The sequence below is a fragment of the Beta vulgaris genome, chromosome 2 (assembly GCF_026745355.1).
Source record: "Beta vulgaris subsp. vulgaris cultivar EL10 chromosome 2, EL10.2, whole genome shotgun sequence".
NCBI lineage: Eukaryota > Viridiplantae > Streptophyta > Magnoliopsida > Caryophyllales > Amaranthaceae > Beta > Beta vulgaris.
In genome coordinates, this window is record NC_079203.1 from 30,336,944 (window position 1) to 30,409,032 (window position 72,089).

The following is a 72,089-nucleotide window of genomic DNA, read 5'->3' on the forward strand; positions in this document are numbered from 1 at the left end:
CAAGAAAGAACACGTAAACTAGCCTCGGGGTTGATCCGAGGAACGCCCCTCCGATGCCTAAGTCAGTTTTTGGTAAAGCCGGTAGCTCTCAAGTAGAATGTGTCGGGATTCGTGAACGTACCTTATGACTCAGATCAACGGGATTATTTATAGGGACCCGAGTAAGCCCATATCTAGGTTGGGCCCGATATTTGCGGGAGATATCCCTAAGAATATTCTCTTAAGATATATTCTTATCTTATATCAAAAGTATATCTTTTAGGCCCATAGGCGCTAGTGAGCAGGATTGGATCACATCCAAGCTCGTAGCCATAGGCCCGTAGAATGTCAACCGTGATTGGACCGGCATGACTGTGTCATTGGTTCCGTATAAAGTGCATAGACCACACAGGTCTAATTAAACCGGTATGGAACTTAGTCAGCCCCCATACAACTAACCCCCAAGTCGGTATGTCCATTATGGACGTATCCTGCTTAGTAGGTTTCAAACCGACATGGGTGATGCTGACCTGATTTTGGTGAGGGAATGTGAAACGTTGGCCAGAGAATTTCAACCGTTGCCTCGGTCTGCGCACTTGTCCTCATAGCTCATTATGAGTGATTGCTTCACAGCTGGGTGCTACTTAACAACACGTGGCATGATGGGGACAGGAAGATGAAGAGTCGCTTAATCTCGACTGTGATTTCCTCTATAAATACTCTTTGTGCGCCCTTCGCTCCTCATTTCCCACATTCTCTCACTTGTGATTATATTCATAATAGTCTTTCTCTCTCTACACTGCCCTTCTGTGCTCTTGACGGTTTTGCTCGATTTCTTCTTCCGGCCTCACGCTAATCATTGATTCCGGTGCATTTACTCCTTGCATCCATATTGCCAGGTATTTCATCGAAACTTTTCCCATCTTTCATACCGTCTTATTTATAATGTCTTCCAATTCCGAAAATTCCGATTTGCAAAATATCTCTAGGACTCCTTCCGTCATGACGGAAAGTGATGTAAATTCCAATAGTACCTCCATCAGGTCTATAGAGGTTAATGACTCACCAATAATTAACCCTGTCTTGGAACTTAGGGCCAATAGCCAAGATGACTGTAGTACTTCCGGTAGGCAAGACAATGAACCGTCAATTCGTGCTTCACCCTTAGGGATGGTATTAGGGCAAGCTGAGGCTCTAGGACAGTATGGGACTATGAGAGGTTTAGCTGAACATTCCCCTGAACTGTTTTCTTCCGAAAAGCCCCCTCTTAATAGATCAACTTTCGAGGTTGGAGAGACCTCTAGTAGGCCGGGACCTAAGCAGGTGCTGGTCTCCCCTGTGCGTTCAGAACATATAGACAGTGTGGTTCGCTCCATGGACGAGTCTGATGAGGAGTCGACCACGCTTGAGGCTAGGGAGGATTCTGACCGGGAGGATCCTGAGGAAATTATTCCCAAGGAATCTGATGAAGAGGGCCTAGCTGACTTATACATGCCACCTAGTGATGCCGGCAGTGCCGCTAGCGTTCAGTTAAATAGTGGTTGGGCCAACACCTGCCGGAAGAGTAAATTTCTGATAAAAGGGCCAAAATACTTTGCCTTTCCCGAGGGGTATCGGCTAGTACTCCCGACCGAAGGGAGCCGCGTGACTGACTGCCCTGCCGGTCACGTAGCCATTTACGCCCATATGCTTGATTTCGGGATGCGATTCCCCTTGGGCCCTTTTCCCATTAAGATTTTGAAAGCCTGGAACATATGTCAGGCCTAACTGACCCCCCTTGGATGGCGAAACTTGATGGCCTATGCCTGGGTGGTCCGCTATAAAGGCTTTCCGGAAACATTAAACCTCTTCCGCAAATTACACTGGATTAAAGAAGATGGTTCTGCAAAGGGAAAAGGAGCCGTGAAAAAGAAAAGATCCCGGGATGATGAACTTGAAGGCCGCGGTGGCTGGATGTCTTTGTATACAAAGGCTGGCAAGTTGACAGTATACCCCAAGCCGAGTTCTCTCAAGCTTTGGAGAGGCCAATTTTTCTGGGTGCACGTACCCGACGACTTTCCACTGAGGCGCCAATGGACTAAGCCCAGCTCCCGGATGGAACATATTCGGGACAGGGGTTTGACTCACCGGGAAAGAGAGGCGTATAATTACTTTGCTTCTGACTCTATTTTGGCCTTACGAGGCGCGAAAAGGATAGCGGTTCCCAAGTATTGGCTTCCTCACGCCAATTACATTTTCACCAACCCAGCCTTGTCGGCCTTAGGCTTTTGCCAGTCTAACGCCTATGGTGTGTATATGCGCCTGCTCTGATTGCTTTTATTATTTTCTTGGAACCGTACTAACTGTGATATGCTTCTTTGTTTTTCCTTTCTTCAGGCCGAGATTTTCTAATCCGCGAAGCTCTTCACGTCGATCGCAAATACCGGCCACTAAGCAATATGCCTCCCAAGCCTGCTCGTCGAATCATTCCCATCCATGTACCAGCTGGTGGACGAGGAGGTCGTGGAGGCCGAGGAGGTCGTGAAGCTGGCCAGAATTCTAGTCCTGAAGAGGACGCCAGGGACTCGATTCCCCTGGTGCAGCGTCAGGTTGGGATTTCCTCTCAGAAGAGGAAATCTGAGCCGACAAAGGAACAGCCACCGGCGAAGAAGGCGGCTCCTAAGGCTGCCACCAACATCGTGGCCTCTGCTTCGGCCAACTTAATTACCGGCCGAGTTGCCGAGGTTGGTAGCTCCTCGTTGCGGCCGAAGATTTACAAGCAACTGACCCTACCGAAAATGGTGCCAGGCTTTGAGTATTTTCCCAAGCCTAGGAAGGTGGGCATTCTGGAGCGAAACCGGATTGAGATGCCGGACATTTTGAAGAAACGCTGGTCTCGCTCTCCGGTAAAGGACGGTGAGAAGTTCGATCCGAAGCTCAATGTTTTGGACGACGAATCGCTGGTCCTGGACCGTCCATTGGAGGGCGGGATTCTGGGATATCGTATTTTAAAAGCTATGCAGCTTAAATACGTTATACCGGTGGACGAGGTTTATACGCTTGCCGCGACGCACGCGCATAACTTGGCCTTGGTAAGCTTTTAGCTTTTGCCTTTCTTCTTTCTCTTAAGTACACTACCTGTCTTTTTCTTGTATTGACCTCTCTGTTATTTTGTCTCCAGCAGTCTGCCCAGCCCGGTACTTTCAGACTTCGTACTTCAATGAAGTGAAGGACCATAAGGAGCTGAAGGGCCGGATGGTCGTTAAAGAGAAAGAACTTCTTGCGGCCAGGACCGAGATGAATGATGCCCTTGCAGCTAAGAGCAAGGCTGACGCCACCCTTACCATGGTGGTGGAGGGTCATTCCTTAGTCTTGTTCAACAAGGATGAGGAGATCCGGCTACTCCGACAGCAGATCGCGGAAGCGAAGGAACTGGAACGCGAGGTCGTTAAGGAATACCAAAAAGGTATGGACTTTGTGACACGCTTGCTCAACCGGTACAATGGCGATTGGTCTGCGGCTATAAGGTGTGTCAGGCGCACCTTCCCAGACTTTGATGGTCCAAAATTGAAGACGCCCATGTTCAGCGTGTCCATGAGCTACCGGTTGAGGGCGAAGTCTTGGACCATGGTGTTTCCGAGGCCGACATCGCCAACGCTGATCCCAGGGCCGAGTTCGAAGAGGAACAGGAGACCGTTAATGCTGCTGCCGACGTTGCCAACCCGGCTATCGGTAACAACAAATTGGAAGAGCAAGTGGTAGTCGTTGACGGTTCTGAGGAAGAAGAGCATGCCAAATAGACTTTTAGCTTCCTTCCTTAGCCTTCTTGTACTGGGCCACTTTGTGGGTGGTGTGCTTTTTGCGATCATAACGTCTTTTCCTTAGGGTAGCCAAATCATCTTTACCGTCCTATTAGTCTGGTCGTCTGTGACCGATATATTTTTTTGGCGGTTGGCCTTATGTGGCCAGCTGCTTTAGAGGTTTAATGTTTTCTTTGATTAATGAAGTATCTTTTTCCAACTATGACCGTCGCGGGTCAGTGACCGTTATCTCCTTAGTTATAACAAGATAATTTAATATTGTGTAATTAACTCTATCCGACAAATACACGAAGGTCATTGACCGGTTTCGCACTTTAATCTGCCCATTGACTGAATGATAATGCTTTGTAATTTTAACCGGCAGATGCACGAAGGTCATTGACCGGTTTGGCATTCCGACTAATTCAGCAGATCCACTAAGGTCATTGACTGATTAATCATGAACAATAATTCATTTTAACCGGGAGATCCACGAAGGTCATTGACCGGTTTGGCATTCTGACTAATTCACCGAATCCACTAAGGTCATTGACTAATTAATCATGAAGGATAAATTATTTTAACCGGCACATTCACAAAGGTCATTGACCGGTTTCGCACTTTAATCTATTCAGCAGATCCACGTAGGTCATTGACTGAATGATTAGTAATGCTTATCAGCTTTTAGCCGGCAGATCCATGGAGGTGATTGACTGGCAAGGTTAGATAGTTAAAGAGTTGCATGCAGAAGATGCTCATTTTATTAAAATAAAACGGCTCTTCCCGGCTGTGCCGGATTTATGGCCTACGATGATAAAAACAAGAATGCTAGGAAAAATTAAATCCTACTGGCAACAATGCCCATTTTATTGACTATGCGTAGTATCTTTTGAGGACACTAGCATTCCAGCTATTTTTCAGCAGCTTGCCCGACATGTCTTCCAACCGATAAGATCCGGGCACGATCTCTTCCTTGACCAAGTATGGTCCTTCCCAATTGGCGGTAATTTTACCGTCCACATGTGCGTTACCGGTTGCCGTTGTACGTCTAAGCACGAAGTACCCCTTAGAAATAGGCCGACTTCGTACTCGCTTATTGTAGGCCTTGCTTATCCGGTCCTTGTATGCGGCCGATTTGAGTTCGGCTGCCAGCCTAACCTCCAGTAGTAGGTCCAATGTCTCCTTATGCAATCGCTCGTTTAACTCCGGATCATAGTTCAGGATTCACCAATTCGATAGGCCTACCTCCACCGGTAAGACTGCTTCTGCCCCGAAGGCTAGCCTGAATGGTGTTTCTCCGGTAGCTTCCTTCTCAGTTGTTCTGTTAGACCATAATACAGCCGGTACCATGTCTGCCCATTCCCCTTTCAAGTCATCTAACCTCTTTTTGAGGGCGTTGAGTATCTGTTTGTTAGCGGCTTCCGCCTGTCCATTACTTTGAAGGTGACAGACTGATGAGTAGGCAAACTTTATGCTATAAGGTCGCATAAAGTCTCGGATGGGGCCGCAATCGAACGGGACACCGTGATCCATGACAATTTCCATTGGAATCCCAAACCGGGTGATAACGTTCTGCCATATGAACTTCTTTACCTGATTTGCCGTTATCTTGGCGGTTGGCTCAACTTCAATCCATTTCGTGAAGTAATCAATACCCACAATCAGGAACTTCCTTCCCCCAGATGTCGGTGTGAAGGGTCCTATAATATCTATCCCCCACTGTGCGAAAGAGATTGGGTTCAGGATTGGCTGCAGGTCATTAGCCGGTTAATTAATCACCGGTGCGAACCTTTGACACTTGTCGCACTTTTTCACGTAGGCCTGGGCATCTGTCAGCATAGTAGGCCAGTAAAAACCCACTCTTAGTGCTTTGAGTGCTAACACCTTTCTACCGATATGGTTCCCACATATCCCTTCATGGATTTCTTCGATCACCTTAGTGGCCTCATAGGCCGTGACGCACCTTAGTAGGGGTAGTGAGAATCCCTTCTTGTATAACTGGCTTTGGAAGATGCGGTACCATGCCGAGTCTATTTCAACTTCTAGGCCACTATCTTTTCTTCCGGGAGCTCGCCCGTTCGCTTATATGCCCTTATACTATCATACCATTCCGGTCCTGAGGCTATAGTATTGACGGTTGCTGTGGTGGTGTCCACACTTCACTCCTTCAATGTTTCCACCATGACGCTCCTCTTTTGGTCGCTGATACTGGAGCTTGCCAGTTTTGATAAGGCGTCTGCCGCCATGTTCTCTGCCCTTGGAACCAGCTTGACCTCGAAGCTCTGTAGTTCCACCGCCATGTTTTTGACCCGGTTGAGATATTTTTGCGTTACTGGCTCTCTGTCCTCGTACGTTCCTTCTATCTGGCTTCAAATAAGTTGCGAGTCCATGATCATTAGAACTTTTTTTGGCGCCAGCCGCAATGCTCATACTTAGTCCGGCCACGGCTGCTTCGTATTCAGCTTCGTTATTAGAGGCCTTGAAACCAAAACGGATGGCATGTTCAAAAATTTCCCCTTCTGGGGATGTTATGACTACTCCGGCTCCTGCGCCACTTTGGGCCGCCGAACCGTCTACTTCTATCTTCCATGTGCCGGCAGATTCTGCTGTCTCTGCGTAGGTTGTCTCGACAATGGAGTCGGCCCGTGCTTGGGCCTTGATAGTTGTACGAGGCCGGTATTCTATGTCAAATTCCGAGAGCTCTATTGCCCACTTCAAGAGCCTGTCGGTTGTGTCTAGCTTGTGGAGAGCTTTTTCCAGAGGTTAGTTGGTGAGCATTTAAATGGTATGAGAGTCGAAATACGGTCTCAGCTTTCTTGCCTCGATGAGGACGGCATACGCCATTTTTTCCAGTAGCTCGTACCTTTTCTCTGCGCCTGCCAATACATGGCTTATGAAGTAAATTGGACTCTGCTGCCCCTGCCTGTTTACCAATAGTACGGCTGCTACCGTTTTTTTGGATACAAAGATATAGAGCTGCAGCTTCTCCCCTATCTCTGGTCGGGTTATGGTCGGCAGCTTCATGAAATGCTTTTTTATCCCTTCGAAGGCTTGTCTCTGCTCTTCCCCCCACTCAAACTTCTTATTTCCCCTGAGGACTTTGAAGAACGGCAAGGCCTTATCGGCTGATTTGGAGACGAACCTAGTGAGAGCTGCCATTCTTCCTGTTAGCTTCTGGATATCACGGATGCTCTTTGGCTCCGGGAGGTCACTGATGGCCTTGATCTTGTCCGGATTAGCATCTATTCCCCTTTCACTCACCATGAAGCCTAGGAACTTGCTGTACCTTACTCCGAATACACACTTCTTTAGATTTAGCTTCATCTGGTGTCGTCGGAGTGTTGCAAAGGTTTCCTCAAGGTCTATCACATGCTTTTCTTCAGTTACACTTTTGACGATGCTATCGTCCACGTATACCTCCACATTTCGGCTTTTCTGATGCTCGAATATTTTGTCCACCAACTTCTGGTAAGTGGCACCAGCGTTCTTGATCCCGAAAGGCATGGCTTTGTAGGCATAGACCCCTGCATCCGTGATGAAAGCTGCCTTGTTTCTGTCGGACTTTAGCAGGCTCATTTGGTGGTAGCCGGAGAAGGCATCCATGAAGCTTAGCAAGGCATGGCCGCTAGTAGAATCTACCAGCTGATCAATTCTGGGTAAAGGATAACAGTCCTTTGGGCAGGCTTTGTTGAGGTCGGTAAAATCCACACACATCCGCCATGACCCATTGGCTTTTTTTACCATGACCACATTTGCCAACCACTCAGGGTAGTCACATGGCTCTATAAAGTCTGTTACCAGCAGCTTGTCCACTTCCTCTTTTATGGCCGCGTTTTTCTCGGCGCTAAAGTTTCTCTTCTTTTGCTTAACTGGCCTGACATCTTCATTAACATTGAGCCGGTGCACCATGAAGTTCGGGTCAATGCCCGGCATCTCGTTTGCTGAGAACGCGAAGATGTCCGCATGCCCTCTTAGCAGCGTTATCAAGTTGATTTTGACTTCCTCAGCCAAATCTGCCCCAATCTTGACCGTTCTTTCTGACCTGTCCATCTCTAAACTGACTTCTTCTGTTTCTCCTTCCGGGCTAGGTCTCGGCTGATCTGCCGGCCTTCCCTCGAAGTTTTCCATGGATAGATCCTTCTTGGCTTTATTCTCCAGCCTTCTTCTTTTTCTCTCTAATGGCGGTGTTTCTGCGGGTCGTTTGTGATCGGAGTGTTTGAGTGCAGTTAGATAACAAGCCCTCGCTGATTCCTGATTTCCCCGGAGCTTCTCGGGGTTATCGTCATTGGAGGTGTAAACCATGGTAAGGTGGTAGGTGGAAACCACAGCTTGAGCGTCATGGATCAGCGGTCTGCCGATAATGGCGTTGTACGCCGCCGGGACGTCAACGACGAGAAATTCCACTATGAGGTCCCTCGAATGAGACCCCTCTCCCAACTTTACGGCCAACTTTATGGTTCCTTCTAGGACGACAGATGCCCCCGTGAAATCGATAACCGGGTACGATACCGATTTCAGGCATGCCTTATCGAAGCCCATTTTCTCGAATGTCTCTTTGTAGAGGATGTTAGTAGAGCTTCCCCAATCTACTAGCACACGATGAACCATTGCAGTTGATATCTGCAGAGATATTACCAAAGGATCGTCATGGGGATATACGATCCCTTTGGCGTCTTCTGAGCTAAAAGCCACGGACGGCATCGGTGGAGGTGTCGGCCATGTTCTGGTATTGTTATAGTTCACCTGGTATCGAACCTCCTTCAGACTAGCTTTAGCTCCGTGGATGCTACCACCCCTTGTTGGTCCTCCACTTATGACATGGATCTCAGTGATCCTGTCCTTTACCGGCCTCCTGCTGCTATTCTCATCTTCCCTAGGGGGAGATTTGCGATCGACCTTTGCTTGGTACTAGGTAAAGTAACCTTTCCTGATGAAGTCTTCGATCCCGTCCTTAAGGTCTTTGCAGTCGTCCGTTTTGTGGCCGTAATCGTTGTGGAATTCACACCACTTAGACTTATATCTGCCCTTGTAATACATCTTCATGGGCCTTTGCCACTTATCGTCTTTGATGTGCAACTCGAATATCCGAGCCCGGGATATCGTTAGTGGTGTATAGTTATGATATTTGTCCGGTCGGCCCTCAAATCCTTTTTTCACGGAGTTGTTTTCCTCCCTCCTGCCAGAGGTGTCGGACTTTCTATCCTTCCGGTACTTATCGTTCCGGCGCTCCTTTTCTTTATCCTTTTCCTTATCCTTCTCTACTGCTGCCAGCCTTTTAGCATTAGCCGCTTTGTCGAATTCTTCTCCTCTAATGAAGTCATTCGCCTTTCCTAAGACCTCAGTTAGGCACGTCATTTTCTTTCGGCCCAGGTAACTTCGAAAGGGGGTCCCTTCCCTCAACCCCGTCATGAGGGCTAGGACCGCTACCTCTTGCTGCAGAGTAGGGATGGTGACGGCTTCCGCGTTGAAACACCCTACGTAATCCCTCAAACTTTATGTCTCACCTTGCTTGATGGACATCAGCTTGACGGTTGTCTTCTCGCGGTGTTTATTACTTACGAAGTGCGTTACAAACATGGATGTGAGTTGGCGCAAGTCGAAGACGGTTGCCGGTGGTATACTCTTGAACCATGTTTGTCCCAGTCCAATCAGAGTAGAGGGGAAGACCTTACACCGTACTGAATCGGTATCGGTGTACAGCAGCATATGTCCTTCATAGGCCGATATGTGATCCTCCGGATCAGCGTTGCCGTCATACTTACATGTCGACATTTTTATCTTCTCCATGGGCTCTTGCAGAATAGCGGTGGAAAATGGCGAATTCAGCAAAGATACGGTGCTCTGCGCCAATATTCACTCCCCTTCCTTGGTTAGGAGGATTGCTGCTGGACCTCTGTATCCTGCGCTTCCTCTTCCTCTTCTTCCTCATTCCCCATATGCTCTGTGAGGGTATTGGAGTTGGCCACCTGATCCTGATCATGCCGGTCTCGCTCTCCCTGGCGGCCCGTCCACAGTGAGCGGAGCTTTCTCACTGGGCTGTGCGCTCTGCTCAGAGGTCGCTTAGCCGGGGGACCGGTCGGTGGGGTGCCGCTAGCCATTGCTTGGAATACCTCAGCAGCACTCTTGAGCTGTTCTGGGGTGAACGTGTTCGATCTGCAGAGTATGAAAGATGTCCTCTTGGGGAGTCTCTGGGCTTTTTCTGCCTTTGTCAGTGGGTGGCCGGCTTTGCCTTACAACCGGCAGAGGAGTTGAGAATCCTGGGGGAGTTTTCTCAATGGGGACATTGTTTTCATCGGTTTCCGGCATCCCAAGTTGCTGATTAGGATCCATAAGGGTTTTGTTTGAAATAAATGGCTTAGACTACAAGGTATTGTTTGCCCCTCCTTCTAGCGCCAATTGTTCCGGTATGGGACAAGTTTTTAGGAACTCGAACCGGCTTAACTGGCTACGAGGCATACCGGTTCATATCCTAAAAACTTGTCCCATACCGCAACACCTAGTTCCATTAATTTAGGCCATATTCTGACTTACGAGTAAAGGACTGTTGCGATCCTATCATGCATGGCTCCATTAATACCGATAAGAAGTATACTGTACATCGTTGATCGTACTATAAAAAAATCAATTATTTGTGTATTCAATGATGATTGTTGATTATGAATGGGATAAGACAACTCTCAATAAGATTGGCAGATATAGCCTCGTTCTATGGTTGTTGCATTTTAAAAATATGCGTAGGAGTTTTTTTTTTTTTTTTTTTTGTTTAAGGATAAAACACGAGGGTTTACTTAAATGGAGATGGTATCATGCGATCGAGCGTGGTATCATACGAAAATTTAGAGGAAAAAAGAAAGAAATTCGCGAAAAATTAGAAAAATAAAAGTTGTATAAATTTCCCGCACCACCTTATCAGCAGTTTTAAAAGTTTGGCTCAATTGTTTGTTAGATTGCAAATATCTAGCTTCTAGACGACGCGGGTTCGATTCTCTGGGTGGACTTTTTGCTTACTTGTTGCCTTCTTTTTGTTTCCACTTAACCGCTGGTTTTTTTCATTTTTTATTTTCGTTTTACTTTTAGATCCTTGTGTTCAACTTATTTTAACTTTTTTAAGATTTTATAAGATAGGTTTTGTTTACTTGTTCCCTTCTTTATGTTTCCACTTCACTGATGGATTACTTTTTTTTATTTTCTTTTTCATTTCAGGTCATGTTGTGTTCAACTTATTTTAACTTGATCAGATAAGATAAGTTCAGATAAGATAAACCATAATAAGTTGAATTAAACAAACCTTTAATATATAACTTTACCTTTTTTTTTTGTTCAAATAGACTACTTTCTAATTTTGTTTGCTTTCTTTCAGTTTAAGTTTTATGGAGCATTTGTTCATTTTTTTTTTGGGAAAATTTCTCAAATGACCCCAATTTTTACCGATGTTATAATAATCTTTACTTTAGTTTTTTTAAAAGCACCCAAGCTTAAGTGTTACCTTCTCGAAATTATGAGCTCTTAAATTTCCTATATACAATATACCCAAGATAAATTAATTAGTGCAAGAAGATAAGAGTTTGAATTAATATGAGAACCATCCCAAAATGTGAAAATATATTTGGGTAAGTCATATTAACTTTTACCCATTCTTAATTGTTTTTAGAATCAAAACTAATGTTTGATTGTGACTCTATATATTATTTTTGAACTTTTGCCTTCCAATTTTCAGTTTATAAATAGTTAATATGTAGCTACTTGGATTTGTATTTATTCCGAAAAAGTTGAGGATATAATTGTCTTTTTGTAAATCTATATTTTTGGATGCTCAAATATGTGTTGCGGCTGCATAATTGGTAACGCATAAATAACTTTAATTAAATTTGTGGTAAAAAAGTTAGGTGTTTCTCACTCTAGAATTCTCTCTGCAATGACGAGAAATTCAAAAGTGAAGAAGACGGTGAGTTCTAGCAATCCAAAACAAACTGGTCCTTGCTCTGATTCGAAGGCTAAGAAAACAAGAACCATGGATGAAATTCTAGGAGTGACGGCTATGGAGTTTCATTCTGAGCAGCAATCTGAAGAAGATGATGTGCGAGATATTCAGAATAGCATGAATACTCATCGATCTTCTCGGAATGGTTGACATCGATTCATTCTTTAGCTGAGAAGATGAAAAATGGAAAACAGAGTAGGAATGAAGTTGCACGCCAAATTGACCCGATTCCGATTCTTCAGATGATGTCGGATAATGAGGTATTATCTAATTCAAGATCACATTGTCAATTCCAGTAATGTGGATTCTAAAGTCAAAATTGAGATGGAGGATGTTCAATCAGAGGTTGATTTCTGGTCATCCTCTGTTCTCTGTTATGTGTTAGGAGCGAATCCTCCTTCATATGTGATGGAAGGATTTGTAAGGAGGATCTGGAGGAATTATGGAGTGGATAAAGTAGCAATGGTGAAATCTGGAATTTACATTGTGAGATTTACTTCAATGGAGAAGAAGGATCTAGTTCAAAAGGATTCGAATCCGTTTTTTGATAATAAACCGGTGATAGTGAAGGATTGGATTCCGGATATGGACATTAATAAGGATCAGCTTGAATGTGTTCCTGTATGGATTCAGCTAAGACTGGATTTCAAATATTGGAGTGAGAGATGTCTTGCTAAAATTGTAAGCTCTATTGGTAAATTTATGAAAGTGGATGGAGCTACAGCTAAGAGAGAGAAGCTTCAATATGCGCGTATCTTAGTTGAGATGAAAATTGGCCAAGACCTTCCTGATTAGATTACTATAGTGAATGAGAGGAGTTTAGAGATGGTTATAGGTGTTGTGTATGAATGGAAACCAATTGAATGTGCTGTATGCAGGAAATTTGGACATTCAGATATTGAATGTAATGAGAAGGATACTCAGAAGGAGTGGAGAGTGAAGAAGGTTGTGCGGCCAGTGGTTGAGCATCAAAAGGCATATGATCAAGAGTTTCAACCAGTTACTCCGAAGGCTAGGAATGGAGGGAATAAGGCCAGTCATATTTCTGTACATAACTCCTTCTCAGCTCTGGAAAGTATGGAGTAACAAGTCATGGTGGGGTCTGTAGCTTGTTCCAAGGATGAGTCAGAAGGAATCAGGGGAGGGGACTTCCCTGATCAGAATGGATAGCATCTTAGTGTGGAATGTCCGGGGGATCAATTGCTTAACAAAACAATTTGAAGTGAAAAAGATTATTAAAAATAGATTCCTTGGATTGATAAGTCTCATTGAGACAAAGGTGAAGGCTAAAAATATGGGTAGACTGTATAGCAGCTTATTGGTGTTTTACATCAAATTCCTCCTATCACCCAGAGGGGAGAATAGTAATAGCTTGGAATCCACTCAGTTTCCAAGTTCAAATTGAATGGATGACTGCACACATGATTCATTGTTGGATTAGTCCTCATGGTCACACTACTGGTTTTTATTGCACTATTGTATATGCTTTTAATAGTGTTGTGGAAAGGGTAACCTTATGGAAAGATTTGAGGTTGGTTAATGTGGTGAATAAGTCTTGGATTGTTGTGGGAGACTTCAACTGTGTGCTGAGTAGACAAGAAAGAATAGGCAATCCAGTTAGGGAGAGTGAAATGGCTCCTTTTAGAAGTTGCTTGGCTCAATGTCAGCTAGAAGACATTAAATGTTCTGGTTGTTTCTACACTTGGAATAACAAGCAAGAGGGTCAAGATAGAGTGTATTCTAAACTGGATAGAGTATTAGGTAATGTGATGTGGAATGAGGAATTCCAAAATTCAGAAGCACACTTCCTGCCAGAAGGAATTTTTGACCATTCACCAATTCTGATTAAAGTATACAATCAGATGGAAAGTGGTAAGAGGCCCTTCAAGTACTTCCATATGTGGAGCACAGCTTAAGACTATGGGATGAGAGTTAGAGAAGCTTGGTCTACTCAGATTACAGGCTGTGCAATATACAGAGTTGTTAAGAAGATGAAGTTGGTTAAGGAAAGCAGTTGAATAATTCAGGGTTTAACCAGATTCAAGCCCAGGAGATTAGAGCTTTGAAGGAGCTAAAAGAGATCCAAACTGCTTTGCATCAGGATCCTAGAAATGATAATCTGATCATTGAAGAAAAAAGAGCTGCTAGTACTTACAGAAAGCTTGCTGAAAGGCATCATTCATTCTTGAAACAAAAGGCAAGATTAGAATGGATGAGATGTGGGGATGAGAATACCAGGGTGTTTCATCAAGCAATCAAGGCCAGAAGACTTCAGAACACAGTGTATGGCATTACTGATAGTAATGGGAGATGGGTTGATTCTCAGGAGCAGGTTAATGATGCTTTTCTTCAGTACTACATTAAGTTGTTAGGCATTGAGAGATCTAGTAGGAGGAGAATACAAGATGCCGTGATTCAAGGTGGGCATGTTGTTACAGAAGAGCAGGGACAACTATTGATGAGAAGAGTCTCTCCAGAAGAAATAAAAGCTGCACTGTTCTCTATTCCTGGTGACAAATCACCAGGTCCTGATGGGTATGGCTTTTACTTCTTTAAAGATTCTTGGGATAATTGGAAATGACTGTATAGAGGCTATGCTAGATTTTTTTAACTCAAAAAATTTTCTTAAACAGCTTAATCATACAATCCTAGCTCTCATTCCTAAAGTGAAATGCCCTAAATATGTAACAAAATGTAGGCCAATTGTCTGTTGTAATGTGCTTTATAAGTGCATTACTAAGCTTTTATGTAATAGACTGAATCTGATATTGCCTGAAATAATTACTCCTAATCAAGGAGCTTTTATTCAGGGGAGATTTATTGCTCATAACATATTAAACTGCCAAGATATTATGAGACAATATGGCAGGAAAAATGCACAACCAAGCTGTATTATAAAGATGGATCTGAAGAAGGCCTATGATTCCATTGACTGGAAGTTTTAGGAAGATGTTCTGGGAGCTTTGAATTTCCCTGTGGACTTCATAAGGCTCATCATCGAATGTGTTAAAACTCCAAGCTACTCCTTGATGATTAATGGCTCTTTGGTGGGTTTTTTCAAAGGAAAGAAGGGGCTTCGGCAGGGGGGTATTATTTCCCCTCTGCTCTTTGTAATCTGTATGGAATACTTTTCAAGGACTATGAAGCAAGTGGCAGAGAGAACTATGTTTCAGTATCATCCTAAATGCTATGGAGTTACGCTTAACCATTTGTGTTTTGCGGATGACATCATAATGTGCAGTAAAGGTGATTATGCATCAGTGTTAAGCTTGCTTCAAGGATTTCAGCACTTCTCAGAAGTATCAGGACTAGAAGTTAATAAACAAAAGTCTGAAATCTATACTGCTGGTATGTCTCAGGAGGATACAAGAAGAGTGCTTGACATGTCTGGATTCTCACATGGAACACTCCCATTTAAGTACCTAGGGGTGCCCATTTGTTTTAAAAGAATATCAGCAGGTGATTGTGGTGTCCTTGTGGAGAAAATCACAGCAAGAATAAGAAGTTGGAGCTCAAGGCACTGAGCTTACCAAGCAAGAGTTTTACTCATAAACTCAGTCTTAATGAGTCTACATACATACTGGGCTCAATTGATGATAATTCCAAAGAGAGTCATGCAGGATATCAATAGTATATGTAGGGCATACCTATGGAGTGGAGCCTACTTCGGTCAAAGACCTGGTAATGTTAACTGGGAGCAAGTGTGTAGGCCAAAAGCTGATGGTGGTCTTGGTCTAAGGAGGATAATTCAGTGGAATTTTGCTGCCCTAGGTAGATATGTGTGGGAAATAGAAGCTAAAAAAGATAGCCTTTGGCTAAGATGGATCAGTGTTGTCTATGTCAGGAATGCTGATTGGTGGTCTTATGTGCCCACCCAGGATTGTAGCTGGTATTGGAGGAAAATATGTGAAGTGAAGGAATAGTTGAAGGTGGTCTATACAGCTCAACAAATGGCAAATATGCAGAAGTTCTCAATTCAGGAGTGTTACAGGAAACTAATTGGTGAAAGTGAAAAGGTGAACTGGAGAAATTTTGTTTGGAATAGATTAACTCTTCCCGAACATAGGTTTATTTGTTGGCTGGTAATGAAGGAAAGGCTTAATATAGCCCTGAGATTGAGAAGAATGGGTATTATAGCAGACCCCTTATGCAGATTGTGTGGTCTTTTGGATGAAACTCACATACACCTATTTTTTAACTGCCCGTTTAGCCTAGCTATGAGTCAGTCAATTTCTAACTGGATGCAGTTTGATATGTTTGGGGTCAGCATTGAAAGCAGTATCAGGAAAATCATCACCAGTAGAAGATCAAGGTTTCAGAAGCAGGTTCTGTTAGCAGTGCTGGGGGCTACAATTTATTTCATCTGGCTTGCTAGAAATGATGTTTGGAATTGCAAGGTTTGTTAATCATGTTCATAGAATCCAGAAAGTTTGTATAGATAGAATCTATAGTGTGATTCCTCAGAAAATTACATATAGAGATAGAAGTTGGTTAAGAGATAGAGCTAATTCTATGATGATTTGTAATTAGTTTTGTGGCAAGCCTTGGTTGAGAGGGTCCAACCTAGTTGGTTTGTCTCTTCCTTGGTTTGTGGTGGTTTGTAATTGGTTTCTTGTGATCAATATACTTTACTTAATTAGCAAAAAAAAACTTTAATTCAATTTCTTTTGGATTTTCTGAAAGACTCCGAACCCACGTGAGTCAGATTCTAGATCCCGGCCCCCACTGGATGGTATAGGACATTTCTATTTTGGACTTTGTACAGTGCTGTAGTAACTAGTAATGGAACTATACGAGTTTAAGAATCAAGTGTACAAGTGTGGAGAATAATTGTGTTAACTTTACTAGGTTAACTCTGGCATTCAATATATATAGTGTTTATAACATAAGACCTATGACTATGCGAACTGCTGCTATGTAAGACAAGACCAAAATCCAAAGTGCCCTGCAGATATCTGAAAATTCTTTTCACATCATGAATGTGAGTAGTACGAGGAGCATGCATAAACTGGGACACCATATTAACAGCATAAGCAATATCTGGACGAGTCATACTTAAGTACTGCAATGCACCAACCATACTACGCCAATTTGTGGGATCGGCAAGGAGGTCTCCGTCAAGAAGACACAATATAACTCTAGAGACAACAGGTGTGCGAACTGGTTTAATAGTGTGAAGATGAAATTTACGGAGTAAATCGAAGACATACTTATTTTGATATAAAAATAAACCAGATGAGATCCCCTAATTCCTTCATAGCAAACTGACAAAAAAGAACATAGATAAATTTTGTAACAAGTTCAATACTACTACCAGTGAGAACAATGTAATCAACATATAAGAAAATAATAATGAGATAACCACGAAATTTGAAAGTGAACATGGAGGTGCCACAACTATTGCACTTGAAACCAATAGATAAGAAAAAATTGCTGAAACAAGAAAACCAAGCTCGACAAACTTGTTTCGAACCATAAATGGACTTACGAAGACAACAAATATGAGTTAGTTTAGACGGATGAATGAAACTCGGAGGTTGACGCATATAAACCTCTTCATGAAGAAAACGATGAAGAAATGCATTTTTGACATCTAATTAATGAATAGACCATTTAAGAGAAACAACAATAGTAAGAACTAAGCGAATAGTGGTAGGCTTAACGACGGGTCTAAAGATTTCAAAGTAATCAATACCTACCTGCTGGTGATTTCCAAAAACGACAAACCTAGCTTTGAACCTCTTCACAAAACCATCAAAATTTTATTCTATCCGAAAAACCCACTTACAACCAAGTAAATTCTTGTCATAGTTGCGAGGTACCAACTCCCATGTATCATTGTTAATTAAAGCCATATATTCATCAAGCATAGCTTGACGCCAACGAGAGTCTTTAGAAGCTTGTTTAAAGTTAGTGGGTTGTGACTCAACAATTTCAATTTTTTAAGTTCATTAAGACATTAGGCTTGGACACCATGTCTTTTAAATGAGTGACGATGGGGTGATGGTTTAAGACAACTGGAGGAGACCGAGAAACTTAGGAAGAGGGGGACATAATAATAGGTGGAGAGGAAGAGGCACTAGAATACAGAACTTGACCCAGAGTAAGGAATTATAGCAGAAAGCTTACCATCCTGATGAGTCATGTGAGATGCAGCTCCCGAGTTCGGGTACTAAACTGAATCATTTGCTTCACCACCAACTGATAGTGCAGCTAAGGCTCGAATGACACTCTCCGAGGAAGAAGGAACAAAGCTAGAATTGAATCGTTGAGGACAATAAGCATTCAGCTTGATGACCTGGAAACCAACAAATTAATGACCACAAGTATCGGAAGTAGAGATAGAGTTTAAATTGCCACTTGGCGAAGGATTCCCTACTGAGGACAGACCATTAGTAATAGAATCAACGCAAGACATACTATAGGATGACAAGTTAGAATATTTACTCATACCATTGTGGCGTCTCCGATTTGCATTGTTGTTGTTACCATAACCACGAGAGTTGTTGTTAGCACTATTGCCACGATTATTATTATTGCGACGCTCATTGTTACCACCTTTGCTTTTATTGTTCTTTCCTTTGTTGCGACCACCGGAAGTGTTCCTAGTAGAGGAATTACTAGAACCAGATGACTATACAGCAACTAAAGCATGATGAGAGGAAGAATTCAACCCCTCCTTAGAGCTTTTGATACGTTGCTCATGAAGCAAAAGCTTGGGACGGAGATCATCAATACTCCAAAGAAACAGATAATGAAACAAAGTTGTAACAATATGATCGTAGTCCGTATAACGATCCAAACCAAACAAAGTATGCTGAACTAAATCTTGATTAGAAACAGGACAATGAATAATAGCTAAAGAATCTACAATAACCTTAATCTCACGTAAATAACCATCCATAATCTTAGAATCACCCTTTTTAACGTGAGTAAGACGACCTTTCAATTCCATCGAGCGGGCCATACTAGCATGCATAAATCTAGTTTGTAATCGATTCCAAATTTCCACAAAGGTAGATAAATCATGAACATCAACAAATATATCATAAGATAATGTGGTAAATATTCATAGAATTTGAGATTAGGAACCGAAACATCACGTTCACCAATAATATTAGTAGGGCGAATAGAAACATATGTATAAATGCAATGTAAATAATCTAATTAATAATACATGAAAATACACTAATGTACAACTAAATTATGTTAATATATGCACCTATCACCCTACCATCCCCTATTTGTTCAAGTGATATTTATCATAAAAAAAATTGAAGCCATGTGAGCCTCCCATATAAGTGGATCGCTAAGCAATTTTTCTGGAACGATAAAACAAAAAGGAATATAGAAGTGTACAAAGTCCCAAATAAAATAATGTTCTCTACTATCCATATTACTAAGTAAACCGTCGTGATTTTATCCTTAAAAAAAATGTTTAAGAGTCCAATTATATAAGAGGCTCACATGACTCAGTTACTAGTTACTACAACACCGTACAAAGTCCAAAACAAAATACTGTTATATACAATGAGCATTACTAAACACTTGTTTGATTTTAACCAAAAACACTTAGATCTAATGGTATAGCTTCCTATCTCGGTATCTCCTACATATAAGATCAATGTCTAAATTTTGGTGGAAGCAAAATTTCAATATTGTTGGAGAAGGAGAGGGCCGGGGGTTGGAGCTTGTTGGACCTCTGAGTGGATGGCCCTATATGAGAGCAGCCCAGAGAATTTTCATCTTACCACGAGTTTCCGAGAAGGAAAAAAAAAACTTGTTTGATTTTATGAAAAAAAGTTAACCCTCTTTTTTTATCCTTGGAGGCTCACATGGCTCCATAACTAATTACAACGCAGTAACGCACTGTACAAAATTTAGAATAAAATATTATTCCCTTCGTCCTAAAATATAGTTCCCATTTTCCTTTTTTTCACGATAATTTATGCAAGTAGAATATAAGAGAGATGGTAAAGATTTTTCGTTTATTTAAATAAATGTTGTATGGGAAAAGATGATTTTAGGAGAGAGAATGGAGAATAGTTGGTGAAAGAGCATTAATTCTAACATTTTGGTTGAATAAACAAAGGAAAAAACAAAATTCAAGAAACAAATAAATGATGGGACACAGTTTTTCTAGACAAACTAGTTATTAGGTCTGGACTATGCCCCGGGTAAGAAAAAATTTCATTTATTAATATTGTACTTTGATATAATAACACTAAATATAACTTGGTCTAGTGGTTAAAACTTTAGTACATGAATTTGAGGTCACGGGATCAAAACCCATACTATGCAATTTCTAATTTTTTTTATTGTACATGGATTACATGAACTAAAACTCCATAGGGCCTTTTAATATATTAGTATAGATTACGGAAAAATGTAAAACTAAATATGAAAATGGGAACTATATTTTGCGACACCCAAAATGGAAATGGGAACTATATTTTGGGACGGAGGGAGTATTCGTGATTAATTAAAGCGTCTTATTTTATCCTTAAAAGCTCACATGGTCCCATAACTATATAAGACATTTTAGCTAAAAAAATTTGTTTCAAAATATAAGGCATTTTACATTACCAATGTAAAATTAAATGCAACTTTATACTATTATCAAGATAAGATTATAAGTTATATTCTATTATCAATACAATATTTAATGTCCAATTCTTATTACTTATGCAAATCTAATTAAAATTAATTAACTTTTTAATATGTATAAAACTAATTTACATACCTTATAATTTGAAAGGGAGGGACGAGGGAGTATAATGTCCCGTTGACAATCAACAAAGATGGTTGAAACAGAAATAGTTTACTTATTATAGTACGATGTACATTATACTTCGTATATTATAGTGAGCTGTAAACCTCTCCCATGTTACCACCAGCTGCAGTCTTGCAGTAGCGAATCTATAATATCTTAATATCTACATGGGGGTGTGGCCTGTGGGTGTGGCCGAACTAAATGCATTAATTCATCCCATATTAAATAAATCAATAGTCTTTGTTGTGCGGTAAAATTCGTATTGTACTTAATCAGTTTTAGCAACGTGTTTAGAGATAAGCGCATTTCCTGATTTCGTCTACATAATCGACAAGCACGTGATAGTATTTCACGTTGAATAAAGTCAATACCTGTTGAGCAATTGAGAATTTGAGATAATAAGAGAATGAGCTCGCCATAATTTAAGGGATCTTCCGCCAGAATATCTATTATTTCCAATCACCAATAACGATAACTTAGCTAGGTTTATTTCATTATAAATAGAATAATATGTACTTAAGATTATAGGGTTGTCAATGAGTTGAGACAACTCGCGAGCTACTCAAACTCGGCTCGGTCAAAGCTCGACTTACTCGAGTGAACTCGACTTGAGCTCGAACTCGACTCGACGGGTTAACGAGTCAAGTCGAGCAACTCAATACTCGACTCGATAAACTCGTGAGATACTCGATAAAATTTTATATATATATAAATACACTTTTAATTTTTTTAAGAAAATTTAACTTTATTTTTTTATATAAAAAATACTTGTACTTTTCTATTTAAAAAAGGTGTATAAAATGACCAAAAAGCAAAGCAAAAAATTTCTTCTATAAAAAATAGAACTATATCGAATGACCAAAAAGCTTGAAAGGAGTTCGAGTTCGAGCTTGAAACGAGTTCGAGTTCGAGCTCGAGCTCGAGTTCGTGCTCGAATTTCGAGTTCGAGTTCGAGTTCGAGCTTGAAAATTTGAAACTCGCGAGTTTTCGAGCTTGAATAAAACATATGATTGCAATCTACTCTACTCCTCTTCTCAATAGTTTGTACTTTTAAAAGTTATACGAACGGTAATGTGCAACATTACTTCTCAATTTTAATTTATTCTAATACTTTGATTGATTGCCTAACTTCTTTTGATAGATTAATCTTATTTAAATATAAACAGCCTTTAAAAGAAAACTTACTTTTAAAGTGTTGTTCTATGTATCTTTTTATATTCCACTATTTTGTATATGAGTTATTTTTCTATTGTACATTTTCCTGATTTTTGTCTCTCTAAGTTTGCCTCTAACGAACAACACTCACCTCTTTTTTCTTTCTGTCTTTTCACTTCCTCAAGACTTTGTGAGTAAAGTAAAATCTGAAGTTATTTTCATTTTCTTACTTATACACTTTTTTTTTTAAAAAAAACTACGTTGTAAATTTTCTAATATGCTTATTTTAATTATGTTTATAAGATATTTAATCGTTGACCACTGACAGCTACTAGTAGACAGCTAGCAGCTACCCCAACAACTACAGCTACTAGAACCGCTAATAGCTACTAAACCGCTAGTTTTGCCAAACATGCCTTATGGCTTAAATAAATTCCTAAATATAAAAAGAAAATGTAAAACTCAAACTCCGTTCTATTCAACTTATTTCAGAAAAAATAAGTTCAAGTATGATATGATACATTTAGATAGAATACATAAGTCTAATAATAATAAAGATAATATTTGTTTTTGTAAGATAAAATAAGTTTAAGTAAGAAAAAATAAGGTTCAAATAAGAAAAAAATAAATTCAGATAATATAAGATAAGTTTACATAATATAAGATAAGTTTAGATAAGTCAAAATAATTTAAATAAAATGGACCCTTACAAAAATTGCTGATAAATTTGATAGAACTGAAAATGGGCTTAGGGAACCCAATAAGAAGGTGGAAAGTTTGGTCCACATACAACTTCTAAGGAGCTTCCCTACTAAAATCAAGTGATTGTAGTAGGAGTAACTCTTCTAGCTTATATTGTGGTAATTACTCTCCTCTTTATCTAATGTGAGACAACTCACATGTGTACAACCTACATGAAGTTCAACAATTGTTGATATAGAGGTGTTAAAAACAGGGCCGACCCACGGGTGAACCCGCATGTGACCCAGACCCAACCTGTTCTAAGCCGAGAGTGGTCGGTTGGAAAGCCGACCCATTCTGACCCAGCGTTTACCCTTGCCCAGTTTAACCCGTGGAATTGGTAACCCAACCTGAATTGGGCCGATCCAGTTTTACCCGTGCCTAGTTGCACCCTTGAACAACGACCCAAACCCAACCTGTTTCCGACCCAAAATAACCCACACCCAACTTCACCCGCCAATGACCCAGTTAAGCCCACCCAGTTATCACCCAATCCAATTGTGACCCAAACCCAGTTAGCAGCCGAACCAGTTGTGACCCAATCCAGCTATCACCGACCCAGTTATGACCCAACTCAGTTATGACCCAACTCAGTTATGACCCAACGCAGTTATGACCCAACCTAATTTCAACCCAACTCAGTTACCACCCGATCCAAGTAAACCCGACTCAATACCATTCCGACCCAATACAACCCGGCAATGAGTAAATAAATACTTTTTTTGTTCAATGTATATACTTTTGAATAGAAAATATTTCGTCACTTTTTTTAGTCAAAGTAATTGACAAATATTGTTTATCAAGACATAAATACATATTCTATCATTTCTAACCACCTCATTTAATTTTGAAACACCCAATATTCAACCCCCAAATTCCTTCGTTATACATAACTTTAGTTTACAAAACTGATACATTTGGGTCATATTAATAGTTCAAAACTGATACATCGAAGTCATGTTAATAGTTGTTCAAAACATTAAGATTTAGCTTAAGTTAGCGTGTTGAGAGATTTCAAAATAATTTTATTAGCACGAAACTTTCCAAGAATCAAGTACAACAAGCTCATGCCCTTGTAACTTACAGTCTATTGAATCAAGTCCTTTTATTGAATCAAGTCAAATATAATATATGTTAACTATGTTTAACCAAATTTATGCAAAGCACATTGGGAAATCCTTTTTGTCCAAGATCACATCGGGCAACTACTTCTTTTGATCCTAACAATTTTTACAATCATTAGTAGTACTTTGTAAACTCTATACTATAATAATATTACAATCATGATACAAAGAATGTGATGATAACTCAAGCAGACAACAATTTTCATCCCCTAATTTTCATCAAAGTAATCAGGGATTAATTTGCGCCAATTTGCTTTAAACGCGCTACCAAATCCCTAATGGGTCGCTCCCTCATTCTCGACAAAAAGTTATAATAAGATCTAATAAGTGCAGGCAAGTTATAACAAGAGCTAATAAAATTCTAATAACGTTTGAACCTATCACGAAAAAAAGTTTGAACAATAACTAATAATTCCAAATAAGTTCGGATATGATTAATAAAGTTATATAAGTTCAAAAACAATCACATAAATTTTAGATAAGCGCAAATAAGTTAAAAAAGAATGAACCCTTGAAATAAACAAAGGTCTTGTTTGGCAAATACAGTTTAGATTTTGTTGTTAGAGTTTTAACTTTTTGTTCAACAAATTTGACTGGTAATTTGAAAACTTTTCTTTTATAAATGTGTTTAGTAACAATTAACTGATTGCTAAAAGATTATTGTCATTTGTTTGTGTAAAATGACATCAATAGACAATTTAATACAAATTTATACTATTACTATTAGAGGCAAAAAATTCATTGAACATATTGCTACCTAATCCGAGGAAGAGGTGGTATATTAGTGGAGTAACAGCCCGATTTCTAGGGCATTCCTGGATTCCAATCCTCATCCCAACAATATGTTGGACATTTAATTCTGGGTTGTTTAGCTGTAACAGCCCACACTTCCGAGCTGCTAGCTAATCATACTTAATATCCATCAATCTCAATTAACACTTAATAGACCTAGAATTAAATATATACTCGTAGCGGAAACATAACATATAAAACGATCCTGGACCTGTGGGTCGGGGCCCATTACAACTCATCTTCAAAACCAAATAACAGATTACATAATACCCTACTCGATTCCCGAAACAACATAACATTTTATTCTCAAATAAGTATATATACTCCTAAATACAACTTCTGAATAACTAATCTAATTATAACAATTCATAACCAAACTCTTCCTTTTTGATCCATTCTAAGCCTCGAACACACCTGCAAGATCACTAACAATGAACTCTGCCCCCACCAGGACATGTTCCAAGAACAAAATAAGAAAAACTGAGTACACACTATCTAACTAGAAATTCATGTTAGTGGCTTAAAACATAGTCGCGTGGCTTATTATTCTCTCGGATGATAACTGAATTCACAATATCCATGTAATATTACATTATTTCAAATAACAAAATAATCCATCTTACATCACTCCTTTATTCATTTTATTTAATAGGGTCTTTGAAAATGCATATTCAAACTAACTAACAAGATCTTAGATCTCTCGAAGGTGAAATATAAACTTAAACACATACTCCTTAACTATAATTTCGCATAATAGAAACACACATCCTGAAAACATCATTGTATTGGAATCATAAGTGTAATATCCCGAAAATTTAAACTTGCTTAAATTAAATAATAATAATTAGTGGCTAAATTTTTCCTTTAATCATAATTTATGATCAAAATTTTTTTATGTTATGTCCAAGAAATGATAAGTAGTTTGTTATATATATATAATATATATATTATATAATATATATATATATATTATATATATATATATATATATATACATTATGTATGGCAAGAGTTGCAAATAATAACAAGTTATGTTAGATTAAATAATAACATTAGTTAAGATAAGAAAACAAAATAATAAACAAAGTAATTACTACACAAATTAATGGTATTAGAAATAAAAAGAAAAAGAGAAAAGAAAGAAAAAGAAATAAAGTTTTAATGAAAATAAAATAAAAGAAAAATAAAAATAAAAATGAATAACAAAACAATGGAAACAGTATCTATTCCTCCTCCATCTCATATTTTCTTCACAAAAAACCACCCATGGATTTCTAACTCAAAATGGATTTCTTGCACACAATCAAACTTATTTGCAAATAAAATTCATTAATCAAACCAAATCACCCAATAACCCATTTTATTCTCATTCAATTCATCAATCCAATTGGGCATAAATTGGAACTCAACCATGGCTATAAATAGCCATGTTTATCCCCTCAAACCTCCTGAGTTATCGCCGGAAAACAGCACCCCAACCACCCTTCAAATTCCTCTGTTAAATTTTTGGCAGAAAACCCCCCACTCCCTCACTCCTTTGTTTTTTTCGAACCAGCAACACCACCACCCTCCACCGATAACCACCATCGCCCAACACCACAACCACCTGGTACCGCCGCCATCCTTTGTGCGAACCAACAACCATCCACCGCACCGTCAACCCGAACTCTTCTCTCTCGCTCAGCTCCTCCTCCCTCTCGCCCAGTTCGTTCTCTCTCTCCTCTGCTTGGTCTACTGCGTGCACGGCCCAGCACCACCGCGCGCCATCTCGTCGTGCCGCCACCTCACATTCTGTATCGCTTCGCCATCCGATCGTCGGAGCTCCGACTCCTTCGCCGCAGCCTCTCTGTCGTGCTTCTCTGGTTTGAAGCAGGGGTATGGTAAAACATACCTCTTCTTTTATAAGCTTAGTTATATATTGTTGTCTTGTTGGACTTGGATTTAAAGGTTCCATAAATTATTTGGGCTGACTTTACCAAATCAGTAAATTATTAGACTATTTGAGATGGTTAGTCAATATGTTCATGATCTAATTTAGTTATAACACACACATAGTAAAACTCACTATAAAGTATAAGTATAACCCTTATAAATTAATTATTATGAACTTAACTATGACTAAATGATGATGTAGTATGTGATAACCTTAATATTATATTTCATATAATAATAATAATATATCAACTAAAGAGTAATAGTAAATAAGTATAGTTTACTTGTTAAATTTATATATATAATAACATAGCAGACACTTATGTATAGAGTTCAGATTTCAAGAATTAAAGTGTTATATTATGAAGTTCATAATTACAAATTATTAATCTCGATTCATGAACCATAAGATTAATGACCACTATTTTAATTTATGAAATGACGAATAATATGTTTAAAGAGACCCTAAGACTAATAGAATGAAGTATTGAATTAAAGGTTAACAAAACTATAACGTTTTGAAATTATAAAATACAAAATGGTTATGGTAAGACATCGTCTATAAATAATGAATTACGACTTTCTATAAACCACCAAAGTCCTAAATATATATAACTCCTAAAATGGATACATGATGGAAACGGATTAGTAAACTCAGAATTTAGAATAAAATATTAATAAGTCTTTATTAATTTCTGAATTGATTATTAGATTAAAAAGGAAGAGATATTACAAGCCTTCCCCTACGATCAAGGTTGTTAAGCAGGATTCCAGATAACGTCTACTGCTAACACCTGCACTCCCCTTCCAACTACGTTTTATGGTGCTTTTATATAATGTTTATGCTATGTTTTATATGGTGTGCGGGATATGAAATGTTTGGCTACGTAAATGATTTGATGACATTATGAAATGACTTTACCATGATTTCTGAAATTACTCGAAAGAAACGAAACATGATAAATGAAAGTGAAAGATGGTGAATGGCAGTACTATGTTCTCTGGGTCGTGCACGTGTCATTCTGTAACCTGGCGGCAACGCCACCTTCTGATGGGGGACAACGTCCTCAGTGGCACCCGCATTATGACATTATATGCCACCTTCTGATGGGGGGTGAATATCCTCGGTGGCTTTGCCTTCTGTTATGATGTCTGGCATTATATGCCACCTTCTAATGGGGGATAAATATCCTCGGTGGCTTTGCCTTCTGTTATGATGTCTGGCATTATATGCCACCTTCTGATGGGGGATGAATATCCTCGGTGGCTTTGCCTTCTGTTACGATCTCTGGCATTATATGCCACCTTTTGATGGGGGATGAATATCCTCGGTGGCTTTGCCTTATGTTACTATCTCTAGCATTATATGTCACCTTCTGATGGGGGATGAATATCCTCGGTGGCTTTGCCTTCTGTTATGATCAATGACGTTATATGCCACCTTTTGATGGGGGACTTATGTCCTTGGCGGTTATGCCTTCTCTGTACTCGCCAAGTAACCAAAGGAAGTTTTCTGATAATCAAATGGGATAATGGAGATAATATTAATGAACACGACTTTTAAATTTCTGATTCGAAGTGTATGTTTACGAAATGGTTTTACTATTCTCTTCTCCTTGTTTGTAAATAAAATGAATTGAAATGAATTTACGTTGTTAGAGTAGTATGTTACTGAGCCTCGGCTCATGACGTTTTGTTTTTCTGTTTAAGGTATGCATACGAAGATGGGATGACGTAGCAGTGAGGATTAAATTACTTTAATTCTAGCGACTATGACGGTTATGTAATTCAAGTTTATGATCACTAAACTACGTAACATTAGTTATGCTTAAGCTATCTATATATATTTCTAGAATGACTATAACTATTATAGAAGTTTAGTTATATGAAAGAATGTTGCCTTGTACTTTCCTGTGTGGATAGTACGGCAGTGACACACCGACTAAGTTAGGAAGGTCTTCCGCTGCTAATTCTTGTAATTAATTAACATAATACTAATGCTTAGAAGTCGGGGCGTTACAATAAGTACAATTATCTTGGAAAAGAAAACGCATAGTACAAATTGTTAATCGTAGAAGGCAAAAGCTTTGGTTTATGAGTCTCCATACAAGCTTTTAGATTATAAAATACTCAATAGTCTCTGCAATAAACGATTTACAACTTATCCGGGAAAGAAAAGACGAATAGAGGACTATGCTACCACCTCTAAACTCATGGGGACGTCTCCCCCTACCAATATTTGTGTTGCTTGCAAGACTTATTGTAACACCCCCAAATTTCTCTCTTTTGAAAAAGATATTTTAATATAAAACACTTGAGAAACATGAGAGTATTACCGTCATGTGATAACGTTAAAGGCTTTCATAGTAACTACTAATTGAACTTTAACTAATGCAGCGGAAATAACTTAAATAACTTCTCTTTATTAATATAACTTTATTGTACAATTATATAACAATGGAAATAAAGAAAATAAAATAACAACTCCTTGACTAATTATGATTCCTCACTAGCTCCCCCATATGAAGTATGCATCATATCAACCAATAAAATCTGCTCGCCAAAATAGGGTCATCACAGGGACAAAGCCATAAAACAAAACAAATAAAAGCGTGTCAGTAAAAATACTGAGTACATGTATATGCGGAATATTAAACACTTTATTTAATTAAACATTTAAAATATTTAATTTTGAAAGAAAAACCTTTCTTGGATACTTGATAATACTTGTATAACATAAAGTATATAACTTTAATAGAAACTCATTTTACTTGTCTAGGTACCTTGTCTAAAGTGTGCATACCCCCAAATTTAGTATTTCTTACCGAGTCTATTACGAGAGGTTACTACCTTGTCCACATGACTAATACAAAAAGTACATGGGTAAATAATTTAATGGCTACCGTTCTTGCTAATAAATAACAAACCGTTGCCTCTTTATAATTATGATCATAAAAGATCATATAACTAATAAAAATCCTTCTGAAATAATCCTCTTGTAAAAAGAATAATAATTATTCTTAAAACTTAGCCATATAAAGGCATAAATAAGATAACTTGCTCAAGGGTTAACCTTTGAAAAATAATAATAGTTCAAAAACACTCCTTTTTAAATATTTAAACATGAATCAAAAGATCAAACTCCTTCTAGAATATTTGAATATATATTCAAAGATAAAATTTTATAAATATATTAAATGAAAGACATAATTCAAAGTTCATAAATAAAATTTGTAAACATTCAAACATGTTCATATAAACAGATGCAATTCATAATAAAACTCATAAAAACATGTATTTCAATCCACAATATTTTCCTTAAACATGATACTACACTTGCAAAACAATTATTAATTAAAGATCTACAAATACACGCACCTTGAAACCTAATAATTAATAGGGAGGAAGAGAAACGTAGGCTAAGAGAGAGAGTTTAAACTTGAGAAAAGAGATTTATTTGTCAAATTTGGTGTGAAAAATATGATGAGAGAGACCCCTATTTATACTAGTTGAATAAGTAGAATAGGAATAGGACTAGGAAACTAAAAGATAAATATAGGGAAAAGGATAAACTAATCTAGCTAAGATATAGCAAATATTTACGCTTATCCAACTAAGATTAGGAAAAGATATAAATTATCCCATAATACATATTTTTATAAGGTAAAATAATTAAAAAGATAAGTTAAACTGAAAAGTAATCAAAAACTTTATCAATCCATACCCACCTAACCGCTAAGAGTCTAAGACCATGCCCCGGAAAATTTTATTTTATTTCTTTTTTTTTTTCCTTTTTGTAGAACCTCTTTTTTTTTCTTCTTTTCTTTTTGCAAACATTTTTGGATTTCTTAAAACTTTTAAATTTTATTTTGAACAAACTACTTGAATGTAAAACTTGGAAAGTTAGGCCCAAAATTCTTTTGGGCTAAATTTATTTTAAATACCCAAAACTTTCTATAAAATCTTTCTAATAAATAATAAGCCTTTTTAGAAAATAAAACCTTTTTAAAAACTAACTTTTCTAAAAATATAAATATTAACTTACTAAAAATACGGAGTATTGCAGACTACCCCCTTAAAAGAAGTTTCGTCCTCGAAACTTGAAGCAAGCAAGTAAGAAATATAGCAATTAATTTACCTATACCAAATTCATTCCATTAAAGTAAGTTGGCTAACTTAATAACTCATAAAATAAGTCAAAATTAGGTCAACAAATAGCGTTTCAAATTAAAAATGCGAAACTCTATCGCATTCTACCCCCTTAAAAGGAGTTACGCCCCCGTAACTCGCTAAGGCTTAAAACTTGACTTAAAAGTATTTACCAACTTTGTAATAAAAACAATATAAGAATCGTTGCTGGAAAAATGTAATAATAAAATCACTAGAGAGATAAGACTTTCAAAAATATCTTTTAAACTTTTAAAAAAATTAACCTCTATATCAAGGTACTAGAAATAATTACCTTCAATAAGAGATCAACATAATAAATAAAATATTTGAATAAGTCCAAAAGGTATAGTTTATGACAAACTGAAAAGTTTATAAAATTTGAGTAGAATTTTTTTTCAAATTCTTGAAATAATAAAGAATTACATACTGATACTAAAGACAAGTTTTGTAGGAAAACTATTTAAGCAAATACTAATATATTATCAAAATTCTATAATATAGTGAGAACAAAAGAACTTCATAAAACATTTCGTAAGCTTTACTCGAATATACAATATTCAAACAACGTTTTCCTTTTGTTTGTAAAATACATTTGCTTTCTCCTCCAAATTTAATCAGCTACATAACTCATAAAGGTCTCACAATGAATATCAAAAAAAAAAAAAATTCCCCCTGATCTTACTTTATTACAAATCAAAATCAAATTAATTCATCATTATTCACAAGCAAAACTTGTTAGTAAATATACTAACACAACATATATTTGAAGAAAAATAGACAAAACTCCTCGAAATTCATCTTCAAATTTTTCATAAAGTACCATAATTAATACTCTCTTAAAATAGACAGTAATCAACTAGGACTTGAGATAGTAAATAAACAACCTTTTCTTGAAAATTCATACAATCTTCATTTCAATAAAATTAACTCCTTCACATAATATGAACTCAATGCTTAAATCCATAATATAAAAATACGACTATTCTTTCCAAAATCAATTACCTTGGTTGACTAGTTTCCTCACTTTTTCTCTTTTATTAAGCTCCAGATTTCTCCCAAAAAGATTATATTTCTTCTATTATTATAGTCACTTATTTATTTCAATAAGTGATATACCCAATCCTTATAATCACTCTATATTGCCAAAACAACAATTATACACTATCATTCAAGCAAAAGTTTAAGACTACTCCAAAAAGTAATACTCATTTTGACACTCAATGATCCCCAAAATCAACTTAGAATACATTTGGAGAATTCTAGTATCTTACTTCACCTTTTAAACAAAAAATGATCTAAAGAAACTTGCTAAAGTTTCAAATATGGCCTTATTTCGTATTTTTCTTTGCTTAAATATAACAACGATAACTCCTTTGCGATTCAGCATAGGAGAAAATTTCTTAAATTAATCCATCTTCAAATATGGTCCCTCGTATACTGTAAGGTCCTCATAATATTCCTTATTTTGTCACCTTTAAAGGTTATCTCTATATCATTGCTAAGATGGTGTTGACTATATATCCATAAACAAAATATATAACTTATCTAAATCTTAATAATTCCTCCAAGCTGGTATAAACCATTGACCTCCTACTTGTTTCCACAAATTATGAAATTTCTCTTCCTTACTCATGTCACGAAACATTAAAGATCGTCCAACTACATAAAACTTCAAATGACTAATTTCACAATTCTTAACACATAATATAATGTATTGCCTTCTTCACTCCTACTACAAAATAACTACTAAACTTCTTTCCTTCAAAGAAATAAACTAGAACAATCTTCACCTTTAATGAATTTTAAAAAATAGTCAATTAGGAGGGCCTTGAATTCATAGGTTCTCCTAACACTTACAAAACCTCTTTTTTTTTCTTCTTTTCTTTTTGCAAACCTTTTTTGGATTTTCTTTTTGCAAACCTTTTTGGATTTTCTTTATAACATTTTTAATTTTATTTTGAACAAACTACTTGAATGTAAAACTTACCAATGTTAGGCCCAAAATCTATTTGGGCTAGAATTTATTTTAAATACCCAAACTCTTTCTTATAAAAGTATTTCTAATAAATTATAAACCCTTTTTAGAAAATAAAACCTTTTTAAAAACTAAAATTTTTCAAAAAATATAAATATTAACTTACTAAAAATACGGAGTATTACTTGACTACCCCCCTTAAAAGAAGTTTCGTCCTCGAAATTGAAGCAAGCAAGTAAGAAATATAGCAATTAATTTACATATGCCAAATTCATTCCATTAAAATAAGTTGGCTTACAATGGAAATAAAGAAAATAAAATAACAACTCCTTGACTAATTATGATTCCTCACTAGCTCCCCCATATGAAGTATGCATTATATCAACCTGTAAAATATGCTCGCCAAAATAGGGTCATCACAGGGACAAAGCCATAAAACAAAACAAATAAAAGCGTCTCAGTAAAAATACTGAGTACATGTATATGCGAAATATAACATAAAGTATATAACTTTAGTAAAAACTCATTTCCTTGCCTAAGTACCTTGCCTAAAGTGTGCACACACCCCAAGTTTATTATTCCTTACTGAGTCTATTACGAGGGGTTACTACCTTGTCCACATGACTCATACAAAAAGTACATGGGTAAATAATATAATGGCTACTGTTCTTGCTAATAAATAACAAGTCATTGCCTCTTTATAATTATGATCATAAAAGATCATATAACTAATAAAAATCCTTCTGAAATAATCCTCCTGTAAAAAGAATAATAATTCTTAAAACTTAGCCATATAAAGGCATACATAAAATAACTTGCTCAAGGGTTAACCTTTGAAAATAATAATAGTCAAAAGCACTCTTTCAAATATTAAACATGAATCAAAAGATCAAACTCCTTCTAGAATATTTGAATATAAATTCAAAGATAAAACTTTATAAATATATTAAATGAAAGACATAATTCAAATTTCATAAATAAAATTTCTAAACATTCAAACATATTCATATAAACAGATGCAGTTCATAATAAAACTCATAAAAACATGTATTTCAATCCACAATATTTTCCTTAAACATGATACTACACTTGCAAAACAATTATTAAAGATCTACAAATACACGCACTTGAGAATTAATAATTACTAGGGAGGAAGAGAAAGGTAGTCTAAGAGAGAAAGAGTTTAAACTTGAGAAAAGAGATTTATTTCTCAAATTTGGTGGGAAAAAAAATGTGAGAGACCCTATTTATACTAGTTGGATAAGTAGAATAGGAATAGGATTAGGAAACTAAAAGATAAATATAGGAAAAAGGATAAATTAGTCTAGCTAAGATATAACTAATAATTACGCTTATTATCCAACTAAGATTAGCAAAAGATATAAATTATCCCATAATACATATTTATATAAGGTAAAATAATTAAAAAGATAAGTTAAAACGAAAAGTAATCAAAAACTTTTCAATCCATACCCACCTAACCGCTAAGAGTCTAAGACCATGCGTCGGAAAATTTTATTTTATTTCTTTTTTTTTCCTTTTTGTAAAACCTCTTTTTTTTTCTTCTTTTCTTTTTGCAAACCTTTTTGGATTTTCTTTAAAACATTTTAAATTTTATTTTGAACAAACTACTTAAATGTAAAACTTAGGAAAGTTAGCCCCAAAATCTATTTGGGCTAGAATTTATTTTAAATACCCAAAATCTTTCTTATAAAAGTCTTTATAATAAATTATAATCCCTTTTTAGAAATAAAACCTTTTTACCTCGGACACCAGAGCAGCGCAATGACATCATCTTCAGCAAGGTTGGCTTGAGGTTTGTTGTCTTTGGCTTTGACTGGAGATTCCTTCCTTTGACGACACTCCTTGGCAGCATACCCATACTTACCACACACAAATCAGTTTCCCTTAAATTTACCTTTTCCCTGAAGTTGTTGTTAATCTGCCTGGTACCATGAAACTGATTTTGACCTTTGCCTTTTGGTCCTTTACCTACAGCAGTCTTATTTTCCACAAGATTAGCAGAACAAGAAGAATGATCAACTGATTTTCCTTTCATTTGGATACGGTTCTGCTCCTCAATCTTAATATGGGACACTAACTCTTGAAGGGTAAAATCTTTCTGCCTATGTTTTAAGGAATGAACAAAATTATCACAAGAAGAAGGCAATTTTTCTAGTAGGCAATTGGCTTGGAAAAGATCAGGAATAGCCATACCCTCGGCGATAATATCAGCACATATATGTTCATACTCATGAACTTGATCAAGCACAGGTTTATCATCATTCATTGAAAACTTCAACCAACGACTACAAGCATATTTCTTAGCCCCAAAATCATCAGTCACATACTTAGCATTCAAACCATCCCAAATCTCCTTAGCATTTTTAGACTTACTATAAATCAGATAAAGGGAAGCAGTCATATAATGCAGTAACATCCCACGACATGTCTTATTATCTTTCACAAAATCCCTAACAGAATTTTCAGGAGCAACATTAACAACCAAACAATAATCAACACCAATCTGACCTAAGAAAAATTCGATTTTATCAGACCACATCCTATAATTCTTCCCATCAAACGGTTCTAATTTAGACATATCGGGGACAAAGGGATTGGTGATAGGGACAACATTAAGGACACGCACAACTTCATCAGGAATTTCAGCAACCATAGTTCCAAAAAACAGAAATAAAAAATTCGGAAATTCAACTTTAGAATGTAGGAACTAGAACTGCTAAGAACATAAATTAAACTTATTTGATAATCGTGGCGTGAAGAACTCACTGCCCTAAAGTTGAATTTGCCCCGCTAGAACACACGACCTCATAGCAATCAACCTCCAGGGATACACGGCTTTTGTAATTCCAGTGTGGATGGAAAAACAGATTGAGAACAATTTTCAATATTGCCCAGAATTACAGAAAGCAGAGAAGAAGAAGTATTTATGATTTTTCTGTGTGTTTAATCAGAACAGTAACCTTGATATTTATAGAAGAATAAAACCGGAAAGTGGCTTAAAATGTGGTTACCAACGGACACTTAGTGGGAGGAGATATGGCACTAAATTAGGAATAACGGCTCATTAAGGGAGAAAATAATGGGAAAAACGGTAACTTTAATACTGGCTAAAAACGGTCATAATACTGACAGATTTTTGATCCAAAACTTTAGTTAAGTTAATTCCCCAAAGCCCAAAGCCCAAGGCCCAAGGCCCAAGGCCCAAGGCCCAAGGCCCATGGCCCTGGCCCTGGCCCTGGCCCGGACCGGGCGGGTGCGTGTGGTAACTCCACTCACCACATGCCCACTAAAAGTCCTTGTGCTAACAACTCAATGGGTATAGAAAGCAGAGAAGAAGAAGTATTTATGATTTTTCTGTGTGTTTAATCAGAACAGTAACCTTGATATTTATAGAAGAATAAAACCGGAAAGTGGCTTAAAACGTGGTTACCAACGGACACTTAGTGGGAGGAGATATGGCACGAAATTAGGAATAACGGCTCATTAAGGGAGAAAATAATGGGAAAAACGGTAACTTTAATACTGGCTAAAAACGGTCATAATACTGACAGATTTTTGATCCAAAACTTTAGTTAAGTTAATTCCCCAAAGCCCAAAGCCCAAAGCCCAAGGCCCATGGCCCTGGCCCGGACCGGGCGGGTGCGTGTGGTAACTCCACTCACCACATGCCCACTAAAAGTCCTTGTGCTACACAACTCAATGGGTATAGAAAGTTTAATGTTTATAAACCCTTACACTCCCTATTATTTCTTTCAATGTCGGACTTTCCACATTCTCTTTTGAAGCAACTCTTGAGTTTATTAAAAACCTTTTTTATAAACTCCAACAGACATAGGATTCCTAACTTTTAGAAAAAAGTTTTAAGGATTCCTAACTTTTAGAAAAAAGTTTTAATATCTAAGTAAAAAGAATAATGTTCATCCCTTTGAGTTTGTAACAACCATTCAAAGAGATAAAACTTGCACCAAGGTCAATAATGTTCATTGTGCATCTGAAAAGAACATACCATTCATAAAAAAATCATTTTTTTTTCCAACAACTTGTCTAAGTAAAAAGAAAAGAAAATTCGAAATAGAGAATATGTATAACTACCATTTGATAAAAGAACACAGTTGTAATGAAATGAGTACATAGCAAATGAACATACAATTGACATTAAAAGAACAAATTTGAATTATTTTCTTGTTAACGAGTATATAATTAGTTCAATTGTCACACAACTTACAACTTAATTTTTCCCACAAGAATTGGAAAGCCATAGATGAAGAGAAATAACAATAGAATCAAATGAAAAAACATACCAAAAGAAAATATGGTTTCAAATCAAATAACATGTTTCATATATATTCATTGAAGAACACAAGTTTTAAACAACATATCAGATAAAAAAATACATGCTTATATATATATTATTATATATTATATAATATATATATAATATATATATATATATATATATTTGCATTCTTTAAAAGTGCATGGGTCACAATAACATAAGATATAATAGAAGAAAATATAAGTATTAAAAGAGAATATTTTCTAGATAAACAGAACATACAATAAAATGAAAATAACATGTTTAATCTTTTTTTCAAAATAAATAACATACACACAGCAACAAGAACAACATCTACGTCATGTTAAAAAAGTAAAATTTCATGATTATCTACATCAACTAAAAACCAGTAAAATATCTAAATCAATGATTAAAAACAAACTGATAGTATCTCTTAAAGCTTAAGCAAGTTACTACCTCTGTTTCCTAAAGATCTTCCTTGTTAATGTTACTATAGATACCAATGAGAATCAAGTTGTGTGGGGTGTGGGGTGTGGGGTGTGGGGTGTGCCGTGTGAGGTGTGGGGTTGGTAAAATAGGAGAGAGAAAGGGGTTAAGATAAATAAACAAATAAAAAGGGTTAAGGTAGGAGAGAGAAAGAGAGTAAACTTGAATTAATAATGTAATGGTGGACCTATGATAGGGACATGAGAGGGTAAAAAGGGGAAAAAAATCCAAAAAAGGAATAAAATAAAAAAGGGAATATCTTTTGGAAACACACTTAAACGGAAAGAGGGAAGATCTTTAGGAAACGGAGGGAGTACATCATTAATTAAGGATTGTAGTACAAAGATCAAAATCATCAATAACCGTTTTTTGAAAAGGGAAAAAAAGTTGCACGATTTAATGAATGAAATGACATTTTTTAAAATTCATGGACTCTAAAAATGATAAAATGTTCTAGCTTAAAGGAAGGGACACCATTCTCTACATACACTGCATACACTTAAGTGCAAGTCCTTCTTTGCGCCTATATAAGGTGACTGCTAAACATTCCAAATCACACAATTCCTATCAGCATTTCCGTAAAACGTGTTTATCTTTACAACTCATCTTTCTTATAATATATATCATGGCTGAGAATAACAATGAGAACTTCTCTAAGCAGTTATGGAAGAAGCACAAAGGTCAAGTCATATTCTCACAATATACTCCTTTCATCATCTCTTTGGCTGCAGGTAATCTTCCAGTTAAGACTTTTGAAGGTTATCTCTACCAAGATATCCATTACCTCACGGCCTACGCTCAAGCGTGAGTAACTACTAATCACCATCCCTAGCTAGCTTCCATAGTTCCATTAATGCCTTTATTAGCTCACTGCTTGATTTATTTTGTTGTTTGATCAGGTCTTATATAGCTAATGAGTATGCATCAGATGCAGACACAAAAAATAAGCTCCAAAAGATGGGAGATGATTCGATCCGATACATCGAAAGCTATGCTTCTTTCTTTAAGGTTGGAATATTTGGAAACCTTGTCGCTCTACATTGCACCTTATTTTCCTCAACCTAGCTTCATAATCAATGCAAACTATATAAGAATACGATCCCGCTAACGGACGTTCTGGGGTGCTAGATAAGAAATATATTGTTCTACTTAATTACTCATATTTATACAAAATAATAGAATAATATATAATTTCAATGCAAAGCATTTAATGTTTTTCAAAAGGAAAGGGAAAAACATTTAATTCCAATGCAAAACATTTAAATACATTGTATTGGAATTATACATTATTATATTATTTTATATAAATATGAGTAATTAAGTAGAACAATATATTTCTTATCTAGCGTCCGGGGCGTCCCTTAACTTTTGCCATAAGAATAGTATTCAAGGAGATATGGAAAAGCCTCAAGTACTTTAATTATCAATAAATTTTGTACCCTTGCTTTTTCCATTACTGAAAGAAAAGAAAAATGGAGGGTTTAGCATTAGATGACATGGTCCTAATATTCCATAATGGCCCCGCAAAAGTTACAACATAACGTACTAGTCTTGTATGCAAAGAATGCGTGCGAAAACAAACAAAAGATCAATTACGTAATAATATATACGAAAAATTATTCATAAATCATATATTTCTGTTAATTGAGAGTATAATGGTAAAAGATGGTAAATTTGTATTTATTACATAAGGGTAGTATAAAAGAGTTTACCATTTTTGCTGTCCCCTTCCTTTTCCCTTATATAATAGAGATAATATAAAGATAATAATTTTAAAGGGAATTCTCATGGTTATAGTCTTATTATTTCTTTTCACAATACAAAAATTAGAGCATTATAAAAAAAATATGGCAACAAATTCGATGAATTGTTGATAAATAGTATCAACTCATCAGATTATTTTTCTGTTACCTATTATAAAGTTATATTTTTTTTACTCTAATTTCCAACAAATGAGAGCAAAATATTTTGAATTTGTTGCTATAGGAAATCAATTGTTTTTGTTATTTGTTGCTAAATAGCATCATATTTTCAATTTATTGCCATTTAAAAACAAACTTCGACAAATTTGTTCACATAAGAAATAAGTAACTTTACTATTTGTTATTAGACGACATCATATTTATGATCTGTTACTAAAAACTACGAACAACCAATAGTTGATTTGCTGAAATAGAAACACTTCATTTTACTATTTGCTATTAGATAACATCATATTTCCAATTTAATTTGTTGTCATTTAGCAACAGATTACGACAATCAGTATTTCATTTGTTGACATTAAAAATAATTAATTTTTTTTTTGTTGATAGTTAACATCATATTTTCAATGGTTGCCATCTAGAAACAAATAATGGAAAGAGATGTCTAATTTCTTGTCGTTGGAAACTAAATATTTTATTGTTTGTTGCTGAAATAACATCAATTTTTTCTTGAATTGTGTCTCATTTCGAAGAAAGATGAGCTAAAATACTACCTTATAAGTTAAAGGAGCTTCTCATACTAGTATTTTCAATTGCTATTTGTATGAACATCCTTCAAACTTGTAAGTGAACGTCTTCTTTATTGGTTTGCCCAAACTCATTTCTCATATAATCAAACAATTAACGGAAAACATACGGTCAACCAATGTGTATGTCTTTAACAATTAAAGAATAATTATAGTTTGTTTCTTATTTTTAGCAAATGATGTTAATAAATTTTTGCAATATGTATCAACAATTATTAATTCGTTGCTAGAGTTGGTAACGCATGTGCCAAACGTAGCAATAAATATGGCAAAAATATTTGAATAAATGTAATAGAGCAATAAAATTTCTTTAAATTTAGTAGCTAAACTCATATGGCAACAAATTGCAACAATTATTTTTTGCTTTCAATTGGTTGCCAATTCGAATTGGCAACATATATCTTATGAATAACAATAATTTTTAACTTTTAATTGTTGCTAGATTGATTTATTTATGTAGTGTTATTTAGTAGCCAAAAAAGTTTGTTTTTACCAGTGGTAGCCTTTTATTTTTATACTTGAACCAACTGACGTATTGAAATTCTCCTCCAAAAAAAAGTATGTGGCACTTAAATATCATCGTCCTAGTCTCCTAGCCTCTCATTCTCCTCATTCTCTACCTCAATTGTTAGTTTTTGACATTTGTGATAGGATCTTCTCAATTAAAGGTTTAAGCTGATTTTTTTAATGTAGTGTTGAATATATTTTTAAGATTCCATTGAACTAGAAATTTGATTTGATCCTAATTCACGCTATGTTACTAATCATTAGAGCTTGAGAAATTCAATTGACTCAAATCCTTGCCATGCTCTCTATGTGTGGTTGTGACATACGAAAGTCAATCTCATACCTCCTCTACTTTTTTTTTTTTAATTGTACCTTTTGGTTGACGCTATATATCAATCAATTTTGTTAAGCTATATTACATCATTATTGAATTAAAAAAACATAATTAAGTGAAATCTTGTTAGATTCGTCTTAATTCAAATTTTTATAATATTTACTTATACGCAATTAGAGATATTGACATTGAAAAAAGCGTTTAGGCAAACATGAAAAACAAAATGGTTCAATAAAAAAAGAAAAATTATATAATAAACTTTTTATTCTTTCCTTGACAATATTTTGTATGTCAAATTAAAATTATATTTTTTTATGTGACATGCAAAAATATTTATTATTATGAATTTGTGTAAAACATCCTTCGTTCGATTTTAAGTACAATATTTTGGCTGCTGTGGACTACTCCCTTCATCCCTTTAAGTCTGTAACAACCATTCAAAGAGATAAAGGTAGTACCTATATAGTACATTTACGTAAGCGGTTTAACAATTATGCTAAAGTTGTCTAATGAAGACATATTGTTCTTCTGCGAACATTGCAGGAATTGGGTTTAGAGTACAAGCCAGGTAGTGTTCCCAAGAATGAAGCAACAATAAGCTATATTGATTTCTTGCTAACTACAGCGAGAACGAAAGTCACGGCCTACATATTTGCAGCAATGACGCCTTGCATAAAGTTATATGCTTATCTGGGTTGGGAGGTTAAGCTCGCGTTAAGCAAAGAAGAGCTCGAAGCTAACAGATACAAGAGGTGGATTATAGACAATTCATCTGAAGATCCAGAGCCGCAAAATTCGCGAAACTTGGTAAAAATTTGAGGGGGCAATGTTTGAACCCTTAACCTCTTACTTGTGCAAAAATTGACATTACTGTTACCGCAAAAATTACGTGTTTAAAAATGAAATAACAGGGCGTACGGATAGGGGGAGAGCCACAGATTTCTTCTCAAGGGGACCAAATTAAGTTATTCCAAAAAATTAGGGGACTAAATTAAAGGAAAACTTTGATCAAATTTCTACTAAATTAGCACATTTTACCTTGGAATTTTTTAGAAAATTATAGGAGGGAGGGGGTATCGTGTTGAGGCCCCGCCCGCCCGCCTTAACTAAGTTGCGCCGTTGAGGTCAGCGATATTATCGGGATGAAATCAGTGTCCTCAATTGATCATAAATACATTATTTTCTAGTTTTTTTTTCATGAAATATACACGTACACATATATAAAACTGGATTTTAAAATATGGAGTAATTCAAAAGAGGACTCCATGCTTAGTTGATCACTATTTCTAAAACGCAATCTTACTTTCTATCTGAAAAATTAGTTCCAACACTTATTAAGGCAAGTGATTGTGAAAATTAAGATGTTATTAGGTGGTTAATGAAGCAAATATTTGGTTTGACTTTGTTTTTCCCCATTTTCTTGATAGTAGCCGATTTACTAATGGACAGTAAAATTATAAGAAAATATCATACCTCCCTCATTCCCTTATATAATAGAGATAATTGAAAAGATAGAGAAGTAGATTGTTTGAAACAAAGGATTTTGTCTAATGTTGAGTCTAAGAAAAAGCGAAGATATATAAGATAAGTAGTAGGACATTTTTTTTTAATAAAAACACATCAGTATGGTTTACCTAATGTTTTAGCTATTATTATACAAATAAAGTATTTTTTACTTGGTATGCTTTCTAAATTCTATTCGAGAAAATTAAAGGTATTTCTAAAGACTTTCCGAACCTATGTCACAAGACACATGTTAAGAATTTTTCAATTTCATTAAAAAATATAGTATAATAAGATTCTATTTTGGAGATAATAAATAAGGATAAATATTTTTTTTAAAATAAAGAGAATGCCATTGCAAGATAGGGGGAGAAATTGGGAATTCTCCCTGCAAGGGATGAGAATCAAACTCTATTATAGGGATGGAAATAGAATCTTATAACCAATAGGTCCATTTTGATCCTCAATAAGGATAGATATTGAACATAGAGAGAATCATGTAAGATTTTTTTAATCTGAATTGGTTGGATTTTGAAACGAAATTTTTTTATTACAATAATATCTTATATATAAATTTTTACACTCTTAACTTATGCCTTGTAATATAGGTTATAAAAACCGTATCTCTAAATAGTTCCTATACCAATTTACTTCTATACTTCTTGAGCCTACCAATAATAAAAACAAAAGCTCACTTTTTGGTCAAGGAACTAACATTAAACCATATATAGTTGGCTTTAGAAACACATCACTATGATACTGATACATTATTACTTGTTGTTTTTAAAAAAAAAAATTGTCAATTTTTTTTTTTTTAAATACAAGTTTTTTTTTATAAAAACAATCTTTTAAAAAAAGATTGACTAAAGAAACATTTTAAATAAAATTATTTTTGCAAGGAATAACCTTGACTCATTTTTTCAATATTGACCCATTTTTTCGATATACCAATTATGTAGCGCATGGGCAGGGCCATCTTGAAGATTTTGGGGTCCCGGTTCTAACATGAAAATTGGGCCCCTAAATTTATAGAAAATAAAGATGAAAAGTTAGAGTTCTAAAGATGGAAAGTTGAAAATCTAAAGATAAATCATTGACAAATTTATTAAGGGTGGAAAACAAGGGTGATTTTTTCAAATATAAAGTAAAATTTTCAAAATAATATATTTTGGGGCCTTTATAATTGTGGGGGCCCTGTCCTGTTGGACTTCTTGCACACCCTCATCTACCCCTCTGCGCATGGGACTCATGTTTCGTATGTGTCACCTTACTTCGCTCCATAATACTCATATATAAACCCATATTTTCGATTCGGGTTCTGTATATATGTGAGAATATTGATGGAAATTGGCTTAAACTAAAGAAATACAAGTCATGTGCACTCAACATGGTAGGTACTAGCCTTCATATGCACGCGATGCGTGCGTTAATTTCAAATTTTGTTATTCTATTAGATACTCCATTCGTACTTTATTTATGATTAAACTTAAATGTGAAAAATTCAACAGTTAAATGAATTTAGATATATTAATTTGCTAATGTAAAAAAATAAAAAATCAAGGTTGTGAGTGATTGTTAACATTAATTTTTTGTGAATGAATATTGAACAGAAAGAACAAAAATAATGTGTTGGTTTAACTGAATTAAAGAGTATCAAAGGTAGTGAATGTTCAGACTTTTCATCTGCACGTTATGTATGCCATCTTTTTTTTTTAAGGTATAAATATTTTGTCCATTTAATTTTTGATTGAAGTATTTGATGCATACACCATTTTAAACTTGTTTTAAATGGCAAGTTGGAATGAGAATTTTTAAATGATTTGCTTTTGTAATTTTTTTCATTCCATTAATTAGATAATTAAGGATATTTTAGTCACTTCAAAAGAGGACACCACACCTCCTCCCTTGGCTTATATAATAGAGATTGATGAGTCAACGCCGAAAAATACGTGGTTAATACTGGAAAAAATGGTCAACGTTCGTCTTTGTAGAAAAATTAAGTTCAAGGTTTTCTTTTATCAAAATTTGCGATCTTTTTAGGTTTTACCTTTCAAAATGCTCTGTACAAGTTTTATGAGATCCTCGTTTCTCACTCCGTCCTTGTGGCACTCTAAAGCAAGGAAAAAATTGTATAAAAAGGAGCAACCCAAGTATCATACTTTGTTCGTTCCAGTATATTATGAAAACTTTTCTTTCAAGTTTGTCCCAAATTAGTTTTAACACTTTCAGTTTTTGGCATAGTCTCACTATTATTAGATTATTTCTTTTACCTCCTTTGATCCACATTTTATCTTTATCAATCATGAATTATCCAACTTTCTTTATCCTCCAATTAGAAATACTCCACTAACTCCTATATATCACATCTACATTTTAAATAAAATAGCTTTTGATAAACACACTACAATTTATCACCTTAAACTACACGCCCCAACCAATGTTTAAATCTTTATGGGATGGATGGAGTAATAGTTATGCTAAACTGTGACCTATAACAGACACTATTCATTAATTAAGAAAAAACCTCATTTTTCTTTTGTATTCTTCTCAATAGTCAATACACCCTCTTACTTTTCCCCCTTCTTTCCAAAGTAGCCCTAAATATGCTACTATAATATATTGTGACTATTAAGAAACATTTTCCCCTTTTTAAATAAAATTTTCTTGATCAGTCAAGCAGCTAACTAACATTCCGTGATTTCTTCTAAAACATAGAGAAGTGCTAAAGAGATGGATGACTATCTCGATAAGCTAAGTGCAGGACTACCCCAACAAGAACTTGACGAAATTGAGAAGCTTTTTAAGCAGGGTTTGCAACACGAGACAGAGTTCAATTTAGCACAACAAATAGATGGTCATGAGGTTGTGGTTCCTCTATGGAAGGAGCTTACAGGTTTCAACTTCCCTTTACTTTCAGATTTTGACCTCTGTTGCAGCAAGTCATCTAGTGATTTGAAAAGTCTTGCAGCTTATGAGCAGCTTATATCTAATGAACTTCTAAAAGTTCCATCTCCAGGTAAACAGAAGTTAACACCCTCAAGTTAGAAAGTTGTTTAATTTGGGTTTAATTGTGTGGTCCTTTTCACAAAAGGGTTATTAAGGGCTACTCCGTTTTATTTAATTATTATATTTTTTTTAAATGCTTGTTTTTTTTTTTAAGTACTACATTATTTAAATTTTTTTTATAAAGGGTACTTGACCAACCTTCTTTTTCCAAAAAAAAACTACTTCCTCCGTTTTTAATAGTTGTAATATTTGACTTTTCACATTTGACATTAAGATGAATCTAACAAGATTTATTTTTATAAATATTAAAGAGAATATTTGATAAAAGATTGTACAATTGGACTATGAAAAATGAAACAAAAATTATATTATGGAACGGAGGGACTGGAGCAATAAGTGCCTTTAGGACTCAATATTTCTCCTTTTGGTCCCTTATTATATAATAACATTTATATTTTAAAAACACACGTTCACGTTTACAAATAATTGTCATTCATCGGCAATTATTTACATTAATTGTTTTTTGTAGGAGAATACAGCTTCGCGGCAATACAAACAGCTTTTGGGTCAGTTGCTGAATCAGAGAAAATGTCATTTCCAAAAGATGTTAGCTTTGGACAATTTGAGGCTGAAAGTGGTTGTATCAGTTTATCATCGAGAGTTTTACAGAAAGACAATCTGGATGCTAGTGCATACGTAATTTCAGCATATTGGAGTGATGATAGTATCAAGTCAGCTTTAACAAAAGGTAAAGTACGTAAGTTTTAAGTATCATTTTGTGTTATATCTCATATACTATACTTTATCACTAGGCCAACCATCATCTATGTTTTTTGGTATGTTGAAATCTGGGATCTTTTGGTTTTCATGGTCATTCTTTTAGCGAGTTGCTATGTCTGTTACCAGGAGGTTTGGCTGATAAGATATCACACGCTGGAAACAAAGGATCAGTTGAATCTTCCATTGATAAACTTGAAGCATTCAACAATATATTGCAGAAAAATGATAATGAAGCCAAGAAGTTCAGCTTGTATATTGGAGATTCAGTTGGTGATTTGCTTTGCCTACTCAAGGCTAACATAGGAGTTGTTTATGGATCAAATGTAAATTTTAAAAACCTTGAGGAGCACTTCTTAGTTTCATTTGTCCCATTGTTCAAAGGTTTGATTCAGAAGCAGATGGAATACAAGGAACAAACATCTCTATTATCATGGAAACCCAGCCCTGGTGTTATCTACAATTTCACTTACTGGGCTGAAATGGAGGCATTCATTTTGGGGTCTTAAGGTAAAATTATAGCTTTTGAGGATGAGATCGAGATATAAATCAATAATGTTAGTTTGTGATATATATAGTCGTATCGTCCTCATCTTGTACTATCATTAATTTTTTTCTTCTTAGGATTCTACATGGTTTTGCTTTACTCTGTAAGTAAAGGTGTTTACATGTGGATAAAAAAAAGTTGTATGTTCTTTATTAATAATGTCATAATAAAGATTGATTAGTGGACTAATATAAGGTCCATTAATCAATTGATTTGTTTGGGAAAATGTTTTAGTCTCTCATGCTCTTGTTAGTGTTATAATTTCCTATTATTATTTTAAATATATAAGGTAAATTTTAATACAAAGAATTCGGTGTCCCTCTACTTCAGAATCATACCTAATTTATCATCCTTAGAAATATGAAGATGAGATATCCTGTCAAATAATTTAAACTCATTACTAAGCAATGATCACAGTTTGCTACCCAGTCAGCAGGTCTGTTGCCTTTTCCATAGATGTTGTTACCACCATTTTTAGATGTATGATAGTATTTATTACTAAACATTGTATTCGACCTCAAAAGGGTTAATTTCACCTTAATATAAAGGCCCACTTATAGCATGAAGCCCATTGAATGAAGTCAATATAAGTCAAATTCAATATAATAATACCATCAAAATGATCAGGAAAGGAAAGTTTAAGAATGACAAAGATACGAGCTGTTAAAGAGTAATCATGAGATGAATCCACATACGGAAGTACGTGCAACGCTACGGTTATTCAGCTCCAGAAGATGGTTGAGATTCAAATCAAAGATGATTCAAATGTTTTCCCTCCAAGAAAGTATGGAAATTACGTATCACATTGAATTATAAAATAGAAGAAGTAAGGACCATGAAGCAAAAGACAATCAAACATCACGCAACATCTTGATACAATTACTCTTTTCTTAACGTAGCTTAGCCTTAGACTAGCCAACCCCTTTTGGGATTATAGTTTAATTCATTAGATTCAGGACATGTCCTGGCGTCAAGTTATGTAATTCTCCGATTGAAGCAAGGAACCATGGAGGTAACAATCTTCATCTTCATGTTTTCCCTTTAGTTTAGCCTGTCTTATCCTCGTATGTGTTGTGAAATCTTTCCTTAAAGTTTGTGGTATATATGGGAATGTTTTGCTTTAATTAAAAGATTAACTAGTTATTAGGCCCGGGCCATGCCCGGGTAAGAAAAAATTTCATTTATTAATTGATAGGCGTGTCGCGCACCTAACAAAAATAAATAACCTAACTAATCCTCCTAACTATGTAGTAGGGTAAGTCAGAGTCGATCCCACAGAGAGAAAGTTGTTCTATGATTAGAACTTAAATAATGGTAAGACTAAGAGAGATTAATATCAAGAATAATGGTGGAATTAAACTATACTAATCAATATAAAAATAAAAGACTCTACAGTTAAGTATCCCCACTAGCACGAAATAATACAAAATAATTTCTACCTCAAACTAATAAATTAAATGTTCACAAGGAAAAGTACACCCTATAAAGTACCATAAACCTCTCCCGAGTATCTATGGCTTCTCTAATATGCATTCAAGCCTACTCCCGTGGAATCATGCAAATTAAAGACATTAAACACGACACTTTAATTTCCTAACAATCCGTTCTACCTACTCCCGTGGAGAACTTCATGTCCTTAATTGAAATATTCAAATCCATCAAAATCCAACTCCCGTTGTGATCAAGACAATGGAATCATAACAATACTAGTTATCCCTAATCTAGTATTGACATATGCACAATCAATTAAGCAAGAACAATTAATAATTAATATGAGAATTTAAAGAAACAATCATGAATTAAATCATACTAGGGTTCAACTTAACTATAGATAAAAGAAACTACTCTATCATGAAATAAATAATGAAATCTAAAACTATAAAAGAAAACATAATTAAACAAATCAATGAAAGAAAACAATAGAACTCATGAATTAATGAAAAAGAATAAAACCTAGGCTTTACACTAAAAAACTAGAGAGAAAGAGAGGAGAGAAAACTAAACCTAAAAAGAAAATAACGTGGGAGGGAGGAGGAGAGGAGAAAGAATGAAAACCTCTCTAAATAAATATTCAATAATTTAATATGACTTGGAAAGTAATTTACAAGATAAGGAAAATCTTAAATAAATCATTAATACGCGGATTAGTGATCCGCGCGTACGCGTGGCATATTCCAGCAGAATCAGTGCAATTTTCCGAAAGGCATAACTCCTTGACTAAAAGTCTCCTCGGGGCGTGCCACCTATCGTTGGAAAGCTCTTCAAGTCTAGTTTCCAAATATGCTGGAATTATCGATTCTAAGAATCACATCAAAAGTTATGATCAGAAGAGTAGACATGACTCCTTTTTCACATTTCTTCTAATGATTTTCCGCTTCGTTTTCGCTCAAATTCGTACTATAAAATATCTATGACGATCCTTATGCATTGTAGCTTCCTTCCAAGTGCTCCTAATCCTCAACCTTGATTAATCATACTCCAAATATGTCCTCAAGGCCTGAAATTCATCAAAAACAAGAAAACATACCGAATAGGAGTAGAAAAATATAACTTAAGAATATAATGCATCAATGAACCTAAATATGAAACTAAATGCTCTAAAATGCAACCTAAATGCAACTAAAAACTATATATAAATATGACTTATCAAACTCTCCCAAGCTAAACCATTGTTTGTCCTCAAGCAATAAGACATAGAAATCGGAAAAGTTAGACAACCTACAATATAGGACTACAACAGGGCTAAACACTCAATTGAAAACACAAGAGATATAATCACTACATACGCCAAGCATCGAAACAAGCTCGAACAAAGCCGCATAGCATGTCATGTATCGCAATCGACTTTCCAATCATACCACAAACCATCTCTCCCAAACTGGATTTAACCAAACATGACAGACCTCACTATAGTTATGTGCACTCAAATCTCTCATGTGTTTAAGGGTTAAATAATGACTCTCAACCTAAATCAGTCGACTCAGATGAAGCAAATATTCTTTAACTTTGACTTTTTGACTCACTTAATGCTCAACAATACAATACATAATGATCAAGAAGACTTTTAAGGGTTGTAATGGGGCTGAGGTTAAGGGTATGGAACATAATTTGGAAATTGTGGTGGAAAAACCAAGATGGGGGAGCATCATATAACTAAAAATATGACCAAGATATATCACAACTCCATGCAACAACCAACAATCTCCAAATATAATCAACAACCTTTTTCACTCAATAAATTCAATCATAACCCTTTTTATTTCACTTTATTCACAATTTTTTTTTTCACTTCTTTTTTTCATTTCATTTTTCACCTTTTTTTGTGTTTCTTTTTTTTTTCAAATTTTCATTTCAATTTCCAAGCTCACTAGACATATTTTTCATCCATCTAACCACAAATAGAGCACTTCAATTCAATACGAACCAAACCAACACTAATACTCGCTCCCCCAAGCTAGGCTTGGGACAAGAATCAATTGTGGCCAATGGCTTGTAATGTAGGTATCAATCAAACAAAGTCAGAAAAGGCTCAGTGGGGCTAGAGGAAGGATAATATGAAAACAAGAATAACTCTGGAGCTAAGATCATCAAATGAAACGCCTCAATCATATCAAAATGTATGCACTATCAAATATCAAGGAGTACCAAGTCAAAGTCAAGATCAATGCAACAACGAGGAACTAATCACACATGAAAGAACAGAACTGACACAGATACGTCAGTTTATAGGCGCAAAAGCTCACTTAGGTTAAGGTGTCTGCATAGTAATATTAAATCGAGTCAGAGAGAGATCAATCAATCTTACCACAAATACTCAGTTGCGAAACAATCGTGCTATGAAGTATCATGAACAAGATGAGTGACACTTAACAAATGTAGTAAAATATCAACAAGGTTCTCAAAAAATTTTAGCAGTAGTCCTATAGATGCAACTAAAATGAGATGAAATCTAATATGAGATGAAATATGATAATACAACTAAGAAAACAGTACAATTTTTTTGGTTACACGTAAACTCCCACTCCTAATAAGCAGTACAAACCGTGCAACATCCTACGAAAGCAATGAAATCTACACTAAAAAGCAATAAAAGATGGAATATTCCTCCCCCAAGCTAGAATATGCAGTGTCCTCACTGCATAAACCAGTTCAGAAAAGGAACGAAAACCAACTCCTGGATAACCAAATCACCAAAGTCGCCCACCAAAAGCCACAACACCACAAAAACCACACAGAATTCCAGATCCCACAATCCAAAAATTCAATCAATGTGTTGAAAAGATTCTCAACAAGAGGACATCAAAACAAAAATCCAAGCAAAAATTTTAAAGTCATATAAGGAATATTAACAATACAAAATATAAAAGCTTACTACCCAATTGAAGTATCGAATAAGCTTAAAAATCATATCCACGACTTCTTGAAGACTAACTTGAACTTTTGTTTGCTGCCTTTTTGCACAAATCCTACAACAATCATCAATTAAAGAAAGGAAAAAAAAAATTAGATGATTATGAGAAAAGGTAATAGTAAAAGAAAAAAAATGAAAAAAAAAAAAAAATCAGCCTAATTCGAATGAAAGAAAAGAAAAGAAAAGAAAAGCGGGGGAAAACAAAAGCAAGAAAGAAAGAGAAAAAAAAAAAAAAAGGAAAAAAGAACAGAGGGAAATCGTGAATGGCCGAAGAAGGAAGGCGGGAGGATGGTGGTGGCGTGGGTCGCTACTAGCGCCGTTTGGGCGGCGAGCAGGAGAAGGAGACTGACAGGCGAAGAGGAGAAGAGGCGGAGAAAGGAGGGAGGTGCGCGCTGGTTGACGCCGGCGACGGGTGATGATGGTGCGCCGATGCTGGACACGGTAGTCAGTGGCGAGTTGACGGTGTTGGCTCTCAGGTTTTCTGTGGTGGTCAGTGATGGAGTGAAGGAGAGGATGCGTGAGGAAGGAACGCTAGGAGATTGTGTGTCAGTGATTGGCTGATGACGGTTGTCGTCGGTGGTGGTGTGCGTACAGGCGCCGGAAATAATTCCGTTGCGGGTGATGCCGGTAAAGTGACGGTGCTGGGCTGAAACGAATGAATCCGGCCACGTGGTGGGGGTGGGGTTCTGGGCAGCGCTATATATATATATATTTTTTTTTTTTTTTTGAACGTTTTTCGAACAGCAACCAGCAAGCCAGCGGGCCCAGCCGAGAGTCTATTGCGCTGGGTTGTGTTTAGGCCACCGCAATTTCCACCTACAATCACAAGAACCAACAAAAACACATAAAAAAACATGCAAAAATAATGAAAAAAAAAATCAAAATAAAAAGTAAAGAAAAGAAGAAATAAACTAAGTCAAAACTCGGGTTGCCTCCCAATAAGCGCAAATTTAAGGTCTTGCATGACCGTTTAAGATTAGTAGACCACTTATAATAGTTCAATGCTCGAAGAAGCTTATCATATGTTCCTGCAAACATCTCAGAGCATATTATATAACAGTGAAAAGGAAAAATGAAAAAAATTAGTACTAAAACTACAAAAAGAAAATTCAAAGGAATAATTACATTTACAAGAAGAAGTAAAAGAAAAATTGTTAGTCTTTTTACATGACTCAAAAGAAAGAAAAGAAACTAACTGTACATTATTTACATTATCATGAAAGTCATTCAAAAGGGGAGAAAGAAGGAACGATGGAGGATATAATATAGGGGAAGAAGATATAATATCAAGTTTCTCAGAGAATGGAACATGAGACTCAAAAACAATAGGTGATACCGATAAAGACTCATAAATCATCTCACGCTCAACTTGACTTTCCTCCAAAGAAGAAATTTCAACCATGGCTTCTTCCTCCTGCAAAACATCCATCACATTAGTCGTTCTTTCAATCTTTTCATCATCCCAATAGCTCTCATTTATTATCCACCCCTCATTATCATCATAAATAAACGGATTGGGGCTATAATTCTGAGCAAATTGACATTCAAATTGGGAAGAGAGGTCGAAACCATCTATTAATGTCACATCACAAGAAGAAAAATCATGAGAAGTAGACTGACAATTAGAACAATAAGGGGATGGTGACATGTAAGTTTGGGGTGAAAGAGCAGATGAAGACATCTCCCACTCATAAGTATCTCTAGCCAACCACTCAATTAAATCCCAACAATAATCAGGCGATTGGAAGAGAAATCCTCCATCACACAGAGATTCTACCACCATCCTAGTTTCTTCATTTAACCCCTCATAAATCACTAGGCACATATCCCATAATTCGATTCCATGATTAGGACCTATAAAATCACCAAGTCTGTGATAGTATTTCCAAAACAATTCATTCTCATAGTGAGGAAAAGAAAAAATTGCTCTAGAATTACTAGCATATACATGGGATTCACATAACATATGAGGTAATTCAGGAGAACTCATGCAAAAATTGGGAGGATTTTGATATGATGCATCAAAACTGTAAACATGAGAATCCCAAGAATTTCGACTATGTTTCCTAGCAAAAGAATCATTCCCATCATGAAAATAACATGACTCCATGATACAGAAAAGTTATAAAAAAATATTCACAAAAGAGAGAAAAGAAAAAAAAAGTTTACAATTTAGTCTCACCAACAATAAAAAAAAACAAAATAGAACAAAACCGTCTCCCCGGCAATGGCGCCAAAATTTTGATAGGCGTGTCGCGCACCTAACAAAAATAAATAACCAAACTAATCCTCCTAACTATGTAGTAGGGTAAGTCAGAGTCGATCCCACAGAGAGAAAGTTGTTCTATGATTAGAACTTAAATAATGGTAAGACTAAGAGAGATTAGTATCAAGAATAATGGTGGAATTAAACTATACTAATCAATATAAAAATAAAAGACTCTACAGTTAAGTATCCCCACTAGCACGAAATAATACAAAATAATTTCTACCCCAAACTAATAAATTAAATGTTCACAAGGAAAAGTACACCCTATAAAGTACCATAAACCTCTCCCGAGTATCTATGGCTTCTCTAATATGCATTCAAGCCTACTCCCGTAGAATCATGCAAATTAAAGACATTAAACACGACACTTTAACTTCCTAACAATCCATTCTACCTACTCCCGTGGAGAACTTCATGTCCTTAATTGAAATATTCAAATCCATCAAAATCCAACTCCCGTTGTGATCAAGACAATGGAATCATAACAATACTAGTTATCCTAATCTAGTATTGGCATATGCACAATCAATTAAGCAAGAACAATTAATAATTAATATGAGAATTTAAAGAAACAATCATGAATTAAATCATACTAGGGTTCAACTTAACCATAGATAAAAGAAACTACTCTATCATGAAATAAATAATGAAATCTAAAACTATAAAAGAAAACATAATTAAAGAAATCAATGAAAGAAACCAATAGAACTCATGAATTAATGAAAAAGAATAAAACCTAGGGTTTACACTAAAAACTAGAGAGAAAGAGAGGAGAGAAACTAAACCTAAAACCTAAAAAGAAAATAACGTGGGAGGGAGGAGGAGAGGAGAAAGAATGAAAACCTCTCTAAATAAATATTCAATAATTTAATATGACTTGGAAAGTAATTTACAAGATAAGGAAAATCTTAAATAAATCATTAATACGCGGATTAGTGATCCACGCGTACGCGTGGCATATTCCAGCAGAATCAGTGCAATCTTCCGAAAGGCATAACTCCTTGACTAAAAGTCTCCTCGGGGCGTGCCACCTATCGTTGGAAAGCTCTTCAAGTCTAGTTTCCAAATATGCTGGAATTACTCGATTCTAAGAATCACATCAAAAGGTATGATCAGAAGAGTAGACATGACTCCTTTTTCACATTTCTTCTAATGATTTTCCGCTTCGTTTTCGCTCAAATTCGTACTATAAAATATCTATGACGATCCTTACGCATTGTAGCTTCCTTCCAAGTGCTCCTAATCCTCAAGCTTAATTAATCATACTCCAAATATGTCCTCAATGCCTGAAATTCATCAAAAACAAGAAAACATACCGAATAGGAGTAGAAAAATATAACTTAAGAATATAATGCATCAATGAACCTAAATATGAAACTAAATGCTCTAAAATGCAACCTAAATGCAACTAAAAACTATATATAAATATGACTTATCATTAATATAATACTTGATGATAATAATACTAAATACAACTTAGTCTAGTGGTTAACACTTTAGTATATGTACTTGAGGTCTCGATATCAAATTCTATACTACGTAATTTCTAAATTTTTTTATTGTACATGGATTACATGAACTAAAACTCCCTAGGGAGAGTTGCACCATTTCTTGTTTATGCATGCCTTTTAATATATTTATATAGATTATTGCTTGCTCCATTTATTGCATCTCGACTGAATTTCATAGGCGTTGTAGTTTAATCATTAATTAAATTTCAATAAAGTACGTTAGCAAGGTTTTATCTAATTAAAACCGATAACCCCCAGGGGTTAAGCCTCCCGTGACATTCAGTATAAAACTATTGAATGTGCATTGACTTCTTTGCAAGGTCAACAAACTCATTTTGCACCAACAAGTTTTTTGGCTACCAAATTGTGAAATTTCTTTTTCATACTTTTTGCAATTTAACTGTATGAATCAGTTATTGTCATTTTCATTAAAATGTCGGACACACGTTCTAGAAAGAATAAAGAAGTTGCTCAAGATGAATAAAGTTTCCATAACATGGAAACTTGTTGTTCAATACCTTCAGAGACTAAAGCGCAAAGTAACAATGGTGAACCAACTCATCATGGTCAGGAAGAGTCAAATGGAGAGACCCCTAAAAGGGAAAGCTCATCTCCAAGTATTACTGGTCGTGGACTTTTACATGAATTGTATGGAAAGTTCAATGAGATAGTATAATATTTACTGTTGCAGGCCATAGAGAGTCAAAGACAATAATTTGATTCTAACCACAGAACTCTAGCCTATGAGTCTGCCAGAGTCTTCACATACATCCTCCAAAGGATAAGTGAGGAAAATAGAGAAATTAACTCAAGGCAAATTGTTTGAATACTCATAGATATCAATGATACTATGAGTGCAACTTTAACGACAATGTCTAAGTCTCTCGCTACTGAAGAAGTTTCTCGCTTAGAACCACTAGTCGAAAAACACTATCAGTTAAACGAGAAATTAGTTAAGGCCTTAGAAGAGTTCCCACTAAATAGAGTGAGGGTAAGTCGTGGCATAAAGCCAGATCTTCCTCTAATAGGTTACCCACCAAGGGTAGATTTCTCTCATCCTGAAACTAGAGATCCATTAATCTCAAATGATCCACAAATTCCTCCCACGAGCATCAAACAAGGGTAATACCCTTGAGGCTTGGAGAGGGTAATCATGGAAACCTTAGGATAAGTGATGGAACGGTAGTGGGCGTGGAGCCAGGCTAACACCAGGCGTCAGGATATCATCAACCTTCGTTTTTCATGGGTGGTGGACAAATTGGTGACAACACACATCAATCTAGACCATCACAAGGAGGGCACATGCAAGGTACTTTTGTTGCAAGCAACAATATTAGCTCACCTCATGCATATGTGCCTCTTAACCAACGAAATATGGTTGGGATTCCATCTACACCCTATGCTTATATATATGTCTAACCAACCAACTATGGTTAGTATGCCTCATTATGGGAATGTTCCATGGCATGGTCAACCCCAAGCTCCGTTTGTCCAAGCAATTGGTGCTATCAACAGGGGATGCCCACAAATGAGCATACGTGCCCACCACAAATGGCACAAGGAGAAGCCAATCCTAATTTTATGCATCGCCAGGAGACCCCTATGGGAGGTTATCAAAATCAACCTTTCATTCCTAACCCTAGTCATATGTATGATCAACTAGTAGGTGTGGGGAATATGGGATACCCAGGGAGGCATCATGATTCATTTGTGGCACAAGTTGAGGCACTGGTCCAAAGATTAGTAGGTGATCATTCTAGGAAAGATCAGAGGCAAATATGTCAAAAACCTTACCCTGCATGGATTGATAGAGCAAATCCATTTCCTAGAACGTTTAAAATATCCGAATTTACCTTGTTCTCAAGCAATGATGGAGTTTATGCTGACGAACATTTAGTCAAGTTCAATTGTCAATGTAGGGAAGCAGCTGACAATGACTTCTTAAAATTGAGAATGTTTTCCATGTCTTTAACTGAGACAGCTTTTGGTGGTATACTAATTTACCACCAAAATCTATCCACTCTTGGCAGGATATGCAAGTGCAATTTATAAATGATTTTGCACGCGCTAAACCTGGAGCGACTTTAAGTGATTTGGCCAGCATTCAACAAAAGTTAGCGAGTCCGTAGAAGACTACCTATCTAGATTCAAAATGGCTAAGATTAGGTGTCATGTTAGCATTCTCGAAAGAGAGTTTTTTTACAAATGGCTTAAGAGGGAATGTTAATACAGTTTTGAAAAAGGTTTGATGGCCATGCCTTTGGCGATTTTGTTGAACTAGCTGAAAGTACAGCAAGACACCAAAGTTTTTTCACCCAAAATGAGGAACCCTTCCACTTTGAAACTGCACAAGAAGTGGACGTAGCAAAAATCGTTCATGGAGTACCTTATAAGTGTTATCCACTAGAGAAGAAAGAGTTTCTGGCGCAAAAGGATTTGAAATATGGGTAAAAGAGGGCATATACCTTTGATGCTAAGAAATCTAATGCTATTCTCGATTGGTTATTATCTAACATAAAGATAAAACTAGTAGGAAGGCATAAAGTAAGAACCGCTAATGAAGTTAAGGGTAAAAAATACTGTAAATGGCATGATGCAGTAACTCATGACACTTATGACTGCATTATTTTTAAAAAGAAAATCCAGGATGAAATTGATAAGAAAAATGATGAAGATGTTAATGTACTTGGAATGGGTGAACCATTTGAACTATTCTGTGAAATGGTAGAGATTAACAAAGTTTTTACTATCACTATGCAGGCATCTCAAGCTACCAAAATAGGTAACCAGCTCTTCAACAAATTGCTTGATGAAGGAATCTTTGTTATGCCAAAGATTGCCAATAAAGAAGGATTAGAAGATATGTGCAGATGGCATATGATTGGGTCACATACAACAGACGAATGCCAAATATACAGGGGGTTCCTAACTAGGCAATTATGTCTCAAAACACTGGTTGTCTCCGAAGTGGCACAACATGTCATGGAGCTAGAAGCCTATAAGACCAGGTTAGCGAAAGCTAAGCTTGGCGATGCCTTAGGAAAGAGCTAAGACCTATAAAGAGGTTGTTCCAAAATTCCCATTGCAAACCACAACAGTAGAATGATTGAAGGCTTTGAGAAGTAGGATGTGCTCGTCATGTGCAGATAGGCTAATCTTTGAAATGTTTTGAAATCAGATCATCCCAAATCATCCTGCATATGTACCTGCTTATCGATGTACATTCCAGAAAAGGTCCAAAAGTCAAGGACCAAGGAAAAGAAATATCCCCGGTTCATACCCTTCCTCAAAAGGAAAAGAAAGGGAGCCAAGTCAAACTCCTATGCCCAAAATTCTTAAAAGAGGGTGAAGACCCATGGGAACCAAGGAGATAGACAGATTAAATCAGTAGTGAGGGCAGCGCCACTACAAGATGTCCAAAACTTACATAAAAGTTGGACATTAAAAATGAAAGAGCTGAGTGCAAAAGCTGCTGCAGCAAGGGAAAAGATTAGCACTCAAAATGTGCAGGAGTTCCATATAGCAAATATAAGAATTGATGAAGAGGCTCTACAAGCTGGCATCACTAAATTGTTTCCCTTGAAAGATGAACTATATGATACATCATCTAAAAAGAATGATGGCTAGCAGCCTCGAGGAGGTGATTCTCTTATGAAAGAGTCGTCAGGGAATGGTTTTAATGAGGACTATGATTCAGAGTTTGGATATGAGGATTTAGACTTACTGGTGCCAGACATTGACTTAGTGTTGGATGGAGACCTGGTGGTGAATGAGCCTTAGACATAAATGGGAGAGAGCCAAAACATGCAGTGCTACGTGGTCATGCTACCAACAGAGTTTCAAAAGTCAGAAGACCAGTCATGATTCCAGACCAATACCACATCATGGGCAGACGAAGTTGATAAGGAAGAGAGGGTACGTAAATTTAAAATTACTTCTTCTCGAAGCTTGTCATCTTACTTGAATGCACCTCAAAATAAAGTGCCTCATAAAACATCCTTGAAGGCTAATCTAGAGAAATTAATCATAGATAAAGTCTTTATGTCAGTTGATGTTGATAATAAACACGCTAAAGCTCTTTTCCTAAATGTTGATTTTGAGGGAGTTCGTTTAGGCAAAGTATTAGTGGACACTGGAGCCACTGTTAATATTATGCCACTCTATATGTTTCAGAAACTAGGAAAAACTAGAAAATATTTCCATAACATATAAATCAACATAACTGGTTTTTCTGGCTTATCAGAAAAAGTGGAAGGATTGGCTATTGAAAAAATAAGGGTAGGAACTAAAACGACTTATACTGGTTTCTTCATAGTCAAAAGTGGTAATAATTACAATGCCATACTAGGAAGGGATTGATTACATCATAATTATGCTATTCCATCATCACTCCGTTAGGTCCTAATCCCGTGGAATGGTGACACTTATGAAATGGTACAAGCAGGTGAGGAAGTTTGCCTAATCACATCTCCTGATTTTGTTTTTATTAAAGACTCTCTAAAGTCAGTTCCCACTATCAAAATTGAGGTTGCTCTACAACTTGAGTCACAAACTCACCAAGAGATAGAAGACTCAAGTGCAATTCTCATTGTAGAAGTCGAGGACGTCCCAGAAGTTGAAGACATTCAATCAAAATATGAATATATTCAACATGCGTCAAACTACGATCAACCACTAGCTCTTGTTAGCTTAGAGAGTTAGACTGTATTTTTCTTATAAAAGTTTATCATGTCTATAAACCAAGAAGAAAAATGTTGTAATGTTTACCTCTATTATTGATCAAGTTACGAAAGATTTGTTTTTTATAAAATACCAAGAGGATTTTCTTGTAAACTCTAACGCATGTTGCTCAACTTTACACATACAAAACTGAATCTTTAAAATAAGAGGATGAGAAAGTATGGGCTAAAACTGAGGATATTAAACAGGAAGTTCATGATCCACTAGAGGAAATAAATTTAGAGGATAGTGAAAATCCATGTGTTACTTGCATAAGTAAGCTCCTCACCAGCCAAGAAAAACATGAAATAATAGAAATTCTAAAAGAAATTAAGGATTGTTTTGTTTGGGAACATCATGAAATGCCTGGTATTGATAGGAAAATAGTAGAACATAAACTACCTATCAAGGAAGGATTTAAGCCTGTGGCAAAAAGCCTAGAAGACTAGCGCCTGAATTGACAGAGCCTATACAAGAGGAAATAAACAAACTCCTTAAGGCAAAGTTTATAAGGCCTTGCCAATATGTTGACTGGATTTCTAATATAGTCCAAGTAGTTAAGAAAAATTACAAGATACGAATCTGCATTGACTCTAGGGATCTAAATAAAGCGACACCTAAGGATCAATATCCCATGCCTGTAGCTGATCTCCTAATAGATGCAACATCAAGATATGAATACATATTTTTTATGGATGGATATGCAGGATATCACCAGTTAAGGATTGCGCGAGAGGACTATAATTAAACAACCTTCAGATGTCCAAGTCATTAGGCTTGTTTGAATATATGGCTAGGCCATTTAGATTGAAAAAAGCTGGAGCCACGTACCAAAAATAATGGACGCAATCTTTAAAGACATGATTAGTAAGATCATGGAAGTATATGTGGATGACATACTCGTGAAATCACATTTCTTTTTAAGACATAGAGAGCATGTGGTTAAGTCATTCACTAGAATGAGATAATATCACCTAAAAATGAACCCACTCAAATGTGCGTTCGGAGTTAAAGCCAGTAACTTTTTAGGATTTCTCATTCATAAAAATGGAATGGAAATTGCCCAAAACAAGGCCAAAGTAGTATTGGAAACTAAGCCACCTTCTAATAAGAAGGAATTACAGAGATTCCTTGGACAAGTCAATTATGTTAGGAGATTCATGGCCAATCTAGCTGGAAAAACTAAAAAGTTTTCACCTTTATTACGATTTAAACATGAATCAGAATTCAAATGGAACGAGGAGCATCAAAAGGCCTTTGACCAGATCAAACATGATTTAGCAAGTCCTCCTATATTGATCCCTCCAAGGCAAAATGGAAAACCATTAAGGTTATATCTGTCTGCCTGCGAAGATTCCATTAGTAGTCTCCTTAATCAAGAAAATGAGAAGGGACATGAGCAGACTATATTCTATGTAAGTAGAATCCTACATGATATAGAGAAAAGGTATACCATGACAAAAAATGGTGTTTGTGCTTGTATGATGCATCAATGAAGCTCATACATTATTTCATGGCCTTCACAATAGAAGTAGGATCTCCAACAAATGTCATAAAATATATGATATCCTAACCTTTTTTAAAAGGAAGGTTAAGCAAATGCAGTCTACATTTACTGTAATTCGACCTAATATATGTGCCACAAAAGGCAGTAAAAGGTCAAGCTCTAGCTGACTTTTTAGCAACCCATCATTGTTGTGACTCATGAATCATTGATGGGGATATCCTTCCATGAGTCTTGTTCTTTGATGGATCTAACACCAGAGAAACAGCAGAAGCTTGAATATATATTCTATCTCCTGATGGGATCCCAACCAAATTGGCAGTGACCCTAAAGAGTCCATGCACCAACAATAGAGGGGAATATGAAGCTTTGTTGATTGGATTGGAATTGTTGTTGGATTTGGGAGCTAAGAGAGCAAAGATATGGGGGGATTTTCAACTGGTCATTTATCAAATGATGACTGAGGAATTTAAATGTATATCATTAGTATCACATGAGTGTGGAAAGAATTAAAGCATAAGAATTGTCTAAACAATTTAAGTAAAATACTTTCATAGACATTCCTAGAGAGGAAAACAAAATAGTAGATCAGCTGTCCCAAATAACTTTCGCCAGAGAAGACGTATCTTCATAAAATGAAGATATCATTCTCCAATAAAAGATCCTAGATCCTCTTAATGAAACTGATAAAGAAATATCATGAAAGATATTAGAAGTCTATAGAATTTCAATATTAAGGGAGGAAAAGGACTGGAGAGATGAAATCATCCATTATCTCCAGAACCCAACTAGGACAAAAAATGCCAAATAGAGTGAAAGTGGTAGCAACTAAGTTTTACGTGCAATTTGGTGAATTACCCACAAAGGATCCAGAAGGATTACTTTTGAAATGTGTGGATGCTGGAGAAGCTCTAACTCTCATAGCAGAGATTAACGAAGCGTTATGTGGTGCTCATCGAAATGACCTAAAAATGAGATGGTTGTTGCACAAACATGGATCCTATTGGCCAACAATGAGAAAGGATTATATAGATTTTGCCAAAGGTTGTAAAAGATGCCAGAAATTCAGACTCATCAGTAGAGCGCCAACATCATAATTGAAATACATTCTTAAAACTTGGCCTTTTAGAGGATGGGCAGTAGATGCCATAGGAGAAATCAATCCTACATCCTCCAAAAAGCATTCATACATCGTAGTGGTGACTAATTACTTCACCGAATGGGTGGAGGCTCAGACTTTCAACAAGACAATACCCAAGTTGTAATAAATTTCTTGGAAGATAAAATCTTTACAAGATCTGGAATTCCAGAAACTATAACCTTTGATCAAGCCACAGTATTCAGAAACCCTGACCTATTTGATTATCTTAATCAGTTTAGGATTACTAAAATTCAACACCTTAGTATGCTCAAGCAAATGGTCAAGCTGAAGCTACCAATAAGATCATAGTAAAAGGGATCTCAAGGCTAATAGATAATAATCCAAGAAAATGGGATGAGATGTTGCTATACGTCTTAAGGGCCTACATGACCTCTAAAAGGGAAGCAACAAGAGTTACTCCTTTTAACTTAGTTTACGTATGCACTCCAGTAATCCATGCTGAAGTGAACGTAAGGTCATCTAGGGGATACAAATGGGATTATCAGGAGATGACTATTCAAGCGATGAATATTGAAATTATGGATGCTCTACAAGCTAATGAAGAAGCGTTAACGAAAATGAGAATCCAAAAAGAAAAGGTTGCTAGAGACTATTATATCTCTCGTGTTCTCAATTGAGTGTTTAGCCCTGTTGTAGTCCTATATTGTAAGCTGTCTAACTTTTGCAATGTCTATGTCTTATTGCTTGAGGACAAGCAATGGTTTAGCTTGGGGGAGTTTGATAAGTCATATTTATATATAGTTTTTAGGTGCATTTAGGTTGCATTTTAGAGCATTTAGGTTCATTGTTTCATTATACTCTTAAGTTGTGATTTTCTACTCCTATTCGGTATGTTTTCTTGTTTTTCATGAATTTCAGGCATTGATAACGTATTCGGAGTATGATTAGCTAAGCTTACGGATTAGGATCACGTGGAAAGAAGCTACAATGAATAAGGATCGTCACAACAAGAATCTGCGTCTTTAGCGTCTGACCTTCGCGCCCGTCTAACAAAACAGACGATATCCGCGAAAATAGCGTCCGTATTACAATCAGACGGGAAATAGCGTCCACTTTAGCGTCCGTTTACTAAGCAGACGGCAAGTAGCGTCCGCGCATGTCCATCAGCGTCCGATTTTTTGGCAGACGCAAATTAACGTCCGTCAAGCGGACGATAAAGTCCCTTGGCGGACGCTATTTGCGCGGATATACCAAGAACTCTTCGACCCCTCCCCAGATTTTTTCGACCACACCTTCCCCAATCTACGAAAAACTTAACCTCACTCTCTCATTTTCGCCGGCGAATCTTATCTCCTGTCGCCGGACACTCCTACCGCCGCCGGACTCGCGACTTTGCCGCCCTGCCGCTGCTTTCTCTCTCTCTTCGCGTGGCGTCCGAAATCTCACTCCCTCTCTTCACGTGGCGCCGCAGCTCTCTCTCTTCTAGGGCTGATACGCCGCCGCCGCGGAGCCGCCGAGGAGCCGCCGAGGAGCCGCCGAGCCGCCGCCTCCTTTTCTCTCCCTTCTACAGTTGTTTAAGGTATGGATTTATAATTTAATTTTGTTGATTTTTTGCTTGAATTTCTTGTTGTTAATTAGGGTTTTTGGTATTTTATATGTATAGTTGTTGTTCATAGTTGTTGTTCATAGTTGTTGTTGTTGATAGTTGTTGTTGTTGTGTGTGATGATTGTTGTGGTTTTTAATTGTATTGGTGTTGTTGTTTACTAATTTGTTGTTTGTAATTGTATTGTTGTTATTGTTTAGTGAATTTGTTGGTTATTTTTAATTGTATTGTTGTTGTTGTTTAGTGAATTTGTTGTTGTTTTTAATTGTATTGTTGTTGTTGTTTAGTGAATTTGTTGTTGTTTTTAATTATATTGTTGTTGTTGTTTAGTGAATTTGTTGTTGATAATTGAACATGTTAAGTGTTGTTGTTGTTGATAATTAAATATGTTAAGTGTTGTTGTTGATAATTGAATATGTTAAGTGTTGTTGAAAAGAACATGTTTAGCATTGGTGTTGTTCATCAACTTGTTTAATTTATTCATAATAATTAGTGAAGTAATGTTATTAATGTTACATGCTTTAGATAAATTGAGTGATTAATTTATTACACGTATATTTAGTTGTATCGAATTGAATTGATTGTTTAGTATAATAGACTTAGTGTATATTTAGTATATGTGCACTATATATTTGTGAATTTATTTATTATATAGTGTTGTTAATCTTTTGGATTTGTTTAGTAATTCTTAATTATTCATAAATTGTCTAATATTTGTCCACTACATATCTTACGTACTTCCATTAACAAGTAGTGAATATAGTGAATTGATACTTGCTAGTTGTACGTAGAGTTTTAAATTATGAAAAGGAAGGAACGTAGCTGGATGTATAAAAGACTTGATGGGCGTGCCCTTAGAACTGAGTATGTGAAAGGAGTTGATAAGTTCATTGAGTTTTGTTTACAACATCCTCATTTAAATGACGGTGATAAGATAAAATGTCCATGCATGAGGTGTAATAACTTGCGTTATTTGGATGTGGACACGGTCAAAGTACATTTGTACAGTAAGGGTTTTAAACCGAATTACTTTGACTGGTTATGTCATGGTGAACGTGCTACGGGGTCCTCCTCATCTTCTGCTCAGTCAAATCCATATATGGATATGGTTGTGGATGCTTTAGGGAAAACTGAAGATCATGCCATGCTTGCCGGTTCAAACTCAGTTGAAGAAGAACCAAATGGTGAAGCAAAGAAGTTTTTGACCTTTTAAGGCGGCGAGAATCCCTTGTATGAAGGGAGCAAGATGTCCGTGCTGGAGATGGCTTCTAGAATCATAAGTTTAAAGTGTGAGTATAACCTACCACACAGGTGTGTTGATGGTTTTCTTAGTTTATTGAATGAGGTGATACCCCAGAACAACAACATGGGAAGAACTTTCTACGACACAAAGAAAGTTCTAAAGGGTTTGGAGCTTCCTCATGAGAGGATACATGCATGTCCTAAAGGTTGTATGTTGTTTTGGAAGGGCGATGCTCACTTAGATAAATGTAGTGTATGCGGTAGTGATCGGTACAAGAAAACTTCTAAGGGCAAACTTATTCCTGCAAAAGTGTTAATGTACTTTCCAATCACACCGAGGTTGCAGAGGTTGTTTGCAACTAAGAATATCTCTGAAAAATGACATGGCATGCCGACAATCCTCGAATGCAGGGTACCTTAGCACATCCAAGTGACAGTGAAGCATGGAAACACTTTGATAGAACCTTTCCCGATTTCGCCGCTGAGGCTCGAAATGTTAGACTCGGGCTGTGCACCGATGGATTTTCTCCATATGGTAAGTTTGGAGGGCAATATTCATGCTGGCCAGTTATCCTCACACCATACAATTTGCCTCCATCCATGTGCATGAAGAAACCATTCATGTTTCTTTCTTTGCTCGTTCCGGGACCTAAAAATCCCAAAGGAAACTTGGATGTGTTTATGCAGCCTCTAGTTGAAGAGTTGAAGCAGTTGTGGCATATTGGGGCTACGACCTATGATGTTTCAAGGAAGCAAAATTTCAACCTTCGAGCAGTGCTGCTTTGGACAATTAGTGACTTTCCTGCGTATGGTATGTTGTCCGGATGGTCTACTGCTGGAAAGAAGGCATGTCCTTATTGCATGGATAAAAGCAAGGCATTCTGGCTTGAACATGGGGGTAAAGTGACATGGTTCGATTGTCATCGACAATTTCTTCATTCTGACCACCCATTTCGAAGGAATAAGACTGCTTTTTGTAAGAATAGGGTTGAGAATGGCGTAGCTCCTCACATAATGTCTGGAGAGGAACTGTGGCAGTGCGTGAAGGACTTACCTAAAGCAACTGATGGTCCCGAGGCGCTGAACCGATTGAAGAAGGATAAAAAAGGTTGGTTGAAACAGAATATTTTGTGGGAGCTTCCATATTGGAAAGATTTGATTATCCGTCACAACTTAGATGTCATGCATGTTGAGAAGAATTTTTTCGACCAACTCATTAACACTGTGATGGATGTGAAGGGTCAAACTTCAGACACCCTTAGTGCAAGAAAGGATATGGCACGTGTTTGCAAACACCAGGAACTGTAGCTTGTTGATGATGGTGTGGGGAATTTGGCCAAGCCTAAAGCACCTTACACACTCGACAAGGCTCAGAAAAAGGTATTTTGTGAGTGGGTACGTGACTTGAAGTTTCCAGATGGCTTTGCATCGAACTTGAGTAGATGCGTGGATCTTAGTTGTAGTAAATTGCAAGGATTGAAGAGCCATGACTGTCATGTATTCATGGAGAGGCTGTTGCCGGTTGGTCTAAAAGAATTGCTTCCTTTGCATGTTTGGAAGGCGATAACCGAAATAAGTCAATTCTTTCGAGACTTGTGTGCGTCCACAATCAAAGTCAGTGAGATGAAGCGCTTAGAGAACAACATCGCTGAGATCTTATGCAAGTTGGAAAAAATCTTTCCTCCATCATTTTTTAATTCAATGGAGCACTTGCCGGTTCACTTGCCTTATGAAGCAAAAGTTGGTGGCCCCGTCCAGTATAGATGGATGTACCCTTTCGAAAGGTAATTGAATTTTTTTAAGTGTCATACAATACTGAATTCATACATAAAATGCTAATCCTCACCTTACTGACAGGTTGCTTAACCACTTAAAACGTAAAGTGGGAAACAAAGCACGTTTGAAGGTTCAATATGCAATGCCTTATTTAACTGAGGAGATAGGGAACTTCTGCTCCAACTACTTTCACCCGGGGTTGACACAAAATCAAGGGACTTAGGAAGAAATGTCAATCCTGATGTCGCTAGCACACATGGTCTTGGTGTCCCCGAGTTGTTCAGGGAAGACTGCGGTCGACCGGGAACAGATGGACGTTTGCGATGGTTGCAAGACAAGGAGTACGATCGAGCACATCTTTACGTACTTGCAAACAGTGGCATCTTAAGTGATTATGAAAGGTAATTTCGTGAGAAGTTGTAGACCCATTGTGTTACATTCTACTTGTCCTTTGCCTAACGTGTGTGACATTACTTACTAGGCGATTCGAGGATTATATTGTCAATTCAAGACCGAACATTGCTAAGGATGATGTGTGGAGCAAATGCGAAGCCGAGTTCCCTAGTTGGTTCAAGACAAATGTGAGTTTCGTACATTATTTGTTATAACCATTGAGATTCCTTCATGAACTAACTTGTCCTAAAATCAGGTCCTTGGTGCCATGACAAGTGACGATGTCACTCGAGCTCTTGCTATGGGTCCTTCCAGACAAGTGAGAACGTGGAATCAGTTCTTTGTGAATGGATATAACTTTCATACACAGGAATATGGCAAGAATAAGTCAACTATGAACTATGGTGTATGTGTACAAGCTGCTGATAGAGCTGATTACTTTGGCATTTTGGAGGAGGTTATTGAACTGGTGTACCATGGTAATTTGGCTGTTTATAAGACAATTTTGTTCAAGTGCAATTGGATGGACTCGGACAAGGGTATGAACATTCATGAACAGTACAAACTTGTGGAAGTCAATCACACCAAGAAATACCCAAAATATGATCCGTTTGTATTGTCGTACCAAGTTAGCCAAGTATACTACCGCGTATCCCAGTCTTAGGAGGGAAAAATGCAATGGTGGGCTGTGTTTAAAACGAAGGCAAGGTCCGAAGTTGATGCCCCGGTTGATTTGGATGTTCTCCAGGAGGAAAGAGTTGATACCGCTGCAGTTCTTTGTGCTCCGGATGAGATACCAGATTATGATGCTGGTGACGACAACAATAATGATGAGATCATGGAATTTGAGGCGCCGAATGAACAAGGAGAACCAAGTATTATGAAAGCAGCGACGAGACTGGTGATTTGACTGACGATGATATGACGAGGATGATTTGTTTGATGACGTTTAGTGTATTTTGTTACCTTATGTAGTTTGTTTTTGTTGTAAGACAATATGTTTGTCATTTTATCGCTAGTGCAGACCTCTATGTGTAAGACATATTATTTATTTTTATTATACGTGTTTTAGTCATTTAATATGTTTTTAATTTGAAGCTTTTTCCAATTGATTAATTATGTGATTTTCAATATTTTGTACTACGGTTTTATAATTTGTTTATGATTAATTTCATAGTTTATTGATTATAATATGTGATTACTTTCAAGCTTTTGCAGATGTCATCAGGTACCGGATCCGAGGTGGTCCTCGTGATGTGGTAGTGGCAGAGAGGGGTCTGAGCCTCAGCCTGAGCGTGATGGCGAGTTGGAGAGGGACGAGGATAATCATGAGGCTGGGGTAGGTGACAAGAAAAAGGAGTTGGATCCCAATGGACTTTGGTAAGTTATATTATGAGCGTAATACTTTATTACTTTTAATAGATTTTATTGGTGTTGTTCACTTGGTTTTACTTGCTTTTTATCAGGTTCGAAGACAATGGAGTCATTCGCGACATGACTAAATGCTTCAAGCAACATTTCCATCATCCATGGAGGAACTATTCGCAGGTTGATGACGATACAAAAACCTTTGGTTCTCTATTTTCAAGGTGAAATCATATTTGTTAAGTTTATAATAAGTAAAAATATTAACTCGTTGTGATTAGTTTTCTTATATACGTAAACTAACCCTTTATACTTAAGTTTATAATATGTAAACTAACCCTTTGTGATTGGTTTGTTATATGCATGTAGGGCACATATAAATGGAGGGAGGAGCTTCAATCTCAAGTGAGGTCTACATACGACAGGAAAATGGCCAAAAGGTTGAAAGATAATCACCACTCGATAGTAAAGAAGAAGGGTGGTGTTTGTCCGACATGGTTGTCTCTGAGCATTCACGAGCAGATGATGAAGAATGCTCAGGATAAGGAGTTCAAAGCACGATCTCAGAAGGCTAGCAAGAACCAGCGAGGAGGTGACTTGACCAGCAGCGTACCTCCTTCTCATGTCCAGGGTTCCATTTCCTCAGCAGAGCGCGCCAAGAGATTGGTAAGTGTAACTTGTTTGAATACATTTGATCTAGAAACTTGATTTGATTAATGTCTTTGAACGTGTAGGCCGCACAGCATGGAGGGGTGCTGCCTTCCGCTGTGGACTTGTTCATGGACACACACATGAGGGATGAGTCTGGAAAGAAGGTGCCGATCAATGACAAAGTCCAAAAAATCAAGGTAAATGAACATGAAACACAAAAAAAGCTCAAAAATAGCTTAGTTTATCTCATTTTGATTGGCTAAGTGTCTTAAACTTGCTTGAAATCATACAACCAAGTAGTAGAAAGTTTAAATGAGTATTCTAGGACTTGCATGAGCCATTAGAACTTGAAATAGGCATAGAGGTAGGATTATAGAAACATGAAACCCAAAAAAGGCTCGAAATGACTTAGTTATCTCATTTTGATTGGTAAGTGTCTTAAACTTGCTTGAAATCATACAACCAAGTAGTAGAAAGTTTAAATGAGTATTCTAGGACTTGCATGAGCATTAGAACTTGAAATAGGCATAGAGGTAGGATTATAGGAACATGAAACCAAAAAGGCTCGAAATGCTTAGTTTCTCATTTTGATTGTTAAGTGTCTTAAACTTGCTTGAAATCATACAACCAAGTAGTAGAAAGTTTAAATGAGTATTCTAGGACTTGCATGAGCAATTAGAACTTGAAATTGGCATAGAGGTAGGATTATAGGAACATGAAACCCAAAAAGGGCTCGAAATGACTTAGTTTATCTCATTTTGATTGGTTAGTGTCTTAAACTTGCTTGAATCATACAACCAAGTAGTGAAAGTTTAAATGAGTATTCTAGACTTGCATGAGCATTAGAACTTGAAATAGCATAGAGGTAGGATTATAGGAACATGAAACCCAAAAAAGGCTCGAAATGGCATTTTTCTCATATTTGATTGGCTAAGTGTCTTAAACTTGCTTAGAATCATACAACCAAGTAGTAGTTTAAATGAGTATTCTAGGACTTGCATGAGCATTAGAACTTGAAATAGGCATAAGGTAGGATTATAGGAACATGAAACCCAAAAAGGCTCGAAATGCTTAGTTTTCTCATTTTGATTGGCTAAGTTCTTAAACTTGCTTGAATCATACAACAAGTAGTAGAAAGTTTAAATGAGTATTCTAGGACTTGCATGAGCCATTAGAACTTGAAATAGGCATAGAGGTAGGATTATAGGAACATGAAACCCAAAAAAGGCTCAAAAATAGCTTAGTTTATCTCATTTTGATTGGTTAAGTGTCTTAAACTTGCTTGAAATCATACAACCAAGTAGTAGAAGTTTAAATGAGTATTCTAGGACTTGCATGAGCCATTAGAACTTGAAATAGGCATAGAGGTAGGATTATAGGAGCATGAAACCCAAAAAGGGCTCGAAATGCTTAGTTTTTCTCATTTTGATTGGCTAAGTGTCTTAAACTTGCTTAGAATCATACAACCAAGTAGTAGAAAGTTTAAATGAGTATTCTAGGACTTGCATGAGCAATAGAACTTGAAAATAGGCATAGAGGTAGGATTATAGGACATGAAACCCAAAAAGGGCTCGAAATGCTTAGTTTTTCTCATTTTGATTGGCTAAGTGTCTTAAACTTGCTTAGAATCATACAACCAAGTAGTAGAAAGTTTAAATGAGTATTCTAAACTTGCATGAGCATTAGAACTTGAAAGACATAGAGGTAGGATTATAGGAACATGAAACCCAAAAAAGGCTCGAAATGGCTTAGTTTTTTTCTCATTTTGATTGGCTAAGTGTCTTAAACTTGCTTGAAATCATACAACCAAGTAGTAGAAAGTTAAATGAGTATTCTAGGACTTCATGAGCCATTAGAACTTGAAATAGCATAGAGGTAGGATTATAGGAACATGAAACCCAAAAAAGGCTCAAATGGCTTAGTTTATCTCATTTTGATTGGTAAGTGTCTTAAACTTCTTGAAATCATAAACCAAGTAGTAGAAAGTCTTAAATGAGTATTGTAGGACTTGCATGAGCATTAGAACTTGAAATAGACATAGAGGTAGGATTATAGGAACATGAAACCCAAAAAAGGCTCGAAATGGCTTAGTTTTCTCATATTTGATTGGCTAAGTGTCTTAAACTTGCTTAGAATCATACAACCAAGTAGTAGAAAGTTAAATGAGTATTCTAGGACTTGCATGAGCATTAGAACTTGAAATAGGCATAGAGGTAGGATTATAGGAACATGAAACCCAAAAAGGCTCGAAATGCTTAGTTTTCTCATTTTGATTGGTAAGTGTCTTAAACTTGCTTGAATCATACAACCAAGTAGTAGAAAGTTTAAATGAGTATTTAGGACTTGCATGAGCCATTAGAACTTGAAATAGGCATAGAGGTAGGATTATAGGAACATGAAACCCAAAAAGGCTCGAAATGATTAGTTTCTCATTTTGATTGGCTAAGTGTCTTAAACTTGCTTAGAATCATACAACCAAGTAGTAGAAAGTTTAAATGAGTATTCTAGGACTTGCATGAGCATTAGAACTTGAAATAGGCATAGAGGTAGGATTATAGGAACATGAAACCCAAAAAAGGCTCGAAAGGCTTAGTTTTCTCATTTTGATTGGTAAGTGTCTTAAACTTGCTTGAATATACAACCAAGTAGTAGAAAGTTTAAATGAGTATTCTAGGACTTGCATGAGCATTAGAACTTGAAATAGGCATAGAGGTAGGATTATAGGAACATGAAACCCAAAAAGGCTCGAAATGTTAGTTTTCTCATTTTGATTGGCTAAGTGTCTTAAACTTGCTTAGAATCATACAACCAAGTAGTAGAAAGTTTAAATGAGTATTCTAGGACTTGCATGAGCATTAGAACTTGAAATAGCATAGAGGTAGGATTATAGGAACATGAAACCCAAAAAAGGCTCGAAATGGCTTAGTTTTCTCATTTTCATTGGCTAAGTGTCTTAAACTTGCTTGAATCATACAACCAAGTAGTAGAAATTTAAATGAGTATTCTAGGACTTGCATGAGCCATTAGAACTTGAAATAGGCATAGAGGTAGGATTATAGGAACATGAAACCCAAAAAGGCTCAAATGGCTTAGTTTCTCATTTTGATTGGTAAGTGTCTTAAATTGCTTGAATCATACAACCAAGTAGTAT

The 72,089-nt window shown here is 36.3% G+C and overlaps 4 protein-coding genes across 4 annotated transcripts; 3 read left to right on the plus strand and 1 right to left on the minus strand.

Moving 5' to 3' along the window:
* The first annotated feature begins 13,148 nt into the window (after positions 1-13,148).
* On the plus strand, positions 13,149-14,320 carry LOC109134411 (uncharacterized). The gene is made up of 2 exons (XM_019248150.1): positions 13,149-13,611; positions 13,767-14,320. The coding sequence occupies exons 1-2, from the start codon at positions 13,149-13,151 to the stop codon at positions 14,318-14,320; spliced, it is 1,017 nt and encodes a 338-aa protein (XP_019103695.1).
* A 1,369-nt stretch (positions 14,321-15,689) lies between these two features.
* Positions 15,690-16,145, plus strand: LOC104887000 (uncharacterized). The gene has a single exon (XM_010671578.1). It carries the CDS (start codon positions 15,690-15,692, stop codon positions 16,143-16,145), a length of 456 nt encoding a protein of 151 aa, XP_010669880.1.
* A 1,766-nt stretch (positions 16,146-17,911) lies between these two features.
* Positions 17,912-35,078, minus strand: LOC104886999 (uncharacterized). Its single transcript, XM_010671577.1, has 2 exons — positions 34,290-35,078; positions 17,912-18,037 (listed from the first exon to the last, which is right to left on the minus strand). The coding sequence occupies exons 1-2, from the start codon at positions 35,076-35,078 to the stop codon at positions 17,912-17,914; spliced, it is 915 nt and encodes a 304-aa protein (XP_010669879.1).
* Positions 35,079-37,781: 2,703 nt separating this feature from the next.
* On the plus strand, positions 37,782-46,617 carry LOC104886998 (bifunctional TH2 protein, mitochondrial). Its single transcript, XM_048638933.1, has 6 exons — positions 37,782-38,012; positions 38,108-38,216; positions 41,102-41,365; positions 44,777-45,077; positions 45,597-45,815; positions 45,974-46,617. Exons 1-6 carry the CDS (start codon positions 37,834-37,836, stop codon positions 46,351-46,353), a joined length of 1,452 nt encoding a protein of 483 aa, XP_048494890.1. The 5' UTR covers positions 37,782-37,833; the 3' UTR covers positions 46,354-46,617.
* Positions 46,618-72,089: the final 25,472 nt, after the last annotated feature.

Coding starts and splice junctions, on each gene's coding strand:
- LOC109134411 (XM_019248150.1), top strand. CDS start 13,149: ATGACTGCACACATGATTCATTGTTGGATTAGTCCTCATGGTCACACT. Junction 13,612..13,766: donor ATACAATCAGATGGAAAGTG/GTAAGAGGCCCT, acceptor TGAATAATTCAG/GGTTTAACCAGATTCAAGCC.
- LOC104887000 (XM_010671578.1), top strand. CDS start 15,690: ATGGCAAATATGCAGAAGTTCTCAATTCAGGAGTGTTACAGGAAACTA.
- LOC104886999 (XM_010671577.1), bottom strand. CDS start 35,078: ATGGTTGCTGAAATTCCTGATGAAGTTGTGCGTGTCCTTAATGTTGTC. Junction 18,038..34,289: donor GGGAAACTGATTTGTGTGTG/GTAAGTATGGGT, acceptor GTTGGTTTCCAG/GTCATCAAGCTGAATGCTTA.
- LOC104886998 (XM_048638933.1), top strand. CDS start 37,834: ATGGCTGAGAATAACAATGAGAACTTCTCTAAGCAGTTATGGAAGAAG. Junction 41,366..44,776: donor CGCAAAATTCGCGAAACTTG/GTAAAAATTTGA, acceptor TCTAAAACATAG/AGAAGTGCTAAAGAGATGGA. Junction 45,816..45,973: donor CAAGTCAGCTTTAACAAAAG/GTAAAGTACGTA, acceptor GTCTGTTACCAG/GAGGTTTGGCTGATAAGATA.